At 35.0% G+C, this 60,948-nt stretch overlaps 1 protein-coding gene across 1 annotated transcript; it reads left to right on the top strand.

Annotated features, from left to right (window-relative positions):
* The first annotated feature begins 945 nt into the window (after positions 1-945).
* On the top strand, positions 946-37,988 carry SUCLA2 (succinate-CoA ligase ADP-forming subunit beta). The gene is made up of 11 exons (XM_074304733.1): positions 946-1,315; positions 9,418-9,598; positions 12,996-13,095; positions 13,237-13,399; positions 20,663-20,791; positions 23,970-24,108; positions 25,304-25,465; positions 25,556-25,698; positions 33,795-33,915; positions 34,344-34,432; positions 37,203-37,988. Exons 1-11 carry the CDS (start codon positions 1,226-1,228, stop codon positions 37,275-37,277), a joined length of 1,392 nt encoding a protein of 463 aa, XP_074160834.1. The 5' UTR covers positions 946-1,225; the 3' UTR covers positions 37,278-37,988.
* Positions 37,989-60,948: the final 22,960 nt, after the last annotated feature.

Below are 60,948 nucleotides of genomic sequence, written 5' to 3'. Positions count from 1 at the left end.
TAATACTTATTAGCTATATGACCTCAGAAAAATTAGGTCAGGGTTTTATTTTTGTGACATATAAAAGAGAAAAATTAATTGATTACCAATTATCTCACAAGATTTCTGCAAACGGTTGTAAACTTTAAAGCATTATATAGGAGAGGGGGCAGCCTGATGTAATGGCTAGTGAACAGGATTCAGGGAAGACCTGTGTTCAAGTTCCATCTCATACACCTTCTGACTTTGACACTGGGTGCTTGTTGGTCACTTAATTTCTCAGAGTCCCTGACAACTTTAAGGGTTCTACGGGTCAAGCAGGCAGAGGATGATCTGTATTGGCAGTGATTAGTTTTTTGACTAGGGATTTCCTAGCTCAATGACATCATGCTATTCTCAATGACGTCATGCTATTCTCAATGACGTCATGCTATTCAGTCCTTTTCAGACCATCTGATTCTCTGTTGACCCTTTTTGGGATTTTCTTGGTGAAGATATTGTACATTTCTTCTCCAGGTCATTTTATAGATGAAGAGACTGAGGCAAAGAGTGTTAGATGGTTAGTTCAGGGTCCCATGCATAGAAGTCAGGTGGCCCAGCATGCCATCCACAGTGTCACCTAGTTGCCTCGATGACATCATAGTTTAGGATTGCAAAAAAAGAGAGAGCCCGATTGTTGATTGTTCTCTTGTCTGGATTGTGGTTCCTCTGCAGCTATGCTCTTGTTTCAGGATTAGCTAGTTTCTTGGCTCAGTTCTTGTTTTTATACCATTAAATATCCTTCCTTTTTGGCTTTTGGACAGAAAATCTAATCACCATATGGTAAGAGGTTCTACTTCCACGTAATACACTAATCATATTACTGACTCCCAGTTAATTGTTTCGCTGGTCTACTGACTTCTGGCCGCTGACCAGTGAGGTTAAAGTGCATAGGCCTAGTGCCGGGTCAGGCCAGGGCAGGGCTAGGCAGGGCTGGCTACAGCACTGGGGCTCCAAGGGGCAACGCCCACTCCTGCAATTCCTCTTTCGGGCTGCAGGCCAACACCACCTCCCGCCAGGCGGCGCCGGGGCGTCTGCCAACCATAGAGTTTTACACCTCTTTCCTCCCCGGTAATCATCAGGGGAAGCGAAGGTTGAGAGGGTCCTCCGGGTCGTGGGGGGAAGTAGAGCGGCCCTCCTGCTAGCCGGTTTACTTCGTCTTCAGGCGCCTGCGCGGATCGCGGCAGGGTCGCCTTCAGCTTCAGAAATGGCGGCCTCCATGATCTTCAGCCGGCTCTCAGCCGCCGCGGTGCTGAGGAGCCATGGGCCCCGGACGACGTTGCGGGCCACCGCCAAGGTACTGACTGCCGGCCTTAGGGAGGAGGCGCTGGGAGTTGGGCTGAAGCGGTGGGGGGAGAGCGGCGGCGGTCGCAGGGAGGGTGGGAGCCTGAGCCCTGGCGCCGAGGTCACTGCGATCCCGGTGACATTCGACCTGGTCTCTCGGTCCAGGCCGTGTTTGTTCCACGGTTCTAGGCGCGGGAGTCGCGCTGCGGCAACGGCCGGCCGGCCGGCCCCGAGCGGGAGAGCCGCCGCCGTCGCCCGGGCCGGGCTCTGCGGGGCTCGGGCTGCCGCCTCCTCAATGGGGGGAGGGCCGGAAGGAGGGAGGGAGAGAGTGCCCTTCAGATGTACTTCTGTCACGGTGTCCCTGGACACAGTGCTCAGCTGTCACCAGTGGGCGAGAGACCCGGGACCCTGGGGGACCCTCTCCTCCCCCCGCACTTGCCCTGTTGAGGAAGCGCGCAAGTCACAAGCCAGACTTTAATTTTACTTGAACAGAGATGCGCTCGCCCGTGCTGGGGTCAGAAGTAAATATGTTAGAAACGTTCTTGGCCGCGCGTGTTCGTGGGACCTGTGGCGCGTCCTAGCCGACGCTTGTTTGCTCGGGGCGGCCAGGGGCCGTGGTAATAGTTGTTCTCCTTCAGGTGTACCTCAGCAGTTTGGGATGTAGCCGACTCCGTGATCTATTCGGGGTGCACTGTTCTGACCTTGAGCGCTGTATCTTTAACGTAAAGTGATCCTCCCGGCCTTCCTCAAAGTGTCTGTACCATAATAAAGTTGACACGCAAACTGCAAAAGCCAGAGAAGTTTTTTTTTCAAACTTCGGTCTATGAGTATTAGTTGTTGGGTCTTCCACTCTGAGTGACGTCACCGGGGCTTTTCTCGGTGAAGTTTCTGGAGAGGTTTGCCCTTTCTCCGGCGCATTTTACTGTCGAGAAACTGATAAGTGACTGGTCCAAGGTGACATAGCTAGCGAGAATCCGAGGCCGGATTTGAGTGCAGGAAGGTGAATGTTCGGGCCTAGCACTTTATCCGCCTGGATGGCCCCAATAAACTCGTATTAAGTGCTTATTATGTGTCAGGCCCTGGGCTAAGCACCGAGTCCTGCGGAAATTGCTCTCAATGACAATCTCATACAATCTAATTGAGGGATAACTTGCAAAAATACACGTATACAGAGATACATATGCTTAGGAAAAATAGGAGATAATTAAGAGAGGGAACCGCTGGAACTCAGGGAGGTTGGAAAGGTTGTCTGTAAAAGGTGGGGTTTTATTGGGGACTTAGCTAAGGAGACCAGGATTTGGAACTGAGCAGGGAGAGCATTCCAGGTGAGGCCAGAGAGAATTCCTGAGGGGAGAGAGGGAGGGTTTGAGGCACTGAACTGCTAGCAGATCTGTGTCTCTTCATTGAAGAGTATGTTGCAGGAAATAAGATATAAAAAGACTGGAAAATGGAGGAGGGTCAGAGTTTATAAAGGACTTTGAATATTAAAATAGGATTTTGTATTTGCTCTTGGAGATTGTTCTTGACCTCCCTGGATGATGGCCTCGATTTGTGCATGGATTATATTTAAGTGATGCTGAGCTGTACAAAGTCATCCGTCTCCCTCTTCCCAGGTCATTCTAGGTAGAACAGAAGGAAGATTGACGGAGCAGTGGATGACCTCGAGGTCTTCCATGTCTGGATTACTCTTGTGTTCCACAGGGCCCACACCTTCCTGGCGGCCCATTCCCTGGGGCAAGCCTTCACATGCTTGGGATACACATCCCCCTAACTCACTGGTGGGTTTGAGCTTCCTCATTTACTATAAACCTGGTTTAGCTCATCTGCTGAGACATTTACTAGTATGGGCTGCTGCACATACTACAGCTTCCTGGAGCCACAGATGAGAATTAGGTGAATCAGGTCAACTCCACAGATCCTAGAGATAATAGGAAGCTGCTTGAGTTTATCGTGGGGTTTCATGGTCAGACCTTCCATTTAGGACAATTGTTTAGGTGGCTGAATGCAAAGTGGATGCGAGTGGGGAGCCTCTTGAGACAGGTGGGTCCAGCAGCAGGCCAGTACAGTCATATAGGTGACAGGAGTGATGCAAGTATGGGAGGAAAGAAGAGAAATGGTACGTGATGTAAAGATGAAATAGGCAGGCTTTGGCATTTGTTCGGATGTGGGGCATGAGAAATAGCCTGCAATCCAGCTTGACTTCTAGGTTGTGAGCCCAAGGGACTGGGAGGATGGTGTTGCCCTGTACAGTAATAAGGAAGGTAGGAGCAGAGGAGGCCTCAATCATAGTATCCTAGATAACCATAGTATTTGAGCTGGAGGAGACCTGAGGTTATCTTGAACATTTTACTAAATTTACAGATGAGGAAACTGAGTCTCAGAGAGGTTAAATAATTTGTCCCAAGGTCACACAGACATTAGAGGTAGGATTTGAGCCTCATTCCTCTGATTGTTAGTATTTTTTTCCTCTTGTTTTTGGTGGAGTGACCAGAATAAGGAAGGAAGATGCTGTTGGGTTGCAGGTGTGCATTTCAGGATTGTTAAAGAAGATGGTCCTGATAATGTCAAGTAGAGAAAATGTTATTTAGATAAAGTGACCTTTTTGAGTTTCAAATGGAAAAAAAAATTTTACCTTGCCATCTTAATTTATAGCTGATGAAAATTTAATTTGTAGCTTTTGGAGTTTCACATTATGAGTTTCAATCTGTTTTTACATACTAAAACTTTTTAATTGGCTTGTGTTTTATAGTAATAATTTATCACCGTGAGCAACCTATAATAAATATAACTACTTTGGAATTGTTACCTTTGGACCAAAGTAGCATTCATCCATATCTAAAAAGTTTTAGAAGTTAAAAATATTTTTACTCAAAAAAATTCTAAGTTCTAATTTTAATTTAAATTTTAATTTTTGGCCAATTTATTGTATTTTTCATTGTTATGTCAGAATTCTTTCAGGTCAGTTACTGACCACAGTGGTCAGTATTCTCCAAGGAATGCCAAATTCTAACAATGTATGGATACAAAATAGACATAATATAGAATCCAGCTTCCCATTGAATTGTTTTGGAAGAAAATAATTAGAATTTCCAGGAAATTTTCAAACAGGAGCATAATGTTAATATGAATTAACTTTAAATGAGGCAAAGGAAGTCCTATTGAAGTCCTATTTTGTCTGTAGTGGCTTAACTCCACCAAGTTAGTTGGTTTTCTTCTGTTTTAGGCTGATAGAATGTAAAGCCCTTGAAGGCAGATACTTTTAATTTGCATTTTGCCACTGGTTTGCAGTTCTTCATTTACATGACCATTATTTTGCAAATGGACTTGGAGACTTGGAAGGGGGGTAGCTTTAGGAATCACCGTGGGTTAAATAAAACCAAAACTAAAGATAATTGAGATTAGGATTACTGGATTGTAAATAGGAAGATTTATTTACCTCTCCTTTTCCCCACTGAACTTTCTCTCTCTAAGGCAACATTTTTTAGTAAATGTAATAGGATTGAATTTGCTTCATTCTGGAAACTCTTGATTCAACTGTTTGTGATATAGTCATTTAAAGAGCTAATTTAAAAGTTCATTTTATAAAGATACTTGTTTAATGACTGCCATAGCTGAAAAAAGATACTTCACAAAAATAAAGTTGTGGTGGACTAGGTGATGCTAATAAGTGGGATTTAAGTGGGAGTGGGCTGGGCAAAGTCACAAGCCTCACTTTCTTCTTTGGAGCAATAAGTATCCAGTAGCAAGAGATAGACTTGGATACCTGGAAATGGCTCTGGCTTCTGTGGAAGACATGGTAAGAATTGAAGTTGAGAATGGTGTTTATCTAGTTAAAAACCCAAACCCAACCCAAACAAAAAAATCTAATCTGGGAGGTGAAGACCTTCAGGGTTTCTGGCCTAACCTGAAACTATTGCTGTTTACATTCACTCTGACTCCGTCTGGTCATCCACTCTCAGCTGTCTCAGCTGTTGGAGCTTTGCCTGCGACCTATTGTTGGCATAGTCCTTAATAAAGAACTCTAGCCAGTAAAGTCCCAGAATCTTGGGAGGTTTCAGTGATTAAAAAAATTACAGTCTTTTGAGCAGGGCACCAGCAGGTAAAGGTTTGATATCCTATATGTACAAAAGGAAGGGAAAGAAGGAAAGAGAAAGGAAGAAAAAAAAAGGAAGGAATGAAGAAAAAAAGGAAGGGAGGGAAAGGGAGATTGTTATTTGACCTTCATTTTTGAAAAGGACTATGACATCTGGGAGGTGCTGATCTGACTTGGAAGTGATTTGGACTGCAAAGTCAGCAGCTTCACTTTTTCCTCCCTATGATAAAGTAGATCTAGGTGGAAAGAACTATTTGTTTGGCTGTGCTACTAAATTATTTTTCAACCTCATATACCAATTATGTAAAGTTTTTTCTTGAAATATAGCTAGTAAATTTTTATCTTCCCAGATATAGTCAATTTTTCTTGCAAACTTAATTGAAAAGTGTTAAATTTTTTATATGTTTAACTGACTTCAAAACCTACTAAAACTCTTTGGAAGAGCCTTATTTATTTACTTGCTTACTTATTTACTTATCTACTTAAGTAACTTGTCTAGAAGTATTGTATGTCAGGTCCTCCTAGGGCTTGTGCATCACCACACTATCTAGTTATCCCTAGAGGATTTTTAAGCAGATTAGAAAATTCTCATGATGATAACAACCTCTAGCCATTGAGTCTTGTGAGAAGCAAAATATCTTACCCAGAACTCTAGTGACTTGTTGATGAATGCAGGAAAGATTTATTTGATATTCTTGCAAGAATGGGTGTCTAGGTTAATAGACACAACTTTGAAACTCCAAAAGCAATATATTATTTCCTATCCTGAAGCACAAGTCCCTCTTCTGATTTCTTTTTAATTGGATGTTACTGAATCTCTACCTCTTATTACGGAGCCAGTTCCTGCCCCCAAGGAGTTTACTTTCTAGAAGGGGAAAGGTTACTGAGTAGCGCTGGGGGCAAAGAAAGAAAGATTCTTTTCCTATCTCTGGCTTCCACCCCTGATTACAAAAGTCAGTCCCTGCCCCCAAAGAGTTTACATTCTTAAATTCTTTTTAGGGAAGATAACTAACCTCCACCCTTGATTATTCTTTGATATCCTTGTGTGTTTCAGTTTTTCTCATTTAATTTTCATAACTGAAAACCAAATAAATGCCTATCCATTTCTCACAATTTCCTTTTTTTCTTTTTTTAAAATAATTTGGTTTCCATATCTTTTTCTAAACCCCTCAAATTTGGCTTACACTTTACAGGCCACTTCTTAAAAGTCTACTAACCCATGCATAAATCTCCTTACACAGAATTCTTGGCTAATTCTTCTGAAAGGCCTTACTAGGAGTGAAGCTACCTCCAATTGTAATGCATGTTCCCTGTTTTCCTACTGATAACCTGTCCAGAGTCATTCTGTTTTGCCTTGTCATTCTGCTAGGGGAACTAACTATTCTATTTCCTTGACTACCTCTCTAGTAATTTATCCAATAATATTTACCACCAGAATAGGAATGACCCAAATCCAGAACTAACTAGATTTCTAGCCTTGAATTCATCAATTAGTTATTGTCTTTGACTTAATTCTTCCTGACTGAGTCTTATTTTCTTCATCGAACTCTAGGATAAAAGGAATAATCAATCACTTGGATCCGTCCACAGGTGCCCACTCAATTCCCAGGCAAAGTGGGTTTGAGAATGCTGCCCTTCACAGTATTATCCAAGGTTTGCTTGGGGGTATGCTCATCACTGGGAAATTGTCAAAGCTACCCCTAGTTGACTCAGGCACTTGCCATTATAGTCCCTATATTTTGGAATCTTTAACCCTGACATGGGAGGCAAGCTGATTGATTCCCAGAGCTGGAATAAGGGACTAGTATTATTGTGGGGGCAGGAAGACTATGCATATGAATTCACTCTCATGTTTTTCCACATCCAAAGGGAATGGTACTATCTGGGTATGGGGTGACCTGTAGCACAGACATAGAAATTGTTTTTTGTTCAGATTCTTTAGAGTACTTTGCCAGTTCTACCCTGATAGTGGTAGCTATTGCTTGCCTTAAGTTCTTGACTTCTAAGAGATCTAAACCTATTACATCTATTCCCAACTTATTCTTTAATCTGCATTTTCTAAAATGTCCAGTCATTGTAGTAAACCAAAGATTATTACAAATTGGACAGTTTCATAAAATTCTCTTTTCCCTATCAAGACACAAATACTTACTGTAATTCCTTGACTATGACTAGTCAAGTCTCTGCATTTTATAATTTGATAAACATAAATGAAATGTTTGTGGGCTATCTTTCTCAGTAATATTAACCCAAATCTCAGTCCTATGTTGTCATCCTAAATTCCAGATACTATTGTAGTAGGAATAACATTAATCCTATATAACCTTTCCTCTTTCCCAGAATCGATGGAATACCTTACAGGGAACCCATTCAAATACTGGGCACCTCTGGGTACTTGGGGATCCATTCACCTTTCCTTCCTAAACTTAAACTAATGGGGCCCAAAGTCCTTTGGTTTATGGGGTGATGATCTATCTTATCTTCTGAAAGTACTTCCTGCTAAGAATGGGCACCGAGTCATCCTACAGGATTCTATTTGGAGTGGTTTGAGCTAATTGAACATCCAGTGGGTTGAGTCAGACCGATGAAGCTGGTCAATACAGTTGTTTAGTGCTGGTTATTCAAAGGTGAATTGCTTAAAGCTTAGAGGAAAACAAATTTGAGAGAGAAAAGGAAAGGGAGGGAGGGAGAAAGAGAAGGTGGGGAGAAGGAGAAAGGGAGGAGGGAGGGAGGAAAAAAAAAGAGAATTATAAATCTCTCTTATGCACAGCTTGCTTTTGTTTCTAAGTACATAATAAGTTCATTCTCTAGTTGTTTAATGCTGCCATTCTTGTTTGTTCTTCCTTGTGGCCTTCTGTTTGCTTTGAATTTTTAAAAAGATACCTTTAATGATTTTATTCTTTCTGTCATTTTGAGGGATGGGATGGGGTTCATCTAACACCCTTTATCCTTCCACAGTCATCTCTGTTGGGAAAAAAGAAAAACCAAGTGCTAACAAATATGCACAGTCCAATAAAATATTTCTACAATGACTATCTCAGCATGTATGTTTTATTCTGTATTTTGAGTCCCTCATCTCTCAAGAGCTAGATAGCAGTCATCAGTATACTAGCATTAGAGTTGGTCATTTCATTGATTATAATTCTTAAGTCTCTCAAAGCAGTATTTCTTATAATGTTATATAAATTGTTTTGCTTTTGCTTACTTTATTCTATATCAGGTTATGCACATTTTAACAGGTTTCTCGAAAATCATCCATTTTGTCATTTCTTTTGGTACAATAATAGCCCATTACATTTATATTTTATGATTGGTTAGCCATTACTAGTAGTTGGGCATGTACCCCTTTAGTTTCTTATTCAATATACCAAAAAGTACTACTATAAATAATTTGGTACTTATCAGTTTATTCTCTTCTTTATTTAATCTCTTTGGGATAGTAGTGCTTTAGCTGGGTCAAGGGGCATATACAGTTTTGTAATTTTTTGGGATCTAGTTCCAAATTGGTTTCCAGAATACATTTAGTGTTTCCATTTTTCTGGGGCCATTCATTCAGCTAATGGATATGAGATGGAATTCAGATTTCATTTCTCTAATTACTGATTTGCAGCATATTTTTACATATAATTGTCAGTAATTTGTATTTCTTCCTTTGAAAACTGCTTATTCATATCCTTTTACTATTAGGGAACAGCTCTTTTAAATGTGAATTAATTCTATATATATATATCTTGTTTTTTTGATATCTTCCTCCCATCCCCTCCTCATGCTTCCCCCATATTTCTTGACTATGAGACCTTTATCAGAGAAATTTGTTGCCAAGAGTTTTTTTTTCCTCCAGTTAACCTGATCCATCTTTCTAATTTTAATTAAATGGTTTTGTTTATGCAAAAACATTTAACTTTCTCAACCTTCCTTCCCATTGAAATTGTTACATAATATGAATGGATGCTTGTGTGCATGTGTATGTGTGTGTGTGGGTATACACATAAGTGACTAAAGTAAATTGTCCTTTTTACTAGGTTTTGGGAAGTTCTGGATTGTTGAACAACCAAGGCTTCCAACTGCAGCAGCAGCAACAAAGGAAGCTCTCATTACATGAATACCTGAGCATGGAATTATTGCAAGAAGCTGGCATTGCTGTTCCTAATGGACAAGTGGCAAAATCACCAGATGAAGCTTATGCAATTGCTAAAAAATTAGGTATTAAATTAAGAAAAATTTTTGGCTGGGTAAAAAGTAAACTTTGATATAATGTAAACTTTTTTTATGTTCCTGGTAAGAAATTTATTAGCTTTCATTTTATGTCTTATACTTTTACTTCTTTAAGACAATCTTATTTTCACTAAAAATATCAGGGAAAATTTAGATAGCCTTTGATTGAAGTTCTATAATTTATTAGTCACAGTAATGGTTACATAAGTGACTTACAGGTGACAGTTCTGTAATCAAGGAAAAACAAAATCCAAAATCTAGGTTAATTTTAAGATATATATTTTATATATGTGTGTAACTGGAAGAAAGGCTAAGGATCGCAGCTGATGCCTTCTCCTTGTCATGAAATTAAAATTTATTGCTAAAGAGACATTGAGCTTAGAAAAATGGTACCAACAATGTAATAAATTGATTGACTTTATAAATTAAAACTTTTTGGAAACTTTAGTCATTTTGTTCTATAAAATAACATCTTATATATTTTTCAAAACTGGGATTAGTTCTTTTAAAAAAATGAGGTCTAGGGCAGCTAGGTGGTCAGTAGATAGAGCACCAGCCCTAAAGTCAGGAAGACCTGAGTTCAAATCTGCCCTTAACACTTAATACTTTGGGCAAGTCACTTAGCCTCAATTGATTCAGAAAATAAATAAACAATAAATAAATAAAAATGAGGCCTTAGATTTAATAAGTAAACATAATTAGTAATGCATTAACTATATAGTCCTCTTTAAAGTAAATTTCTAGATATACATGACTAATTACTACATTAACTAATTTCTTTTTTCTTTTTAAATTAATTTTATAATTATAACTTTTTTTGACAGTACATATGCATAGGTACTTTTTTACAACATTATCCCTTATACTCCTTCTGTTCCGAATTTTTCCCCTCCTTCCCTGCACCCCCTCCCGTAGATGGCAGGCATTCCCATACATATTAAATATGTTATAGTATATCCTAGGTACAATATTTATGTTGTTGTTGTTGCAAAGGAAGAATTGGATTCAGAAGGTAAAAATAATCTGGGGAGAAAAACAAAAAATGCTAACAGTTTATATTCATTTCCAAGTTTTTCTGGGTGTAGCAGATTCTGTCCATCATTACATTTAACTAATTTCTAATTCTGTTAAATGTTCTTCTAGATTTTGTTTTTTTATTATATAAAAAAGGTATGAAAATATGAACAAATACGTTTCTCAATTTAAAGTTTCTACAGACATTTCCTTGTGTTCAAAATAAGTGTATCTTAACTAGATAAATTGAGAGTACAAGTTGATTGCTGTGCATCTTAATTTTCCTCATTCTTTTTTGAATTGCCTAATTTCAAGCATTTTTTTCAAGCAAGTTTTGATATTGTTTCAGTATGTTGTTTGTTCTTGAACCTCTGTGCATGAAGATGATAACCATCATTTTTCCAAGTTTGATTGTTTTGTTGTATAAGAGTTTGCCTATTCATTCATTCATTCATTTTGGTGTACATTAGATAACTTTTTAATTTACATTACTTTTGTCCATATATAGATAAAAGAAGTCTTATGACTTACTAATTTCTGTGAAAATAATTGATTGTGAATTCATATTAAATTTTGTAGATGACATATCCTGGAAATCTGCTATACTTCTTGTATGTCTGTAAAATAACAACTCTGAAATGTCAAGATTTGAAGGATATTGATTGGCCTTAGTTCTATATTATATTAAAGTAATATTTTGCTTCTGTATAGAATGCTTTTCAATAAAGGAGGTGGACCCTGTGTGTGCTGAGATATTATTAATATATCAGCTAAAACTGATTTCTAAAGTTCAGAAAACATAGAAATGAGATCCTAATAAAATAAGAATTTTTGAAAAATATAAATGAGAAAATAAGGTCTTTTCATGTACTGCTTAAATCAGGATGACCACTTTTAAATGACCTATTCTGATAAAGTTAAAATCTTTCTTGTCTTAAATCATCAGGCTATAATAGGAAAGCAAGTATTTTTTTTTTTAAATAGGAAAAGCAACTTAGAAGCATGCTTTTATGAACATGTTTCATATTTTGAGGAGAGTGAAAAAAGTTGATAAGACTGTAATTATGAACTCCAAAGGGAAAGGAATTTAAAAATCAAGCAGTTGAAGGTTCAAAAGAAATACTTGAACTAATAATCATGGTTATATTTTATGCATGCCCTTCTTGTGATTTTCCCCACCCCACCAAAACTTTGGTACCTTTTCTTGTACTTTGAGTCCATTTCCACTCTTATCTCCTATGGAGACATTGTTTTGATTAGATTTTTTAAACGCTAACATATAGCTCTTTAAGTTTTTTTTACCTATTTCAATTAATTTGGCTTTATATAATAGTATACCTAGTATATAGTATTTCTGTAAATTAATACAAATGCTTTTAGGTCAGGAACTGTTTTTGTCTGTGACTCTAACACATAGAATGTGTCTTACATAGAATAGGCATATAATAAATATTTCCTGACTTTTTATGGAAAGATTTAACTAAAGCTTTGGTGTTTAAAAGGAGTTTGTGAAATTCAATTTTCTGGAAAATTTTCTTATGTGGAATATTTGATTCATCTGTAATACTGAATGATAATAATATTAATAATGTAATTATAATGAGTGAAAGGAAAGGGGGAACCCCATTTCTCGGCGCATAGATAGTAAGATAGTCCCATGAGGTGCAGTGTCGCCTGTAAATGAATTTACAGGCCCGAAAACCTAGATTGATAAATAAAAGGTTTATTGTAGAAATTGGAAGTAAAGCTCAGTTAGAAAGACTCCAGGGCCAGAGGTGGCCGCTGGGTGGACAGGAACCCTTAAATGGCTGGAAGGATACCATGTGTTGTAGGGAGGGCTTCTGCCAAGAGGGCCTCTGGGTTGGCCTTTTTTATACCTAGAAGATAATGGGTGGTACCCCTAAGTTCTCGGCGCGCTTTTCAGTTAGATCAGGTGAGGGCTGGGGGAAGCTGAACTGATGGTGATAGGGGGCTGGGCCCAGATACTCAAAGGGTGCCTTTGACCAGGATTTGTGAATCAAGGTCAGCCATGAGTTGGGCAATTAGAAAGGAATCTTAAAGAGACCTCAACCCCCCAGCACTTAAGGTTTGCAGAACACTTTAAATATGTTGTCTCAATTGATTATTAGAATAACCCTTGAGGTAGATGCTATTATTACCCTCATTTTACAGATGAGCTAATTGAGCTAGACCCCTGCTTTCAGAACCAGTAAACATAGTTCTTCCTGATTCTAAGTCCAACGCTACACTGTCTGCCTCAAATAGATAAATGAAGTGTTACTTCTAATATGCCTCTTTGATAGATCCTAAATAATTACAATGGTGTGCTGGTAGCCTAAACTTCATATTTGATGATTGTTTTTCCTTTTAGGTTCTAATGACATCGTGATAAAGGCACAAGTGTTAGCTGGTGGTAGAGGAAAAGGAACATTTGAGAGTGGCCTCAAAGGTGGAGTGAAGATAGTTTTTTCGTAAGTCTGTCATAAATGTCAGACATCTTTCAGAAAAAAATTGTAAAATATTTTTATCAATGTTATTAAGTAATTGTAATGTAATCATTATCAACCTTTTAGAGAAGAGCTGTGATGTTTGAAAATGTTTTCTTTTTTCAGTCCAGAAGAAGCAAAAGCTGTTTCTGCCCAAATGATTGGGAAGAAGCTATTTACCAAGCAAACAGGAGAAAAGGGCAGGATATGTAATAATGTGTTGGTCTGTGAGCGAAGATATCCCAGGAGGGAATACTACTTTGCTATAACAATGGAAAGGACTTTTCAAGTAAGTAATTATACACAGAATGCTCTTACAGTAAAATTGGTATATTTAGATCGAAAATCCTTTTATATGGATCAGATAGCTCTCTTAAAATAGAATACGAATATATTGTTTATATCATAACTCCATTATTTACTTGTATAACTTAACTGTACTGTATTTATTAAATAAGTTGATTTGCTATATGAAGTGATGAAAAGACTGCTGTAAGTGGAATTCCTTTACAATGGACTCCCTAGGATACCCATTTTGTGGTGGTATTTTGTTATGCCTAATCTGGTACTAGAAATTGCATTCTCATTTTGCCACAGGGCACAAACCAAGTGATTACATAATGAATTTACAAATAAATGCTCCATTCTTTTGAGAGAAAAGAGAGGAATTATCCCACACATACCTTATTGCATTTTTTTTCTTTCAAGATTTCAAATCTTTTGTGTTCATTGGGAATTTAGAAGCTTTAAGTGAATTTTCTACTGTAGATGATTGGATATTTCAGGTGGAAAGAGATGAAAGAAACTGAAAAATATTTGCTTCTTGGAGGCAGGACAAGGGAAAGAAAGATGTAGGTTATGTTATTCTCTTCAGCTGAAGTGCTAATAGTAATTCTTGAGTACAGTTTGAAATCTTAGAGAAATGTACAAGTTGAGAGAGTTGTACTAAATTTTTTTTAGGATTTCATAATATTTGGTGACCCTGTTTTATTTAGTAGCAGAATTAACATCTGTTTTATATGTTAATTGTATTTTTATAAGCATTTGCAGTCTTTCCTTATGTTTTGAAGACCATTGCTTGGCCCTCTATATTATCTGTGTAAAAACTAACTTTTTTTTTTTTTTTTTTGGTTAAAAACACTATTACAATTTTTAGTACCAAAGAGAGGTTGTTGTAAATCATTAGTTATTGTAGAAAATTTAATGTAATCCAATTGGTAATTCAGTTCAATTCAGTTCTCCCATTGATAAGTTCCTTGTTACCTCCATTTTGAGAAATGACCTAGATCGACCATCCTTTATTCTCTGTATTTTGCCACTATGTCTCTTTGTGGTAATAATGATGATATTCATAGTAGTTTAAAATTTATATGAGGTTTGAAAATACTTTCTAAATATTACTTCACTTTATCTTTATAACAACCTTGAAGTGTTTTAATCCACGTTTTACAGATGTGGAAATTAAAGTAGCAAGTGGTTAAATGACTTACCTAGGTTAGGTGCACATAACTGATGAGTGTCTGAGACATGGTTCAAATTTAGGCTTTCTTGACTCCAAGGCCAGTGCTCTATCATTGTCCCATCTTCCTCCCTGTCACAGGTAGCCCTCTCCCGACCCCTGCTTCTTTTATGTGTTGCCTTTGCTTTAGGATATAAGCTTTTTGAGGGCAGGGGTTGTCTTTCTTTTTTGCTTATATTTGTATTCCTTATCTACTCCTCATCAGTGACTGACAAGTAGTAAGTGCTTAAGTATTTGATCATTTGACTTGACTAACTCAAAGGGGAGTCTATATAGCAAATATTTCTAAATTTTCTTTTAAAAAACCTTCAATAACTGTTGCCTACAAAATAAAAGTCCTTTCTCTTAACAATCAAGAACTTTTGCAACCTGGTTCCAACCTTCCTTTCCTGTTTTCTTTCACATAGACCCCTTCACATACAAAACAAATCTGGTTTGCCTAGAAAATAGAGTACATGAAGAAGAATGTGTAAGGGAAGGCTGAAAAGGAGGTGGATCCAGATTGTAAAAGGCCTTGAATGTTAGGGTAAGGAATTTGAACTTTATTTAGTAGGTAGTTGAAAGTTTGTTGAACAGAAGAAGCTTGTGAAAACAGCTTTTATATAGAATCCTTATTCTTGTTATACTTATTCCTAATTATTCTAACCTCTAGTTATGTTTTATTTCTATTAATTACTTTTTTATAATGTATAAAGTCTTGAGTCTGCAGTGTCGTTGAACTCATCTGAGTTCTTTGCAAAAGATTGGGTTTTCCTAGACATAGAATGGGTGTCAGGTGAGAATTTGGGTTGTTTTATTAGCACAGTATTTAATGGACAGATCATTATATTTGGAGTGAGTTTATTGTTTGGTTTATTCTGTTTCTACTAGGGTAGTGAAAAAAATTTGGAATTGGGAGATCTTGGTTTGAATTTCAGCTCTGCTACTTATTGTCATTATGGACAATCTTTTCTGGGCCTTTAATTCCCTCATTGTTAAGTGGAAGGAGGCAAATCAATACTCTTTTTAGCTCTCAGATCCTACATTTTTTCTCCTCTTATTTTGCACTATGAAAGTACTTCTAAAGCATAACACTAGATGGTAGTAAAATCCTACTAAAAGTATAAAAATCTCTACACAATTTCATTTTATTGCACATGGTATTAATGAGGGAAAGGAAAGGGGGAACCCCATTTCTCGGCGCATAGATAATAAGATAATCCCATGAGGTGTAGTGTCCCCTGTAAATGAATTTACAGGCCCGAAAACCTAGATTGATAAATAAAAGGTTTATTGTAGAAATTGGAAGTAAAGCTCAGTTAGAAAGACGCCAGGGCCAGAGGTGTCTGCTGGGCGGGCAGGAACCCTTATATGGCTGGAAGGGTACCATATATTGGCGGAAGGGCTCCTGCCAAGAGGGGCTCCGGGTTGGCCTTTTTTATACCTATAAGATAATGGGTGGTACCCCTAAATTCTCAGAGGACTTTTCAGTTAGCTCAGATCAGGTGAGGGCTGGGGGAAGCTGAGCTGATAATGGGGCTGGACCCGGATATTCAAAGGGTGCCTTTGACCAGGATTTGTGAATCAAGGTCAGCCATGAGTTGGGCAATTAGAAAGGAATCTTAAGACCTCAACCCCCATCAGTATTGAGTAATTTTTAAAGAATCCTTAAGATATATTGAAATCCTTAATTTCAGTTTCAATATACTGTGTGTATTGGCATCATTTGTCAAGTGATCTTTGAAATCCCCAAACAAATCCATTTGCTATTTTGGAGTGATTATGGTATTAAGTTGCTTTGTCATTGACATGTATTAATATTTCTATCTTTAGCTGGTACTAGGTATAGGTAGATTTTGTTAATATGTTGTATTATATTCAGAAATTGAATGGATTTAGATTTGTTTGCAGATAATGTTGTACATCTATATCTGCCTCATCTTCGGTTGGGGAAATTTAGAAAATCATACCCAACTGCTTCAAAGGCAGCATTGCAGTGAGAAAAGGGCAAAATAATTTCAAAAATTATTTATTTTGAGGACTAGAACTTTCAGAGAACTCTTTCAGTTGCAGAATAGTTGTTTTGAAGATACCAAGGTCAGGATTTTGAGCAGTCAGAGACATAGCTTCAAAATCAGTTGCTCTAACTCCAGAGTTTGTTGAAACATAAAATCTGCTGGACATAATCACTCATAATATCTCAAAAGCTGGCTGAGAGGTCCATTTAACTATGAAACTGAAAAGAAAAAAATATACAGATAAAAGTGGGAAAAGACCTATTAAATTTTTTGTAAGAATAATCTACACATGAATTAAGAGCATTTTTGAAGGTATGAAAAAGGAACAAGGATAATTTCATGGTTTATATTCTACAGCAGGCCACATCTGGCAATCACAATTCACTGAAAGCTGTAGAAACATCACTTTGCTTTCTATTTGTTGCTTATAAGAACATTTTTGATTCAATAGATCAGAACCCACCCAAAAGGAGGGATAGTGTGAATTTAGATACTGCCTCTGCTACTTTTGCGATTGACCTTGGGCAAATCACCCTTTTCCAGAGCTCAGTTTCCGCATCTGTTAAAATGAAGGACGAGAGGAACTAGACAACTTCTGCAATACTTGACAGTTCTACATCTTTCATCCATATGTATGCCAAAGAATCTTATTAAAGATGTAATAATGGAAACAACTTTGATCCTCTTATTACTGTCAAGTGAGGCAAAAAACATGTAGAAGCTATTTGATACAGATTCCAGATGATAAAAGGATTCTCTAAATGATTGAAACCTACCAAATGATTCAGTTTGCCATTGTCACTGTCTGGAGTGCATCCAGCTTTGGGACATTGCAGAGTCTCTTAAAGGAAAACCATAATCTCAAGTGATGGAGCAGGGAGGGAGAGAAATTTCTTTTGCTAGTAGATCACTTCCCTGGAATTGCCCTTTTTACAAGAAGTTTGCAAGAATACTTCTGAGAAAGACATATGCTTGCATACCCTTTGATCCAGCAATGTTACTACTGGGCTCATATCCCAAAGAGATCTTAAAGAAAGGAAAAGGACCTGTATGTTCAAGAGTGTTTGTGGCAGCCCTCTTTGTAGTGGCCGGAAACTGGAAACTGAGTGGATGCTCATCAACTGGAGAATGGCTGAATAAATTGTGGTATATGACTATTATGGAATATTATTGTTCTGTAAGAAATGACAAGCAGGATGATTTCAGAAAGGCCTGGAGAGACTTAACATGAACTGATGCTGAGTGAAATGAGCAGGACCAGGAGATCATTATATACTTCAACAGCTGTATTATATGATGATCAGTTCCTTTTTTTTTTTTTTTTTTTTTTCTCAGAGCAAATTCTTATTTGTAATTTCAAAGGCCATCAGAGCTATATTCAGAGAAGTGCTATTTATGCTTTTGCATTCTTAGATCTGCTTGAGACAAAGTATTCTCTCTCTTTTTTTTTTTTTAGAATTTTTTTTCACAGTATATATGCATGAGTAATTTTTTTTTATAATATCCCTTGTATTCATTTTTCCAAATTATCCCCCCCCTCCATTCCCTCCCCCCAATGACAGGCAATCCCATACATTTTACATGTGTTACAATAAAACCTAGATACAATATATGTGTGTAAATACCATTTTCTTGTTGCACATTAAGTATTAGATTCCGAAGGTATAAGTAACCTGGTAGAAAGACAGTAGTGCTAACAATTTACATTCATTTCCCAGTGTTCCTTCTCTGGGTGTAGTTATTTCTGTCCATCAATGATCAACTGGAAGTGAGTTGGATCTTCTTTATGTTGAAGATATCCACTTCCATCAGAATATATATGATGATCAGTTCTGATGGACGAGGCCCTCTTCAACATTGAAATGAACCAAATCAGTTCCAGTAGAACAGTAATGAACTGAACCAGCTATACCCAGCAAAAGAACTCTGGGAGATGACTATGAACCACTACATAGAATTCCCAATCCCTCTATTTTTGCCTGCCTGCATTGCTGATTGCTTTCACAGGCTAATTACACACTATTTCAAAGTCCAATTCTTTTTGTACAGCAAAAATAAAGGTTTTGCAGTTGTCAATGCTGAAAAATTACCCATGCATATATCTTGTAAATAAAAAGCTATAAAAAAACAAAAACAAAAAAAAAGAAAGATACATGCTTTATATTAGAGAAATTCATTACTAAAGTGCTACAGAATATGTAATGAGTTATATTATTTTTATATTTGTAATATATTTATATTATTATATAATATGTTATATATAATATATAATAATTATATTTCATAATATATAATATAGTTATTATATTATGTGTAATATGTAATATTATATAATGTATTTTTTGAATTTGTTGTTTTGTTGTAAGAATCACAGACTTAGTGTTCAGTATTGGGAGAGTATTTTGGATACAATAAAGTCCAGTTTTTGTCCTTTCAGTTTCCACAATTTTTATAGCAGGAAATAGAGGTCCACAGAAGCTATTTGATTTGCTTAAGTTCACACAGGATGAAAGTGGCAAAGCTAGTATTCAAACAGCTTGTTCAGATTTCAAATCTAGCATTCTTTGCTCTAAGCCTCTTTAGGATATCTTCATAAATACTTTGCATATACTTTTTTTCTTTATCATACAAGCTATTTATTATAAGGAAACTTTTAAATATAACCAACAATATTGAAAATATTGTGACTGGTATTTGCAACCTTGTTCAGAATTTTTTGTTATACAAGTATTTCTTTATTATCCAATGAATAGTTAATAAAATAGTACAACAGAACAGATTACTTGTTTCAAAGTATGCGTACAGAGTGATGAATTGAGAATTCTGGTTAATGTTTTTTCCTTATGTAAGACACAGCATTTTGTTTTATTTTTTTGAATTCAAATTTTTTATTTCTCCAGTTACATGTAAAGATAGTTTCTTCAGCATTCATTTTTGTAAGATTTTGAATACCAAATTTTTTTCTCCCTCTCTTCCTTATAGGGGATAGCTACAAAGTGCAGTGAATAGAGCATCAGCCCTGGAGTTAGGGGGACCTCTCTCCCTTAACTTCCTCCCTTTCTAAGAGAGCAAGCAATCCAATATAGATTATATATGTACACTTATTTTAAGCATTTACATATTACTCATTTTGTGAAAGAAAAATCAATAAAAAGGAAAAACCATGAGAAAGAAAAAACAAATAAAATAAAAGGTGAAAATTGTATACTTTGGGGCATCTATGTGGCACAGTGAATAGAGCACCAGTCCTGAAGTCAGGAGGACCTGATTTCAAATCTGGCCTGAGACACTTAACACTAATAGTTATGTGACCCTGGGCAAGTCACTTAACCCTAGTTGCCTCAGCCAAAAAAAAAAAATGAAAGAATGGAAGAAAATTGTATGCTTTGGTCCACATTTAGTTTCCATAATTATCTCTGGATGCAGATGGAGTTTTCCATCCCAAGACATAACATTTTAAAATAAAATCTGAAGTGTAAAGTTAGCAAATTCTCATCATTTACATATATTTTCTTTCTTTTTTTTTATTATAGTTTTTTATTTACAAGATATATGCATAGGTAATTTTTTCAGCATTGACAATTTCAAAACCTTTTGTTCCAATTTTTCCCCTCTTTCCCCCCACCAAGGCCTTCCCCCAGATGGCAGGTTGACCAATACATGTTAACTATGTTAAAGTATAAGTTAAATACAATATTACATATATTTTCTAAACCTTCTTATCTGTTGGTCCTTCTTATTGAGAACATAGCTCAAAAATAACTATATTGGGTGATCTTTGTTGTCTTGAATGTAGCTACATCTATTTATTCCATTATATAAATTATGTAGATTCAGCTTATGTGATGATATATTTTGAGAAATACAGTATGTTGCATAGTATTCTTCAATTGCTTCAATAAGTATATTGTTCATTCCCTTCTTGTAATCAAGATTAATATTTTCTTTACCCTTTTGTATCCCTTTAGCATTCTGGAACTGCATATAACACATACTGTTGTGTGAGCTAACATCTGACTTTCCATCTTTTATCTAGGGTCCTGTGTTGATTGGAAGTTCTCAAGGTGGTGTCAACATTGAGGATGTTGCAGCAGAGAATCCTGAAGCAATATTTAAGGAACCTATTGATATTATGGAAGGCATCAAAATGGAACAAGCTGTCAGGGTAAATTTCTTCAAGACTCTTTCTCAGTCTTGCAATTTTGAGAACTTTTATAAATATTAAAAAAAGTAAAACTTACACAATAAAGTGTCTTGTGTGACACAACTATTTGTTTTAGAAGTAGGGCTCAAACCTATTCTTTATGACTCCAAGGCTAGTTTTTAATTTACTGATTTTACTTCTCGTTAATGTCATAGGTTCCAGAACAGTTTCATTTGAGGTATGATTATAAGATCTTGAGACTTAGTTTTGTTCGTCTGTTGAAGTTGAAGAGAAATGATCATTGCATGGATGTATCACAGCACAAGTTAACATATGGGAATAATATTTAATATTAGCAGCTATTAAGTATAGTATATGTTGTTTTCATGTACATGTTAAAATGAGTGACTATTTAGTTAAAACAATATTATTATCAAATCTGTATGAAGTTAAAAATACAATTGATTCTTCACCAGTGAAAAGAGATTGGTAATGAAGTACTGTTGAAAGCTAGAATTTTTGATTTTCATAAAAGGTATGAGATGGTAGGGGTAATAATAACTATGATGAAGAACAAAGTAGATATTAAATTTTCTGTAGTACTAATGAAAATGTTCAAATGATTCTAAGTTAATTTTCAAAAGTGAAATGCCTTTGGCATTTTAGACTTTTTTATTCAAACAAATGCAAATTACCAGAATTATGGCTAAAATTAATAGTTAAATATATTTAAGAGAATAGACTTCAGGAGAAAATTTCACATATTCTTCGAATATTGTTCAACCCTTGGGAGTGATGATATTGAATAATGAAGACTTGACATTTCTTTTGATATTTAAAGGAATGCTTCACATTTTATTCCATATTTGAAAAAATTAGTAGCAAGTGATGGAACATGGTACTTTCTTTTTGATCTAAGACCAAATTCAAAGTCAACAGTTAAAAATTCCAATATACTTGAAATCCAAGAAACCATGAATCAGAATCACAAGTAAATAAAATACTTTGCATTTGCATAGTGCTGTACATTTGTGTAATTTTTTCACATTTTCTCATTTGATATGATAACCTCTTGTAAAAGTAGATCTTTACTGATTTTTTCTGTTTTAACATCACCTAGATTTATTTCCCTTTTTTCTCTTATTTCTCTTTTCACTTTTTATAACAATTATTTATTGCAAAAGAGAAAGAGTAGGAAAAAGTTCAGTAAAATCATGAATATAAGTGAACAAAACTAACATGTTATGCAGTGATTCAGAACCATGGATCCCTGTCTATGTGAAGGAATGGGGAGAGGTGTCTTTTCAAATCTGTATTTTGGTGCCAATCTTGAGCAATAACAAATGTTCAGGAAATAACATGTTCAGGAAAGTAGCACAGATATAATTTTCTTTACAAATGAAGAAATAGAAGTACAAAGAGGCTATAACTGTTTAGAGATACATGCCTGACCAAAGCTGATTCTTGAGCTGGTTATTTGACTTTGTAATCCAGTACTTTTTGCATCACTCTGTCCTGCAGTGTTGATTGATTTTTATTGGGATAAGAAAGCCACAGACTAGTGTTTTATGGTACTAGTTTATACAGGATGAACAGTTGACTAGGGCCAGAATTAGGGATTGTAAAACAGAAGTTCATGTAGAACTTAACTTGTAAATTTAAGGTCTGAAATAATCTCAGACGTGCATTTGAGAAGAAGAATGAGTAAGCCATGGCTTAAAGGTTTGCAATATTTGCTTTGTCAGTGCTTTGGCTCTCAAGCGTATTTTCTGAGAAATAGATTTTGACCAAAAGTGCTAATACTCAGCTCTATTAACTTCCTTTCTTACCAGATTTAATTACAACTTTTTGCTGTTTTCAAGAATCACATCTATTCTCAAATGGTAAAAATTTGCCACTGTTTGAAAATTAAATGTATTCTACAGTCTTTGTAGGCAATATATCAAAGGAGTTCCAAAATTTTTGGATTTTTGATTAGTAATAATGTTATTAGAATAAGAATATAGCTTCCCAAGGTAGCTACTTTGAATGGGATAAAACTCATTTGGGGAGACACACACGGACACACACACACACACACACACACACACACACACACACGGACACATTTATTTATAAAATGTTTGTTGTAAGAATCTAATTTTTTTTATTACATTTCACAAAATATCAGAATCTAAACAACTTGAAAGGAAAAGTAGTTTTTGTTACTTTGCTAATTTTTTTTTGATAATAGTCATAGCAACTTAAATGTAATGTGGTTAGTTCATGTGGCATAGCTATTAATAAAACTTAAACTCTGAAATTCTAGTCATAGCCAGATTGTTCTTTAAATGAAGACTATATCAAAGTAAGTACAAAATGTTAGTCATGAATCATTCTGCCAAATGAGCACTTATCTGCTTTCTATAACTGATTTTTTTGTTGCTTGATTTTTAAGGTTCATTTAAGCATTAAGTCAGAGTTTTACATTGTTATGTTTATTAAAAGAATCTTGAAAAGAAAATAACTTATTACTGTTAGGAATGGGAAATATGGTAGTTTTAGTTGTTCACTTATTGTATTATATATTGAATTCTAGAATCACAGAATGTTAGAACCTGAAGGGACCTTAGAGATAAGACTCTTTGTGCACTGACATTTAGTCTTTTTGATAACTTACAAATTATAATTCCAGCTCCTGCCTATTATATTCTCAAGTAAATTGCTAATGATTATTTTGGAATATCATTCAAGAACCCAGTTTTGTAACATAATTAGATTATCCTTTTATGTACAGATTTTCAGAATATCCTAAAGTATCTTTTCACTAGTATTTCTATATTTTTCATAATGGTGGAGACTTTAGAGATCTAGTCTAATACTTCCATTTTTACAACTTAAGGAAACTGAGGGACAGAAATGAAGTAATTTGCCCATAGTCAAATAGTGGTAGAGCACAGGTTTGGAGTCATGTCCTCTGACTAAATCTGGCTCCTTCCATTCTGCTATACTTACTACCTGCCTCACGTAAATACTTTTACCAGAATTCTTTTGTAATTCAGAAACTTTAAAAATAAATATTAAAAATATTTTTAAAAAGATGTTTTTGTCTTACTCCTAATTTTTACAACTGCAAAATAACTTTCTATTATTAAAATGTGTTGACTATACATACATTAACAAATGAGAAGAAAAAACTTGTCCTCTGTGTTGATTTCAGCTTGCCCGGAATATGGGATTTCCTTCAAATCTTGTGGATTCAGCAGCAGAAAACATGATGAAGTTGTATGAACTATTTTTGAAATATGATGCAACTATGGTAGAAATAAATCCAATGGTAGAAGATGCAGATGGAGGTGGTAAAGTATCATTTATCATTAAAAATATTTATTGAGTATTATCTTTATAAATATATATGGAATCTATCTCCCCATGTCTAACATTTCACTCAGTAACTTGAATTAAGTATCCTTAACTGTTGATTTATAATTTTAAAGCAGAGTAATGATACAAAAGAAACTTTAAGGCTACCTTAGATATCCTTAAAAAGATACTTCAAGAACAAGCATGGGGCATAGTACACATATTGAGGGTGAGTAAAATAGAAATTAGATGTTAGAGGGAATTATGACTATTTTGAATTATGTATTTTGAAGAAAGTTTGTGATTTTAACTTATTACTCTTTTTTTAATTAAAATGCTAATGTAAATATGAGAGTTTGAGTATATAAGTTTGAAAATTGATAATGTACACAGGACATTGGTTATGCTTTTACAAAGCATTGTACAAGGCAGTGACATTGGGTCTCACATTGACTCTGTTAATATACTTATTCACTTTCTTTTTATGGAGTCATGACTGACAGTGACCTCATGGATTGTAATATACAGGGCCTTCCATCTCCCACTATCTTTTGAAGTCTGTCCAGGTTCATCTTGGTTGTTTCCATGATAACTATTTTTCCATATCATCTTTTTCCATTGCCTTTTTCTTTTGATTTCAATCTTTCTCATCATCAGGTTCTTTCCCAGTGAGCCAGCTTTTACCTTACTATATAGAGCTTCTCCATCTTTGTCTGCAAAGTATATTAGTCTAATTTCGATTTTTGACTGTAATTGCTTGGAAACTTGGACAAATGAAAGCATTGGCTGCTCTATTTTCTTGGTGATGTTCTGAAAGCATAGAGTTAGTATAATAATAAATTATTCTATCAACAAGTCATAATTTTTGACTTTTATTTGACTTTTGGATGAGGCTGCTTTAGTATTATTTGCCTGCTGAATTTTAGTACATTTGCTTGTGAAATGAGATGAGGATATAGGGATACTCACTGGCAGACTTAACTTTAAGGAATGTTGCTTAACAGGAAGTTTAGTTTGTCAATACTTGACCATAAACTCTATCAATGGGGATAAAAGTGAAATATTTGTTGCTGGTAAAGTAATGAGAGCAGATGGGTTTTCCTAATGGAAAAAAATTGATCATATACTGTTGAAAATCATTTGTCTTTGACTCAAAGTTAAGATCATGTTACCATTATTCTTCTTTTTAAGTGCTGTGTATGGATGCGAAGATCAATTTTGACTCTAACTCATACTATCGTCAAAAGAAAATCTTTGACCTGCAAGATTGGACTCAGGAAGATGAGAGAGACAAAGAAGCAGCTAAGGCAGATATCAACTATATAGGCTTAGATGGAAGCATTGGGTGTTTAGGTACTGTATATATGTTGCATATGATTGTTTAATATATAATTTTTGTTTAGATAACTTGTTAAATCTATTCTTTTCCCCTAACTTTAACAGTAAATGGTGCTGGTTTGGCTATGGCCACAATGGATATAATAAAACTTCATGGAGGGACTCCAGCCAATTTTCTTGATGTTGGGGGTGGTGCTACAGTTGATCAAGTTACACAAGCATTTAAACTTATAACTTCTGATAAAAAGGTAAGAATAGGACTATGTTTCCTTTAAATAATGTAATAAAAGTGATTTTTTTTTTTTAGCAGATATGATTAAAGTAATTTAAATTTTGTCAAAATTTGGAATCTTTACTTTTTACTTTAAGAAAAGGAAAAATGAATTCTGGAAAATGAGAGTATTTTCATTTTTAAATACCTCTTTTCCCAGTAGCATGATTTTTCTGTGTTAGTAATTAATTGCTACATTTGAAAAAGTGGAAGATACAGTTTGACTTTTGTAGAACTTGTCATTAGCTATTACTAAAAGGACTTAGGAAAGAATTAATTTAAAGAACCACAGAATGTCCTGTGGTCCCTCCTTTTGTCTTTAATTAGGACCATCCTGGAAAGTAAGTAATCTTTTTATTTGTTTGTTTGGGAGGTAATGGGGGAAGGGGAGGAGGAAGGCCCAAGAAAACTACTTCTATCAATAAAACAGGGTTCTTCTAAAAACAGAGCATCTGATAAATAATTGCTTTGCCAGCAGTAATTTTGAAGAAAATCTTAAGAAACAAAGTTAATATTTAGTTATGGATACATAATTCTAATTAACAAATTTTGTGATGTTTTAATTTTGGGAAAAGTGACTGTGTCATTAGAATCCCTAATAAAAAATAAAGAATCATGGGCAGATTCTTTAGACATTAGATTAATTTATGGCAAAAAATATATTGAGAGAAAATGGTATAGTCAGGTGAGCAGAAACTCTGAATTAGAATATAGCTCAATAGAGATGGAAAGTGCTTTAAAAAATTCTAAATGGTAACATCAAAAAAAGGATTCAGGGAAGATGGGGGGAGTAGATCAGAAAAATTCTATGCTCTCTAGATTTCTCCTACAAACAAAATAAAAATGTGAAAAAAGGGTGAACACAGACCAGTGAAAAATAAATAAGATTGGGGCACTACAAGTTCTCTTGTGGTAAGCCATCTCTTCACTGAGGTTGAATAAGTATAAAGTGTAAACACCTCCAAGCTAGCTCTTGAAAAAAAATAATAAACCAAAAAAGCTGGGAATCTTGGGGCTAGCTGGGTTCCAAAGTGGGCTCAGCCCAAAACACAGGAACTTTCACCTCTTGGATTTAGTGGGGAATGAAGGAGTGAAAATTAGAATTGGCCAAGAGGAAGCCTATTAAGCGATGAGACCATGAAATAATAAAACAAAATATAAAAATGAAAAAAATGGAAGAGAATGTTAAACATAAGAAAAACAACAGGTCTGGAGAACAGATCAAGAAGAGAAAACATGAGAATAAAAAAGAACCATGACACAATAATGCAAGAAATAAAGAAAATTGTCCTGAAGTGGTAGAACAAGAAGGGAAAGTAGAAATAGGAAAAAATCCACCAATCACTATCTCAAAGACATCCTACAAGGAAAGCACATAAGAACTTTTTTGCTAAATTTTGAAACCTTCCCAGGAACAGCAACAAAAACAAATTCATTTATGCTAGAGCTATATTTAGAATTTTATCGGATTTGCCAACAGCTACAATAAAAGACTTTAGTTGTTGAGATGTTAGCAATCAAAGGAACTAGACCTGTGGCCGAAAAGATATCCAGCAAAACTTACCATAACATTGAATGAAAAAAAGTGAACTTTTAGCGAACTCTTCAGATTTTCAGGATTTTGTCTTCACCAAACCTGAACTCGATAGAAAATTTAATATATAAGCCAACATCAAAGGATAATTTCAAGCAACCAAACCAAAAATAATTTTAATTAAAATTTTTTTTAAATAATAGCTTTTTATTTTCAAAGTACATGTAAAGATAGATTTCAACAGTCATCCTTGCAAAACCTTGTGTTCTATATTTTTCTCCCTGCCCTCCACCCCATCCCTAGACAGTAATCCAAAACTTGTGCAATTGAAGGAAAAGTTTTACATGTGGAAATGTAAATTATATGTCTTAAGACGGACATTAGTAATTGAGTGAGTAGTCCAAAAGAGATTGGAGCAGAGCTGAGTATATGACTCTAAAAATTAAACCTGTGTAGGAAAAGGTAAAAATAGTAATTATGCTATACAAATGAGGTGCAGAGGAAGAACTAACATGGGGACAATTAGAGGTGAGGAGGGCTCATAGTTCTGAAAACCTACTTACATTGGGAATGGATTAAATAGAGAATTCTCTCTCTATATATACATATGTACATATAACACACACACACACACACACACACACACACACACACACACACCATGAACGGTATAGCATCCTTCAAAATCTATAAAGAAATAAGAGAGAAGGAATAGGAGAGTGGGATATAGAAGAGTGAGTAGAATTACATCACTGGGACAAAGTGTATGGATTAATGAGAGAGGGACAAAAGTAAGGGAAAGAGTGACAGGGTAAAGTGGGGTACAAAAGGTTGTTTAAATTAATGTGGGATAAGTAATGTGAATCTCAAAAAGGAACTAATGATCACAAAAAGCCAACATGGCTATATGAAGATCAGGTCACATCAAACTATTCTTATTGCCTTTTTTGGATAGGGTTACTAACTGGATGGATAGCTCAGGGGAGTGATTTAGTTATTCTTTTTTTTTTTTTTTAATGTAAATATATTTATAAAATTGTCTTGGATAAGAAAAATCAGATCAAAACGGAAAGAAAATAATGCAAGCAAACACCAAAAAGAGTGAGAATGCTATGTTGTGGTCCACACTCAGTCCCCACAGTCTCTGAGTGTAGATGGCTCTCTTCATCACAAGATCATTAGAACTGGCTTCAATCGTGATATAGTTATTCGTATGAATAAGATAGATGTAAATGAAACTATAGTAGACTTAGGTAGACCTAAAAAGGAGTTATCAACAGATTGGTGTCAGTAGACAGGAGGTCTTAATTGGTGAACCCCCATTTTTTCTTTTTTGCATGCTATTAAGCTTTTCCATTCAATGACTTGTATGATAGCATATATGACATGATTGTCAGAATTTCAGAAGAGACAAAGTTGCTAGGGAAAGCTAATGTTTAATTGATAAATTTACAAAGATTTTTGGATAGTTGTCAACTAAGTTTTTAAATAAAAAAATCTCTTCACTTTGAGTAAAAGATCTGTTATTTTGTTACTGTGGAGAGCTGTATATAAATGCTTTCCTTCAGTGAAAATCAACCATTTCGTCCATGACTTAGATAAATCCAATAATTATCAGATTATACATGTGTAGGTGAAGTGACTTTTTCTGGAGTAATCAGTTAAGTGTTGCAGGTAGGATTTGAACCCAGGTTCTACTATACTACATTACCTCTCTTGATAAGAGGGTACCTCCCCTTCCCCAAATCAAATGAATAATGTACACAAAACAATGAAGTTTTAAAAAACTATAACCTGTAAATATAAATTCATTAAAATTTAAACTGTTTAGATATATAGTTAATTTTTAAAAATTATTTTTATCTTCCCCAGTTACATGTAAAAACATTTCTTAGTTAAACATTTGCATTTTTACATATTTCCATATGAATCATGTTGGGAGATAAAAATCAGAACAAAAGGAAAAGCCCTAAGAAGGAAAAAAAAAATAGTAGTGATCTACATTCAATCTTTATAATTCTGTCTTTGGATGCAGATGGCATTTTCTATTCAAAGTTTATTGGATCACTGAATTTAGAAGAACCAAATAAATCTATCATAGTTGATCACCACAGAATTCTACTGTTGCTGTGTACATTTTTCCTGGTTCTGTTCATTTCACTCAGCATCAGTTTGTGTAAATCTTTTCAGAACTTTCTAAAATCAACCTTTTAATTTTTTATAGAATAATAATATTCCATAACTTTTATATGCCATAACTTATCCAGCCATTTCCCAACTGATGGGCATCTACTCATTTTCCAATTCTTTGCCACCATAAAAAGAGCTACTAAAAACATTTTTGCACATATGGGTCTTTTTATGATCTCTTTAGGATGTAGATCTAGTAATGGCACTGGTGGATCAATGGTATGCACAGTTTTATAGCCCTTTGGACATAGTTCCAAATTGCTCTCCAGAATGGTGAGATCATTTCACAACTCTACCAACAATACATTAGTGTCCTGATTTTCCCACATCCCTTCCAACATTTAGCAATATCTTTTCCTGTCATTTTAATTAATCTGATAGAAGTGAAATGGCACCTCAGAGCAGTTTAAATTTTGCATTTCTCTAGTAGTGCACTTTTTTTATGTGAGTATAGATGGTTTTAATTCATCTGAAAATTATCTGTTCATATCTTTTGGCAATTTATCAATTGAGGAATTGCTTGACATACTTCATTTTCAGTAGATCCTGTACTGAATGCAGTCATAAGGACTGGAGTAGGTTATAGTATTATTTATAAATTGCCAATGTGTGTGTGTTTATTTATTTTTTTTTCTGTAATGTTGGTTAAACACAACTTTTTTTTTTCTTTTTTTTTTTTCTGAGGCAGTCGGGGTTGAGTGACATGCCCAGGGTCACACAGCTAGAAAGTATCAAGTGTCTGAGTCCAGATTTGAACTCAGGTTCTCCCAACTTCAGGGCTGGTACCCTATCCACTGTGCCACCTAGCTGCCCCTTAAACACAACTTTTTTTTGGTAATTCTGATAATGCCATATGATAGGTGGCACAGTGGATAATATTGGACTTGGAATCAAAGACATGAATTTAAATCCTTTCTTAGACACTCACTAACTATGTGATCATCTGCCAGTTACTTAATTCACAAATTATGAGAATCAAATAAGACAACATATATAAAATGCTTTGCTATCCCTTCAAGTACCATAGAAAATGCTACCTAGTCTTGTTTTTAGACAATTTGGATTCCAAACACTGTCCATATGCCCAAACTAACAAGATTCTATTTGACAGGGCAACTTAGTACAGGCCATTTATCATATTTTTCTGTTAAATATCCTGTTGTAAAGGATAGGACATTGTTTTTTGAGTCAGAAGATCTAAGTTCAGATCCTAGATTTGCCATTTTTACTCTTTGGTATTCTCGGTCAAATCAAGCCAATAAGCATTTAATTAATCTCTTAGCCTGGTTCTTGGTAGGTCATTTAGCTTCTCAGGGCCTAATTATATCATTAGCAAAACTTTGGTGTATTCTAGCTTCTCTTGCATAGTTGTTGCGCTCCAATTCTAAGTACTTGATATGGATATTTAAATGTCAGAATATTGTATTTGGAATTTATACAGTTTTACCTTATCATTTGGCTTTATTGTCCCACACTTGGCTTAGCATATTAGCTTGGTACATGTAACTGGTTCAAGTGACACATTATCTTTTTTTCCAGGGACCTAGCTAGTTTCAGTTTCCCAGGCCTTTTTCACTGGCTGTTGTTCAGTCATGTCAGACTCTTTTTTTCTTCTATCTTCTCTTTCTCTATCTCATTTTACAAACAAGGACTTGAAGCAAGCAGAGGTAAATACTCTGGATCACATATAAGAGGTCTATGACGCCAGATTTGAACTTGGAAAGATGAGTCTTCCTAACTCCTAAATTCCCAACTAGCTTCACTCGTACTGGTACCTAGCTGCCCTTTTTCATGGATAGATGCTTAGCAGCTGTTTAGCAAAGTTGTTTCTTTTATATTTATATATTAATTAATTTATATTAATGACCTTGTTTGCTCCTTGTTTTTGCCATCCTTGTGGATGCTTTTATTGGTTTTTCCCCCTGAGGCAAGTGGGGTTAAATGACTTGCCCAAAGTCACACAACCAGGCAGTATTAAGTGTCTGTGGCCAGATTTGAACTCAGTTCCTCCTGATTTCAGGACTGGTGCTCAATCCACAGCACCATCTAGCTGCCCCGGATATTTTTATTGCTAAAAACAGTATTTTGAATGTTGAGTTCTTATCATCACTAGATTTTATTATATTGTTTTAGGTGAGGGAAGAATTTCAGTTGTTATTGAACTAAATTCCTTTTTTGATTTAAGGGAAAATAGATGTATTCTTAAGAAAATGTCCTAGTAGTTCATCTTGACTTTACCTTGCACATAAAAGTATTCTTGAAAAGTTTCATGTAAATCAAGTATCTTCATGTCAAATTATAAATACTAATTTGATCTCTTTTACAGTTTTAGATACATATTTCTGTGGGAAAAATGACACCAATGTTTAAATGTTAGGATTTTCTTTTTCTTTTTCTTTTTTGGTGAGACAATTGGGGTTAAGTGAGTTGCCCAGGGTCACACAACTATTAAATGTTAAGTTCTTGAGGTCGTATTTGAACTCAGGTTCTCCAGACTCCAAGGCTGTTACTATATCCACTGTGCCATATAGCTGACCCAATGTTAGGATTTTCAAATGTGTTCTTATTGTTTGAAGTACTATATGAAGTTTAGGATACTACATTTTAGGAAATATTATCTAGCTGAAGCATATTCTGAAGAAGACAACTAGAATGGTGAGAAAACTAAATAATAATATGTTGTATGAGGATTGAGTGAAAGAGTTGGGTAAGTTTAGCTTAGAAGGTATCACTAGAACAGCTAGGTAGATAGATAGAGTGCCAGGCTTGGAGTCAGGAAGATTGAGTTCAAATCTGTCTGCAAATACTTAGTAACTATGTGACCTTAGGCAAATCATGTAACCTTCTTTGCCTCGGTTTCCTCATCTGTTAAATGAGCTAGAGAAGGAAATGGCAAACTATTCCAGTATTTCTTGCCAAGAAAACCCAGATGGAGTCACAAAGTCAGACACAACTGAAAAATGACAGAACAACAGTGTCACGACAGATGGTACTGGAAGGACAGTTAAGTTAGCCTTGGTCTGCTTAGATTCTAAAATAGAGGCTAGAAAAGACAGAGAAGCAGGAGAAATGTGCCATAGCTTATTTTGCTCTGTGCAGATTATATCCAGGACCTTGTTTTGTTTGAGGCTCTGCATCTTAGGGGAAGGTGAAGCATGTCAGAGGATGATTAGGATACTATGAAGACAGGAACAACAAATGCCATATATTTTATAGGAAGATAGATTCAGAGCTGGAACATCTTTTACAGATTACAGGATCGTAGATTTAGACCCAGACAGGATCTTAGAGACTATCTAATCCAACCTCCTCCTTTAAGAAATGAGGATACTGTGGCAGCTAGGTGATGCTGTGGATAGAGCACCAGTCCTGAAGTCAGGAGGACCTGAGTTCAAATGTGATCTCAGACACTGAACGCCTCCTAGCTGTGTGACCCTGGGCGAGTCACTTAACCCCAATTGCCTCAGCAAAAAAAAAAAAAAGAAATGAGGATACTCAGACTTTGAGGGCTGCAAGTGATTTAAGAGGTAAAAAGTGGCAAATCTAGGACTTTTACCTCAATTCTCTGACTCCACATCCTGGGGTCTTTATGTTGTGTGATAGCAACTCCTGAGAGCAGTTGAAGTACCTGAGTTCATCTTAGAAAAGAGGTTTTTGACTGAGCATATGAGTGGGGAGGTTAAGGGGACACAGTGAGCACTTTCAAGGATTTGAAGGGCAATTTCTTAATTGGCAGAATAAGTAGCATTGGGTAGAAATTACAAAGACCTATGCTGGAGTGGAATGGGGCCTGAAGGATCGAATTTCCCCCAATCTAGAGGTAAATTGGTAGTTGAGTGTATTGAGTGCCTGTTGGGTGTGGTGTGTCTCTAGTAAATCCCTTCCTTTAGCTACAAAATGAGAATAACAATAGCTATTGGAGAAGACAGCACCTAGGGGAATGGTGACTAGGGAAAGGTATTTTGGTTAGAAAGATCATAAAAATGGTAGTGGAGCTCTGTAGTGTTGATTAGCAAGGATCAATATTGATTTGGTTATGGTGACAGAATTGGAAAGCTAAAGGGGAAAGAGGAACATTAACAAGGCAAGAAGACTGCCTGAAATGTAATGTGAAACCAGCTGGGTTCATATATAGTAGACACTTGTCATTCAGAGAGACCTAAGTAAGTCATGGTTTGTGGTCCAGAGAACTCAGAAAAAGAATGTGTCAAGTCCAGTATATAGAGGGTGTGATGGCAAGGAAGGTGAATATAAGAAAAATGAGAACAGAATATAAAGCTAGTCTGGAATTATCTAGATGAGTCCATATTTCTTTGTAATTTTAATCCACCAAAATACTTTATTTACAGGTACAGGCTATTCTAGTTAATATTTTTGGAGGAATCATGCGGTGTGATGTTATAGCACAAGGTATAGTCATGGCAGTAAAAGATTTGGAAATTAAAATACCTATTGTGGTACGGTTACAAGGTGAGTATTAAAGAGATTTTAAATTTGTTACATGATTTATATAATCCTTTGAAAATCATTAACCTTGATGGCTTAACATTGAAGAATGCATGTGTTTTTAATTATGAATTTTTATGAAGTAACATAAGAAAACAAATATATAGAACTCATGAAATTATTCTAGCATTTAGGGCAAATATATTCACATCTTATTTCACAATGCCACTTTATAGATCTCTAATCTTTGTGAAGTTTGTGAATTAATAGCCTGATTTTATTGTCATAACATAACCTATAGAGTCAGTTAAGGCTTTTGAGGTATTTTCTTTGAGTATAGACTTTTAGATACCTGACTAGTCTTTGCTCAGTTTTGCTTTTAGAATGTTTGATTACAGGAATTCTATATATATAGGTATTTGAATACATTTTTATGTTTGATTCTTCTGCAGGTACACGAGTTGATGATGCCAAAGCATTGATAGCAGATAGTGGACTTAAAATTCTTGCTTGTGATGACTTGGATGAAGCTGCTAAGATGGTAAGCAGGAGAGGTTGATCTGAGAGTTGAAAGTCTATAAAAACTTTGTAAAAGCTTTGTTTTTTAATATGTTGTGGAAAACAATGGCAATTCTTTTACAACAATTCTTAATTGAATTTTCCCCCCCAGAATTATTGGCACAGTATTAAATTCAGTATTCTTTTATGACATAAGATAAATAATGATAATTTAGTGACTCTGAATGTTATTAATTACTGGTAAGTCAGATATTGTTTGGTTTAGAGTGGTTCTGAATCCAGGATGCCTATTTTCCTCCCTTTTTCCCCCCAAAAAGTTAAAACAATATAAAGAATAGAGATGGAGTGGAGTCAAAGCAGAATTGTTTAGCAGATCTTTGACAATAGCAGTGCCAGTACTGATTTGATTATGGTTACAGAGTTGGAAAGCTAAAGGAGAAGGAGCATTAGCAAGGCAAGAAGATTGTATTTGTGCAAACTGTTCTCAGTACCCTGGTTCTGTAGGAAGTGGAAAGGGTTCTGGAGAAAATCATACTTTTTTCCTTTATCAAGTTTTTAAATAGGAAACATCACACAAATAGAAATACATGTTATGTGTTAGTTTTTTGGTAAGAAAATAGACCTTAATTTCCTCTTTTGCCTCAGTTTCCTTCCATTGTTTGTTCTTACATTCCATAGAGAGGTGGTGTAACATAGTAGTGTGCTCCTTAACAAATCACTTAGCTCCTGTGTGCTTCAGCTAGCTCCCTGAATTTATCAGCTAAGTCGTAGATGTTTTGAAATTTGCTCTGATGGAAGGTGTTCTCACACTGATGAAACCCAGAACTTAGCCCAGTGCCTGGCACACAATAGGCATTTAATAAATGTTTATTGATTTGATTTATTTTTATTTATTTATTTTTTTTTTTTGAGGCTGGGGTTAAGTGACTTGCCCAGTGTCACACAGCTAGGAAGTTATCTGAGTTCAGATTTGAACTCGGGTCCTCCTGAATTCAAGGCTGGTGCTCTATCCACTGAGCCACCTAGCTACCCCCTGATTTGATTTATTAAGATGTTTGCATATTCTCTTCTTTAGATTCCCCTAAATGAGCATATGTTCTTTCAATATATTTTAAGTGTTCTGTAGTCAGATTAGGTGAGCTGGAAGATTTATATTATTTTTTAATTGATTTAAAAATCAACATTTTTAGATATCCATTAAGTATAACCAAGATATAACAACCATTTAGGTATAAGTTGGAAGCCTTTTTTGGGGGTGGGACATATTCTCTTGTAAATTATGGTAGTGTAGCTAGAGGTTGTGGTCAGGAAAAAGAGTTTAAGTTGTTCCTCTGATAACTGGCTGTGTGACTTAGCACAAATCTAATGTTCTGAAGCAATAGTGTCCCAACTCAAATAGAGAAAGATTCCTACTGGCTTACATTTTGACATTAGAAAACCATAAATTCACATCTGTGTTGGATTGTATTTTTATTTTGTTAAACATTTCCCAATTACATTTTAATTTGGTTTGGCCCCATGAGCTTGACACTTCTCTTCTGGGTAGCTCTCTAACATAAAAAGCTGCTTTACTCAATTTTGAACTTCTACTCTGGAGTTCCCTTACAAAGATGAAATCATAGGTTATGAAACCTCTGTTCCTTTCCCTCCAAAATAATCCTCTACATTGTAAGATAATTGATTTTGCTATACTTGCTTCTTGCAAAAATCAAACAATAAGCATTGTGATACTATATTTCTTTTGTTATTTTCATTTGGGGAAGTCGTAATTAAGTCAAATATAGAATCTGATGCATTTCACTAAGTACATTCCTCTCCCTTTTTTGCTTATTGTTATACATAAACACTAGACTTCATAAGTAAACATTTCTCTTTTTCCTGAGCTTATGTATTTCTTTGGAGCTCTGTACATTAACCAGTCCTGAACTGATATTCCAGTATGCTTTGTTTAGAGCAGAGTTACAGAAAGAACTTGAAAACAGTATGCTTACTTTGGAACAGTGGCTGTTTGCAAATAGTTGAAAAACCAAGTTTGGTAATTGATTATTCAGGTACGTGTGAGCCATGTGAAGTTTTTAAGCAGAGTAGTGACATGAAGATTACAATATTTTCGGAATGATATAGAGTGGATTGAATTGGGGTTCAAACTGTTAATAGGGAATGTATTAATTGAACATTTTTGTTGTACTAATTTAGACTAAAGTAACAAGAAAGCCAGGGAATGGCATAGTGCATTTTTGGAAGAGTACTCATTTACAGTGAGCACCAGTACAGAGATCGTAGTGGGAAGGAAGAATAAGGGAAGAAGGACTAGCACAGTTTAGTGGCCAGATTTTGAATAAAAGAGAGCCAAAGATAACATTGAGGTTTGTAAATCTGTTAGATTATTGGCATTAATAGAGACAGGAAAGTTGTTCAATTTGAGATGATTGGCTCAATAAGACACACCAAATGGGGCCTTTGGAAATTGAGGACTAGAAGTCTGGGGATTAAGGACTCATGATTTAATGGCCAGTAGGCAGAAGTGAAAATTTCTTGAGCTTGATTTGATTATATTTCCTTATGAATTTGGAAGTAATATCAATTTAAAAATAACTCCTTTTTATATATATATATATATAATGTATGTATTTTAACAATTAAATCTAGGTAATGCCCGACTTAGAAACTAAATGTATGAAGTTGAGGAGTGCGTACCTAACATTATCTTTTTGCAACAAATTGCTTTTTGATTTGTTTTCTTTGTGGAAACATAATTCATACGTTGCTTCATTTTTTTTTTTTTCTTTCAGGTGGTAAAGCTCTCAGAAATAGTCACCTTAGCCAAACAAGCTCAGGTGGATGTGAAGTTTCAGTTGCCAATCTGATCTGGGACTGCGATGACTTACTCAACGTGTTCAGTGTTCTATATTCTTTGAAATACTGTGTTCTGTGGGTTTTTTGGTTTTTTTTTTTTTTTTTCCTTCCTTTTGTGTAGTTGGAGGCTTTAATTGCCTCCAGGGCATACAAACTTTAAAATATCTTATCTACATTAATTTTGCCATCCAGAATGATCAGTTCATATGAAGAAAGTGTAATGCAGCAATCTGGTTTCTTTTGTTGCAGCCTCCTTCAGCTTCTGCTACAAAGTGTCACTTGCAATATGCCTGTTATCATCAGATGCGAAGCTTTTTGGTTGATAATAGATTCTATGAATGCAATTTGAACTTTTATTTCTTCTAGTCTTAGTGATAGGTCCAAAAAGTAGTCTCATTAATGGAAAAATGTATTGAAATCATGTTTTATATCAGAGGCATTTATCTTCAATACCTGTCAAAAGACCTAAAAATCATTATTTATAAAACAGTGCTTTCAAACACTCCCCAGAGCACTCCCTTAAGTATTTCAGTGAAGTGACATTCATTATTTGGATATTATATTTTAATCACTACAAAATACTGTAGCACTGAAAGTCTTGTGATTTTGTGGTGCTATTAATAAGCACTATGTAGTTTTGTATATGAACAAATAAAGCATATTTACTGAGGGCTTAGCAAACAAAAGAATGCCAATTTAAGTTAATAAAAGTCTCCCAAAGTGGTTCTGACTACTGTTTGTTTTCTCAGCCTTTAAGTTTTAAAAAATAATTTAGACAGAAAAATCATGAATTCATCTTTGGCATAAGCAAATGTAAAATATAAATATTCCAAGGCAGTGTGGTGTATAGTGGCTAGAAGTCTAGGTTTGGAGTCAGGAACATGCAGACTCAAACTTCAGTTCCGACACTTACTAGCTAGGTCATCCCGGGCAACCTAGTAGACTTTCTCAGTTTCATTTTCCTCATTTGTAAAGTTGGGGGTTTGAATTTGATGCACATGTATGGCCCCTTCCTGTTTTAGCTCTGGATTCTTAGAATGTAGTGATTTGACAGATCTTATGGACCTGGGATGTTTGGGGTAAGAATAGCCTAATATTATAAAGTTACCTGATGATATATTGAAATTATGTTGTTAATGTTGGACCATTTTATGGTGTGTTATGTTCTATGTGAGACAATATACTTTTGCTACCAATTGAAGGCAGTTTATGAAATACAATATTTATTTGTTTTCTATGTATGTGTGTTGTCTTCACTGCTGAGCAAAATGTTGCTATTTAATAAATGGGTATTTTTTAAATGGGTATTTTGGAAGGGAATGCACAACTAACAGTTGTTTATTCAGTCATCTTCCAAGGAATGCAAGGAATGTCAGTAAACATTTTTCTTTTTTAAAAACTTGATTTAATTTTAAATGCTAACAAGTTTCCTGTATGATCTGCATACACTGTCTTGGTTAATTGCTCTTATAGCCCTTTAACCTACTTTAATGGGCATGTATTACATAGTCAAAGAGGCAAATAGGTAGCATAGGAGATGAGAATTCTGGACTTTGAGTGAGGGAAAGTTGAATTCAAACCTTGTTCCAGACATTTACTAGCTGTGTGACCCTGGACAAGTCACTTAATCACTTTGTGTTAACATTTTTTTTTTGTCTATAAAATGGGAATAATAACAGCACCTTCCTCAGGGTTGTTTGTGGGGATCAAATTATGTTTGTCTGGCCTGTCTGTGCTGCTTATCTCTTATCATTCATTCATTCCCTCTTTCAACTATATTCTTACCTGTCTAGATTTCTGCAAACTTCAAAGAACTATATGAATGTTACCATTATTAGCATGACTCGGGCTGATTGTAGTAGAATAATGAGTATATAAGCTGATAGACTATTACTACCTTATTCTTCTGGTTAATTGTTTGTCAGGGGACCAAATTGGATCTATTATCATGATAGATCATGAATGTTGTCTTTTTTATTCATCTATTTACCTATATTTGTAGCTAGAATCTCAAATTTCCACAAGGTGACTGGGTTATCATTTGTTACAACTGCCCAGGTCAGAAGTTGATTTGTCCTTGTTCTACATGTAGGTCCTCTACAGTTCAGAGAAACAAAATGTTATTCTTGGGGCACAGAATCCATTTTAAGGCTGTGCATAGGGTTAGAAAGATGGCATAGCATCTCTTGTCTATTCCATCAGACTGTACTTTCTCTCATTGGAATGAGGTAATGATACAAAAAAGTCCTTGTTGATAATTTAATTCTGAAGAATTAAATATAATGGTTTTAGGATTGGTTGGAATTCTGACTTTTACAGCTGTGATATGGGAAATCCTTTCATGTTTGTTGAGCCTTAGTTTCCTCATCTGTTAAGTGAAGATAATACTGACAATATCTACCTCCCAGAGATGTTATGAGGAAAGAGCTATGTAAGCCTTAAAATGCTATAGAACTTTTGACTTTTCTAACTTGACTTGTATCATTTGTCCCATTCTTCAACATTTTAGCCCAGCTTGATCACTGCTAGTGTTCTATCACTGTTAATTTTGATAATATAAGGCAATGTGTCTAGTAACACTAGTAACTAGATCTATGTTTTTAGGGGTGTGGGAAATTTTTCATGAGGTAGCTTCCTTTACTAGTTCAGTTCACCAATTGTTGCTACTTTTGTTTTCTTTACCTAGGGCACTGAGAGATTAAGTGACTTAGCCAAGGTCATATAATGTAGTATATGGGACATGCCACTTGTCAACTGCTTTTGCAGGTGTTGCAGCCCCTGCTTTTTGAGGAAACATGGCTACTGAAGACCCAGAAGAAAAAGTTATTGCCACCCAAATCCTTGGTGCTGTGCAATGGTTCAACATTGGAAACAGCCACAATGTTATCAAATAGAAAGGTCATTAAAGAAGATGCATTACCATCTGAACCTTAGAAACAATTGGGCCTTTACATCTTATTTGTGGCAAAAATCTCATACCTGTTATCTCCCCATTCTACAGGAATTCTTGACCTTTTTTGGTGGGGGGTCCTTTGACAGTCTGGTGAAGCCTGTGGAATCTTCCCAAAAGAGGGATTTTAAATAATTGAAGAAAATACCAAATTTCAGTAGAGATTAGTGAAAAGGAAGGTGTAATTTTTTCCCCAATCAAGTTAATGAAATCTAATTATGGATGCTTTATTAGGTATATGAGCTCCTTGATATGTGGGATTTTGTTGCTTTTCTCTTTATATCCTCTGCTTAACACAGTGCTTTACCTGTGTAAGTGCTAAATGCTTTTTAATTAATTCCTGTCAGAGGCAATAATTGAATCCAGATTTTCCTGATTGTAAGTCTGGCTCTGTATCCAATATGGCTCTGCCTCTTGATGACAAAATTATTTTTAGGTTAGTCACCTGCTTTGTAGCAGGCACCAGCTAAAAGCACTTTTATCCACGTAAAACCCTCCTTATACGGAGGCAAAAGTGAAATAATCATTGCCCTCAGTGAGCTTTCATTCTAATAGGGAGACATCATGTACATATAAAAGTATTCAGAATACATACAAAATGGGTAACAAGTAATTTTGGGAGGGAAGATAGTAATAGCTTGAGGGAAATCAGGAAAGGATTCATGTAGAAGGTGGAACTTGAGTTTTGAAGGAAAGCATGGATCCCCAGGAAGAATATGCCAGAAACAGGCATGCGTGAGGATCAGTCAATAAGCTAGTGAACCTGGACTCCAGAGTGCATGGAGTGGGGAGTAACAAAAAACTAGAAAGGGAGTTCACTGTTGGAGAGTTTTAACTACTAAAGAAGAATTTATATTTGATCCTAGAATTTTAGTGATGGTGGTGTGGGTCATGAAATTATCAGTAAATGTTTGATTTGTATGCGTATTCTAAGTATCTGTATGTCCAGGGTTGAATAAAAATTTCTCAGGTAAAAAGGAGTCATGAGTGGAAAAAATTTAAGGAATCCTGGTATAGGGGATAAGCTGGAGAAGAGAGAGATGATGTCAGTAAACCAAACAGGCTATTATTACACTACAGGGAACAGGTAATAAAGATCTGAATGTTAACCAAATTTCTCCCTACCTCTCTTCCCAAACTCTCCCTCCAGACAGCAAACAATATGATATAGGTTAAACATGTGCAATTCTTCTAAACGCATTTCCATATTTGTCATCCTGTGCAAGAATAAATCAAAAGGGGAAAAAAAGACCTGAGAAAGTGAAAGAAAAACAAGTAACTAACAGCAAAAAAGTGAAAAGATGCTTTGAAGTATATTCAGTCCCCATAGTTCTCTCTCTCTGGATGACCTGTTTTGAAATATTTATTAGATAAAAGCAACATAATATATATCCATGTGACCATAATTAAAAATAGATCATAAGTGATACAATTAAGAAAAATTATCAGAAATTATCATATCCATTTTTATTAGTGTGAGAATTGAAAAGAATTTTATCATTTACGAAACTAAAACAGACCAATCTCAAAAGAAGAACTTGTGCATAAGAGATGGTCTCAGAACCACTGAATTACTCGGGACCACTCAGTATTTTTAAAGAGATGGGTTACTTTTTCTAAGGCTTTGGGCTTGTCAAGTGACATAATAGATGCAAATTGAAGAATTTCCCCTTTCCTTTTCAACTGAGGATAGCAAAACATAAGAAAATGGTCCTGAAAGCTATGTAGTTTAGGGGTAAATCTGTTTTTGCTTTAGGGTATTTGAAATTTAAGTTTGCCGTAGCTACAACCTAGAAGAAACAGTTAGCCTTCTTATGATGCTCTTCTCCATCCACATTGTTGGCAGGGAAAATGGGAAGTGAATAGTGGACAGATAAAGAGAACTTTGATATTCTGCACCAGGCACAAAGGAGGAAGGATGGATGTACATCTCACTGATCCTATACTGCCAAATTTGCCCTCAAATCCTTGCTCCAATACTAATCCAAATCACCTCACCCACAATTGTATACATTCCTTGGCCTGGACTTGGGATCATCTGTTATTTGGCTCTCTTCTTGGACTGTCCAGAATGGAACTCCAGAATGCAGTTTTTAAATTTTTAGTTTTTCCCCATGGGTTCTGCTTCTCCATGGGAGTGTTTTTGAAGTTAAAGGCCATAGGAGCTTGGAGAAATCTAGGTAATGCATGATTCTCAATGGGTATATGCTTTTGGACCAATAAGTCTCCATTGCAGCAATTCTAAGTTAAGAGTGATTTAGGCAGAAATTTTCTCATCCCTCAACCAAGGCATTCTGTATGCTTGTGAACAAACTCTCAGGCTTTCTGAAAGTGAAGAACATCTTAATAGATGCAGAACTCATCCATCTGAAATCACTCTTAAAAATGGAAATGAAGATGGAGAAAGTATCAACAATATTTAAAATCTTCATCAAGAGCATCTAAGGAAAACTCATGAAAGTACTATGTATCACTTATTAAGCATAGTATATCTCCTAAAGGAAAATTTTGGTAGAGCTTCAAGAGACAGCTCTCAGAGAGTAGAGGAAAAATACAGCATCTAATTATGGACTAGCATTTTTATCTACATCTCCAAAAAGCTACAAAATGGCAGGGAAGGAACACAGAGCCTCACAAAAGAAAATGAGAAATGAGCTCCCGGGGAGGGGGGGGGGGAAGCAAAATCAAATGAACACATCATTCTTCAGTTTTTGAGGTTATGAAGCCTGTCATCTGCCTCTGGCTCCAAGTAACAACTGCCATTGTCTCTTTAATCAGCAAATTATACATGTCTGGATATTAAACTATTATTCTTGGGAATATGATTAATCCTTAAGATATGATTACTGTTAATAAACACTGACATTTAGAGGTCGTTGTAGTTCATAGTTGGTGCTACAATTGTCAAGTATGACAGTGCTATAATTAAGTGCTCATCGCTTCACTGCTTTCTCATTCAACATCCTCAATCACCAAATGGATCAGGAATATTCATTTTCATGTACTGCATTAAGAATTTTGGTTCCAGATTAAAGGTCCCTTTCAAACCCTATTTTCATGGCAGTTATTATTTGGCAAGAGACTTTCCATTAGTGACTTTCCTAGACTTGAATTCCAGGGTTAAATATGGTACTTTGTTTTAGAAGTGCCTTGTTTTGTGAGAGAACCAGCCTGAAGTTCACTGAGAAGGTGTCACTCTGATGCTATTGGAACCAGTTGCTTCTGCACTGCAAGTCTATGGAATGTATACCACTCAACACTTGAAGGTATTCTGCCATTAGTCCCATGTGCCACTCTTAGATTCTCAGAGTTTCTGACTCACCCCTTGTTTTTCATATCAGGTTCTTCAATGCGTTGTGAAAGGGAAATGTTTTTTAAGAAGAAAAAACCAGGACTGACTCAGACCTACTTGGACCAGTCAAATCATTCTCCCATTGCTCTTCTAAATCCTAGGGCAATTACAGAAGTATTGTTCATTAAATGTTTAATGGTTATTACAACCAGCAAATCAGTTTTAGATAAAATTTTTGTTATATAGATATAGATTTGTTAAGTACTATTGTATGTTAGGCCATATGGTGCCAAGTACCATATGTTACCAAGTGCCTGGGATACAAATATAAGCAAAAAATACAGTCTCTAACCTCAAGACTCTTACAGTCCACTGAAGAAATGCATATAGAACATAAAATATATAATATATGCACATATTATACATAAAGGAGAAATGGAAAAAAGTGAGGTTGGGAAAGAGTTGGCAGGGGCAAGGCATCTGTTGTGGAAATGCAGAAATCTGGAAAGTGAGTTGACCTTGGCATTGCTGGGATCCTATTAAAATAGTTATCAGAGCTAAGTACTCACCAATCAATAGAGTGGCTACAGCCTTTAGAGCAGAGGTTTTTCCAGGATGGGAATAATTGTGTGTGTGTGTGTGTGTGTGTGTGTGTGTGTGTGTGTGTGTGTGTGTGTGTGTGAACAAACATATAACAAATAATCAGATAAATGTGTATATACGTGTGTGATATATATGTATATGCAGACACATGTATAATTTAGAGAAAGATGAGCAATTTGGTCTGGACTACTTGTAGAAGTGTTATGATATGGATTGGATAACTTTGCAATATAAGGAGGGTTTTAATAATGGGTTTAATATCTTCTCTTTAAATTTCTTGGCTTTTATGCCACCATCTATTGCTATTCCAGCCTTTCAGTATATCACTGAGTTGCTTCTATCAAAATTATTACTTGAGTAATTTAAATCAAGATCTAAAATAATGAGTAACAAAATGGCACAGTGGATAGAGTATTGTCCTGGAGTCAGAAGGATCTGACTTCAAATGAACCTCATACACTAGCCATGTAATCCTGGACAAGTCATTTAAATGTGTTTTCCTCACTTTCCTCATCTGTAAAGTGAGCTGGAGAAGGAAATGGCAAACCACTCCAGTATCTTTGTAAGATAATACCAATGGGGTCATGAAAAATAAGACACAATTGAAAAGACTAATCAATAACTAAAATGATGATAACATGTTGATAATCCCATTGAATTGTATGCATTTTTACCTTGTGACCCAGGTAGCCTCCCTTAGATTGTGAGATCCTTGGAGGTAAGAACTATCTTTTGCCATCTTTTGTATCCCTAGGATCTAGCACAGACCTTGGCCCATCTAGGCCTTGATAAATGTTTACTGCCTGACTTAAGGATATCAACTCCCAATGTAGCAGCCAGAGTAAAAGCTTAGAAAATTGCTTTTCCTCCCTCCTAGCTGGGAGTGAAAGCATGGGTTTGTAGTTTAGAACTTTTCATTCCAGTGGATCAGATTTCTTTTGGCAAAATTCAGATTATTATGGGATCCTTTCTAGAAAGTGACTTAAAGAAGCAAGGTGTCACTAAGCATTGGTTTTCCTTCCAGGTGGTTGCATCTCTCCTCCTGATCTTCAATTCTTCTCATCTTGCTGTCAGATACATGAAAAGTGCATGCAATTTTTTCTAATTGCAACTCTGTCCCTTTAATGCATGTCAGATCTAAAGAAATTTCCTTCATAGAATGTAGGCTACCTGGCTATCAGAGTCCTTTCAAGGTAGCCACTGAGTCAATACATATTTATTAAATACTTACTATATGCCAGACACTATGCTAAGTGCTGGGAGAACAAAGAAAGGCAAAAGACAGTTCCTGCCCTCAAGGAGCTCATATACTACAAGGGAAGACAACCTGTAAACAACTACATACAAATAAATTTATTGAGTGTAAACTGGAGGTAATCAACAGAGGTAAGGCATTAGAAAACTAGAAAAAAATTCTCAAGAAGATTTAAGTTGAGAGAGATAGAGACAGAGACACAGAGAGAGAGAAGGAGAGAAGGTAGAGTAAGATGGCTAAATGTTATTTTAATCCAAACTATTTTGGGTTTCAACTTCCAATGTGCAATAGAATTTGATGCTGACTCTTACTCTAGAAGAGGAAGGAACAAAGAAAACAGGCTTGTTTCTCTCTCATCTCTCTCAACTTAAATTTTCTTAAGGATTTTTATTTTCATTAGGGGGGATATCCATGTTTTCTTTCACAACGAGATGTATGGAAATGTTTTGCATACCTTCACATGTGGTTTCTTAATTGTGGTGGGAATAAAAAGAAGGAACTTAGAACTCAAAAAATTCAAAAACAAATAATAAAAAATTAAAAAAAATTGTTTGGAATGTTCTTGGGGAAAATTATTAAATAAATAAAATTAAAATTTAAATAATAATAATAAATTTAAAAAAATACAACTTGAACAAATGAAAAAAAAATCACTTAAAAATCCCTTTAATAGAATTAATCAAATGGAAAAGGGGATGCAAAAGCTAACTGAAGAAAATCATATGTTAACAATTGGAACTGGTAAATGGAAGCTAGTGACTCTATGAGACATCAAGAATCAGTCAAACAAACTAAAAAACAGGAAAAAAAATGTAGGAAAATGTAAGATACCTCATTGGAAAAACAGCTGACCTGGAAAATAAATACAAGATTTAAAAATTATTAAACTACCTGAAGGTCACAACTAAAAAAGCATAGCATTCTTCAAGAGATCATCAAGGAAAACTGTCCTGGTACATTAGAACCAGAAGGCTAAATAGTCACTGAAAGAATCTATTTTTGATCTGGAAAGAGATCTCACAAGGAAAACTTCAAGAAACGTTGTTGCAAAACTCTAGAACTATAATCTCAAGGAAAAAATATTGCTGGCTTCCAGAAAAAAAATAATTCAACTATTGAGGAGCCACAGTCAGGATTACTCAGGATTTGGCAGTTTCTATAATAAAGGATTGAAAGGCCTAGAATACCATATACCAGAAAGCAAAGGACCTTGGATTACAACAAAGAATCAATTACCCACCAAAACTAAGTACATCTTTCAAGAGAGGAGCTGGATCTTCAATGAAGACCTAAACAGAAAATTTGATTTACAAAAGACTCAAAAGAAGCATAGAAAGGTAAACAGAAAAGGAAAAAAAATATTTAAGATTAAATTGTTTATATCCCTACATGATACTTGTATCTTTTATCAGGACAATTAGAGGGGGCATACTCAGACATATAAATTGACTAATGTTATAATATTAAAGAAAATGTCATTAAAGGGGTAGAAAAAAGATTGCATTTAGAGAGAAGGAAAGGGGAGATAAAATGAGATAAATTAGATAACATCAAGAAGCACAAAAGACCTATTACAGTAGAGGGAAAGAAGGGAAGGGGATGAGCATTGCTTGAAACAATTTCATTTTTTGGCTCAAAAAGGGAATAGCATACACACACAGTGGGACATAGACATTTATCTTACCTGTAGGAAAGTAGAAGAAAGGGGAAAGAAAAGGGAAAGGCTAAAAAAAAGGATGGCAGAAACACTAGGAGAAAGGAGTAAGAGAAGGGAGGAGGTTGATAGAAAAGGGGGCAGGTTGAGGGAAGGGTTGGTCAGAAACAAAGCACTAGTAAGGAAGGACAGGGTGAAAAGAGAGAAAAATAGGGAGAAAATAGGATGGAGGGAAATACATAGCTGAGAATGGAATGAACTGTCCCATAAAACAGAAATGGTTAGCAGAGTGGATTAAAAACCAAAAAGGCTGGAGCACAATATATTATACTTCAATTGAAGAAAAGAAAGCAGAGGTAGTAATTCTGATCTCAAAGCAAAAGCAAAAATTGATCTAATTATAAGAGATAAGGAAGGAAACTACATCTTTTTAAAAGTTATCATAGACAATGAAGTATCAATACTAAACATATATGCACCAAATGGAACTGCATGAATGAGTCAAATAACAAATCATAGAAATATTCAATAATTTCATCCAAGAAAATGACAATAATGAGACAATACTCTAAAACTTATGGGATGCAACCAAAGCAGTTCTTAGGGAAATTTTATATCTTTAACTTTAGCTTTGGTGATCAGAACTTCCCATTTGATAAAAATTGATGTGAACACTGGAAACTGTCAGAAATTTTTGGCATAGACCTACATTTCATACCTGATACCAAAATAAGTTCAAAATGAGTACATTATTCAGGCATAAAAAGGTGATAATATAAGTAAATTAGGAGAGCAAGAGAGTTTATCTATCACATCTTTGGAGAAGGGAGGAATTTATGGCCAAAGAAGAACTAGTAAACATTAAAACATTAAAATGTTTTTGCACAAACAAAAACAATATAACCCAGAAAACTGGAGAAACAATTTTAATAGCCAGTGTTTCTGATAAAGGCCTCATTTCTCATGCTTTTTTTTTTTTTTTTTTTTTTTTGTTTATTTGTTTGCTGAGGCAAGTGGGATTAAGTGATTTGCCCAGGGTCACTCAGCTAGGAAGTGTTGTGTCTAAGGCCAGATTTGAACACTGGTCCTGACTTCAGGGCTGATGCTCCATCCACTGCTTCACCTAACTGCCCTGCCTCATTTCTAAAATGTAGAAAATGGAGTCAAATTCATAAGAATACAAGTTATTTTAAATGAATATATAATATAATAATACCACTTGATAAATGGTCAAAGGAGATAAACAGACAACTTTCAGATGAAGAAATTAAAGCCATTTATAGTCATATGAAAAAAATTCTCTAAATCTGTACTGATTAGAGAAATACAAATTAAAACAAGGCACCATCACACCTATCAGGTTGGCTAAAATGACAGAAAAAAATAATTATTAATGTTGGAGGGGGTATGGGTAAACTGGCACACTAATGCATTGTTGGTGGAGTTGCGAAATGATCCAAACCTTTGGGAGAGCAATGTGGAAGTATGTGTGAAGGGTTATAAAAGTGCATATTGGATCTATAAGATGTTTGTTAGCAGCTCTTTTTATGATGGCAAGAAATTGGAAAATGAGTAGACACATCAATTGGGTAATGACTAAATAAGTAATAGTGTATGAAAGTAATGTAATATTATTGTTTTATAAACAACAAACAGGTTGATTTTAGAAAGACCTAGAAAGATTTACATGAGCTGATCCTGAATGAAGCAAGCAGAACCCAGAAAACATTGTACACAGCAATAATAGGATTGTGTAATCATCCAACTATGACAGGCTTTTCAATTTTAAAGCATTTGTTTCTGATTTTTTGGGGTGCATAGTTATTTCCATTTCCATTGTTGTAGTTCTGTATATATATATTTTTGGTTTTGTTTACTTTACTCAACATGACATCATATAAATCTTAACCTGCTTCTCTGTATTCATTGCATACATAATTTACTGGATCATAATAATATTTTATTGTATTCATGTACCACAAGTTATTTAGCCATACCCCAATGGGTGGACACTACTTGGTTTCCACTTTCTTTTGCTATCACAAAAAGTGCTGTTAAAATATTTTGATACCTTTTTCTTTTTTATTATTAAATTTTTTTTAAATTTATTTTTCCAAATTATCCCCTCCCTCCCTCCACTCCCTCCCCCCGATGGCAGGTAATCCCATACATTTTACATGTGTTACAATATAACCTAGATACAATATGTGTGTAAATACCATTTTCTTGTTGCACATTAATTATTAGATTCCGAAGGTATAAGTAACCTGGGTAGATAGACAGTAGTGCTAACAATTTACATTCACTTCCCAGTGTTCCTTCTCTGGGTGTAGTTATTTCTGTCCATCATTGATCAACTGGAAGTGAGTTGGATCTTCTTTATGTTGAAGATATCCACTTCCATCAGAATACATCCTCATACAGTGTTGTTGTTGAAGTGTACAGTCATCTTCTGGTTCTGCTCATTTCACTCAGCAACAGTTGATTTAAGTCTCTCCAAGCCTCTCTGTATTCCTCCTGTTGGTCATTTCTTACAGAGCAATAATATTCCATAACCTTCATATACCACAATTTACCCAACCATTCTCCAACTGATGGACATCCTTTCAACTTCCAGTTTCTAGCTACAACAAAAAGAGCTGCCACAAACATGTTGGCACATACAGGTCCCTTTCCACTCTTTGGTATTTCTTTGGGATATAATCCCAATAGCAGCAATGCTGGGTCAAAGGGTATGCACAGTTTGACAACTTTTTGGGCATAGTTCCAAATTGCTCTCCAGAATGGTTGGATTCTTTCACAACTCCACCAACAATGTATCAGTGTCCCAGTTTTCCCACATCCCCTCCAACATTCATCATTATTTGTTCCTGTCATCTTAGCCAATCTGACAGGTGTATAGTGGTGATACCTTTTTCTTAATGATACCTTCCTTGATGTATAAGCCTAGTAATGGAGCCTCTAGTTCAAAGGATATGCACCTTTTAAGTCATGTTAGTTGCATAATTCCAAATTTCTTTCCAAAATGGTTGTACCATTTCATGGCTCCATCAATAATATGTTAATGAGCCTATCCTTTTTTCATAGCCCTCTAAAATGGACTGTTATCATTTTTGTCACCTTTGCAAATTTGTCAGGTATGAGGTAAAACCTTAGAATTGTTTTATTTGCGTTTCTGTTATTATTAATAATTTAGAGTATTTTTTTCCCCTGGGATTGTGAATGCTTTGTAAGTCTTCTTTTGAGAACTATTTGTTCATATCTTTTGACCATTCATCTGTTGGATAATAGCTATTAGTTTTGTATATAATTATTAATTGTTTATATTTCTTGGATACCGAATGTTTATTAGAGAAATCTGATATGAAGATTATTTTTCCAATTTAAATACATCCCTTTTTAATCCTATGGGCACTAATGTTGTCTGGTATTTTTTCATTTAATTAAAGTTATCTATTTTATCTTTCTTAATATCTCTATCTTTTGTTTGGTTAAGAATACTTTCCTATACTTGTGAGAATTTTATGATCCGTTTCTCTTCCAATTTTTAAATAGTATGATCTTTATTATTATATATCCATTTAGAATATATTGTGGAATATAGGATAAAATGTTGGTCTAAGCTTAATTTCTGCCAAACTGCTTTTTATTTTTCCTTGGAGTTTTTCTTTTTTAAATAAGGAATTTTTTCTAGGTAATTTATATTTTCCATCTGACCAAATATCAGTTATTTCATTGTTTCTGATTCTTTCTTGTCTAGTCTGTTCCATTGATCTATCTCTTTATTCTTTAATCAATACCCGATGATTTTAGTGCTTTATAATATAGTTTGAAGTCTGAAAATGCTATTCCTCCTTTCACCATACTTGTCATTATTTTTCTTGATATTCTAGATTATTTGTTTTTTCAAATGAATTTTATTATTATTTTTTCAAGTGTCAAATCAGCTTGCTGATTTGATTGACATAGCATTGAAAATCTATTTTTGGAAATATCATTTTAAATTATATTGTCATGACATAGCCTAGTCATGAACAGTGAATATTCTTCTAGTTGTTTAAGTTATTTCTTTATGTACCAGGTTGTAATTGAATGTTCATAAACCTATTGTGTGCTTTGGATTTATTTGCAGTCCTTACCACATCATAAGAATGTTTATTAAATCTGGAAAAGTGATAACATCATTTAGTTTTAGTCTTTCTCCCCAAAGTTAATCAGTAATAATTCTATATGTTTCTATATAATAATTCTATGTTTCTATATAATAATTAATAATTTTATATGTTTCATTTAAAATAACTTAAACATTATTTTGTGAGGTTTTTTTGTTTTATTTTGTTTTTACATCATCACTTCCATTTCTGAACTTATCCCTACCCTCTTTCATACCCAACAAGGCATTATTTATAATAAAGTTTATGAAAAGAAGAAAGATCTCTTTCCAATTCTTTGTTACTATCAACAAATCAATAATTCATCTAGCATTTATTAAACATTTACTTTGTGCCAAGCACTAGCTGCTGGGAATACAAGAGGAAAAATAAAACAATTCAAAAATGTCACACAAATATTTGGTTGATGATGGTGTCTTTCTGTCCTTAGAGTATATGATGTCTAGCATTAAAATGTGTGGGTCAATGGTATGTACATTTTAAAGTGTGCGATGATAATTTTGGTACTTCTTAATCAAATTAATCAGCATTTACTCAGTTTATTGTTATTTGAGAAGTATAAGTGATCATATAAGTGAATGAAGCAGAATAGAATTAAGTTTAAGTAAGTAATATAGGGTAATATTGTTAGGAGAAGAGCTATATATATTAGGAACAAATGACCTCTTTTGTATCTGTGAATAATGATATCATGTATTTTAATCATTGTAGATTATGGGATAAAATCATGTATAGAAAAGTACATTCAATTTAACACTGAAGTTTGTAGATTGCAACATCAAATCCCTCACACCTAAGAATCATTGTTACTGCTCCATTGTGCCATTTTGACTATTACTTCCTTATATCCTAGAACACCACTGATCAAAACACTGGATGTTTGATTTCCTATGAAAATCTCTACTGAGGTAGTAGATGGTATGCTTTTACTGGGGGAAAATGCTGCAGTTAATGACTCAAAAGCCTATTGACAAAGTGGTTATGATTAATGTGCATGCCCCTCAACTTATAAGTTTCCCCTGCTTCTGGAACTGACAGATCAATTCATTGTACTTCTTCATACTATTTTTAGTGATCTCTCAAATTGTTTATCTCAAAACTAAGCATAGAGGTTCATTACTGCGAAAGTGAGTCTTGGATCCAATTTCTTTTTTCTTTATTTTTTTATTTTATTTTATTTTATTTTAAATATGTATCACATTTATTTATTTATTTATTTATTTGATTTTATAATTATAAATTTTTTTGACAGTACATATGCATGGGTAATTTTTTTTTACAAGATTATCCCTTGTATTCACTTTTCCAAATTTTCCCCTCCCTCCCTCTACTCCCTCCCCTAGATGACAGGCAATCCCATACATTAATGTGTTAATTAAATGTGTTACAGTATATCTTTAATACAATATATGTGTGTAAATCCAATTTTCTTGTTGCACGTTAAGTATTGGATTCCGAAGATATAAGTAACCTGGGTAGAAAGACAGTAGTGCTAACAGTTTACACTCAATTTCCAGTGTTCCTTCTCTGGGTGTAGCTGATTCTGTCCATCATTGATCAATTGTAATTGAATTGGACCTTCTTTATGTTGAAGATATCCACTTCAGTCAGAATATATCTTCATTCAGTATTGCTGTTGAGGTGTATAGTGATCTTCTAGTTTTGTTCTTTTCACTCAGCGTCAGTTGATGTAAGTCTCTCCAAGCCTCTCTGTATTCCTCCAGTTGGTCATTTCTTACAGAACAATAATATTCCATAACATTCATATACCAGAATTTACCCAACCATTCTCCAATTGATGGGCATCCATTCATTTTCCAGTTTCTAGCCACTATAAAAAGGGCTGCCACAAACATTTTGGCACATACAGGTCCCTTTCTCATCTTTAATATCTCTTTGGGATATAATAAGCCCAGTAGTAGCACTGCTGGGTCAAAGGGTATGCACAGTTTGATAACTTTTTGGGCATAGTTCCAGTTTGCTCTCCATAATGGTTGGATTCTTTCACAACTCCACCAACAATGTATTAGTGTCCCAGTTTTCCCACATCCCCTCCAACATTCCTCATTATTTGTTCCTGTCATCTTAGCCAATCTGACAGGTGTGTAGTGGTATCTCAGAGTTGTCTTAATTTGCATTTCTCTGATCAATAGTGATTTGGAACACTCTTTCATATAAGTGGATATAATTTCAATTTCATCATCTGAAAATTGTCTGTTCATATCCTTTGACCATTTATCAGTTGGAGAATGGTTTGATTTCTTATAAATTAGAGTCAGTTCTCTATATATTTTGGAAATGAGGCCTTTATCAGAACCTTTAACTGTAAAAATATTTTCCCAATTTGTTACTTCCCTTCTAATCTTGTTTGCATTAGTTTTGTTTGTACAAAAGCTTTTTAATTTGGTGTAATCAAAATCTTCTATTTTGTGATCAATAATGATCTCTAGTTCTCCTTTCTTATGGACTATTGGCTTCCCTAATAACTTGAAAATATTTAGGGTGCCTAAATGTGATTTTGTTTTACATTGGATTGGAATTTTGAGATCATAGGGTTAATTCCAAATTAATTTCCAAAATGGTTGAGAAAGTTATGAATTTATAAGTTCTCAGATTTCTCTTCCTTTTGAGTAAATCTGTAGCCTTTTACCATGTTTCATGTTAAACCATTGATTGTTGTTTATATATGTATACTTGGCATATAGAAGATGGATGGGAAATCCCCAAAAGAAAACCCCTTCTATAATAAAGATTATTACCTTCTTTGCAATTTATGGTCTTAGTTACTTAGAGCAGAGATGTAAAATTTGTGGCTGATACATTTCAAAGGGTCACAAATCTCTAGTGCAGCCTAAACCAGATTAAACTATAATTGGAAAATGTTTAACAAAATAAAAATATAATATAAATAATGTTAATTTGTGATTTCCTGATGGTTTGGTGACCCCCTGCTTCTATTTGAGTTTGATGCTGCTGACACAGAGTGTAGAGAGATTATAGGGCTTGCCTATGTTCAGAGCTATTCACATAGGACTTGAACCCAAATCTTCTTGGCTTGAAGACCAACTCTCTATCTCCTCTGCCATGCTACATTTCTGTGTGTGATAGAGGAACATATATATATAGATATAGATATAGACATATATCTATATCTATATATATATACACACACATGCATACATATACACACATACACACATATATATGCCTCATGTACATGAAGGGACATAAAACTAAGAAATGTACAGTTGGGAAAGAAGGTGCATGTGTTGGTTATATAATCAGAAGAATTAGAAACAACCTATGGCAAGTCCCAGTGCTCCCTGCCTAGGCACCCCCAGCATATCCCCCAAAACCAAGCCAAAAAACCCCAAACAAACATAATACCTTAGGGAAAGGCCTTTAAGGTGTTTACATTCTGTAAAGTCCCTTGGAGGGCACATGGATAAGGGCTATCCAGGATTAAAAAGCACTCAATGAATGAGGAATTGTGATCAGAATTGCAGAAGGGAAAACTCACATTACTACAATGATGGAGTCACTCAAATACTGAAATATGTACACTGGATTTGGAATTTGTGACTTCACCAGATCTTATTTTCCTTCTCTGTAAAATTAAAGGTTAGGACTTGATCTTAAAGAATCTTTTTTAGCTCTAAATTTTGTAATTTTGTAAATTTTGTAAAATATATCTGATATCACTAATGATAGGTGTTCTAAGTCCTGCTGGAAGAGATATCTTCTGATGGGGACCTCATTGCCTTCCTTGCCCAAAGCTCATTAAGGTAAAGTAAGGTAAAGACCTGATCAGGGTCATCTAGCTAGTATCTGTCAGAGATGGGAGTATAAAATGGTTGGCATTTCTTAATGACCTTTTGTTGCCCCCCATCCCTCATTCAATTTTATCATCTATCCATTGTCTTGCACTGCCCTTGGTTTAGCTTTTCTGGGAAATAAAAAGTTGACCTTTTCAAAAGTTAATTTCCAAGGGACATTTATTAAATGTTATCCATTAGTGTAGAGATCCTTAACATGCTTTGTGTCAAGGACTTATTAGGCAACCCGTGAAGCTCATGGATCTGTTCTTAGAATGTTGACTTTAAATACATAAAAGAAAATATGCAGGATTAAGAGGAAACAATTATGTTGAAATACAGTTATCAAAATGCTTTAAAAAAAAAGTTCATAGACCTCCGGATTAAGAACCCCTGCATTAGGAAGGCAGAAGAGAAGAAGGATTTATTAACCATCTATGTGCCAGGCCTTGTGCTAAGCACTTTACACATATTATCTCAATTTATCCTCAAAAAGATTCTGATTTTATTATTTCCATTTTACAGGTAAAGAATTTGAGGCAACAGGGTTAAATGATTTGACCAATGTCACACAGCTAGTAAGTTTCTGGGATCAGATTTTAATTCAAGTTTTCCTGTCTCCAGAGTCAGTCCTCTTTCCACTGCATCACCTAGCTCAAAATCCCTGAATAGACAATATAATTTCAATAAACATTTGCTAATCACCTACAATACACATAAGTACACTCAAAGTTTCAGGATATTATAATCTGAGTTTACAGAATCACAGTCTGTGTCCTCATGGCTAAGTATCTAAGGGAAAACATGTACAAAGGAAGAATATTTTGAGGCTTGAAAGAAACATTTGGTTCTAGTTTCTGGGTATTTAAAAAAAAAAACAACAAATCCATCACTATTAACAAATCCTCTAACATCCTCAAACATGGATGAGCCAACAAGTCTTTTGGACTGCATCTCTTCCTAACGAGACATTTTTTTTTTTTTTTTTTTTTTTTAAAGAGAATGAGCAAGTGTCTACTTGGTGTCTCTGTTTAATCAAGAGGTTAGCATTGGAAATGATTCTTCTCCCTTTCCCATCTTCCTTCTGGTTTTGCCATCACTCTTGAGCACAGCATGTCACACAATTAAAATGTAATTTTGTCCCCTTTCATGATTCATTATTTTTTGCATTTGTTGTAGGAAATTGCTGCTTGTATCATTTCTTGTTCTGTGTCTCAAAGAAAGCTCCCAATTGAAAGATAGTTGTTCTTGTTAGTTTTTCTTCTATAAAAGCCCTCCATTAACCTCTACCTTGTCAGTAAAAACCAGTTTTCCAACCAACATAAGCATTAAATCTTTTACAGTAACTGATTAACTTTAAGACCTAGTATTGTGTCATGGCCATGTAATTTGAGTAAATTTTGTTGTTTATTATTCCTACCTCTTTCTGACCCCATTTGGAGTTTTCTTGGCAAAGATACTAGAGTGCTTTGTCATTTCCTTTTTCAGCTCACTTTACAGATGAGGAAAGTGAGGCAAACACATTTAAATGACTTGTCCAGGTTCACATAAGACTCTGAGGTCAGATTCGAACTCTGAAAGATGAGTTTTCCTGACTCCAGACTGGCGTTCAATCCACTATGCCATCTAGCTGAACAATTAAGTAAAGGGAGCTTACAAAGAAAAAAAAAATGTATTTCTAATATTAGAGAAATATTTCAGAACTATAGCAAGATTTTATTTTAAAGCAAAAAATTACTCCAAGTGCTTAGAAATGAACCCCCTATGGTAAGATGTGTTAACTGACAAAAACAAAGAAACAAACAAAAAAACCCCTAGAATATAAAATCCTTGCATGATAGAATGAGAAGAGTCCTAATTCTGGAGTTCTGGAGTCCTGGGTTCAAATTCCACTTTTGATCTCTTATTACTTATGTTATCTTGACTAAATCACTTACTACCTGGCTTCTTTTTCCTCATCAATTACATGAGATAGCTGAAGCCGGCACCGTGGAGTTTTTAGAGATAGCTGAAGCCGGCACCGTGGAGTTTTTAGAGCTTAATCCAACTCATGTATCCAAATAAAAAATGCAGGATAAATAACATCATTGTTGCTTTTATTATCATTATTATTATTATTATTATTATTATTATTATTATTATTATATTTCAAGTCAAGATGAGGAAAAACATTCTAACTAGAATTATACAACCATGGAATGGATTGCCTGACTAGGTTATAGCTTCTAATCGTGCAAGTGTTTTAGCAGAGGATGAAGAACTGACTACATGTTGGAGATATCTTTAGAGCGATTTATGTACTGAGTAAGAGCTCCAGTTGGATGACTTGTAAAGTTCCTTCCAATGCACGTGTTCTAGGAAACTATTTTGTAAATGATGCTAAAGTAGAAACTTCCTACCTTTTTTTTTTTTTTTTTCTGAGGCAATTGAGATTAAGTGACTTGCCCCAGGGTCACACAGCTAGGAAGTGTTAAATGTCTTAAGTCAGATTTGAACTCAGGTTCTCCAGACTTCAGGGCTGATACTCTATCTACTATGCCACCTAGCTGCCCCAGAAACTTCCTTTTTTGACACATATAAGTAGATTTCTATGAAAAAAGAGATTGCAGGGGCAGCTGGGTGGCGCAGTGGATAGAGCATCAGCCTTCAATTCAGGAGGACTAGAGTTCAAATCTGATCTCAGACACTTAACACTTCCTAGCTGTGTGACCCTGAGCAAGTCACTTAACCCCAGCCTCAGGGGGAAAAAAAAGATTGCACAATCTTAGGTCATAAATTGAGCTTAAAATGACTAGAAGTCATAGTCCTATCATTTTACAGAAGAGTTAAGTTAAGTGAACTATCCAGGGTCACAGGTAATAAGCACAGATCCCAGACCCAGATTGTGAATAAAAGTTTTTGTTATTTGTTTCAGTCATGTCTGACTATGAATCCATTTGGGGTTTTGTTGGCAAACATGTTGGAGCAGTTTGCCTTTTCCTTCTCCAGCTCATTTTATAGATGAAGAAACTGAGATAAGAAGGGTAAAATGACTTGCCCAGAGTCACAGCTAGTAAGTGTGTGAGGTCAGATTTGAACTCATGATGATTTCAAGCCTGGCATTCTATGTACTGTGCCACCTAGCTGCCCTTGAACATATGTTATCCCACTCTAAACCTACTGATCTTTCTAACACAAGATATGCTTTGGTCTCCTCTCACTTGAAAGAGTTGAGTTAAAAATTTTAGGTTCCAAAACAAATTTGTATTCTCTCTGACAAGTAATTTTTAAAACATGAACAAATGGTTAGACAGCAGCTAATGTCTCTAGACACTGGTTCTAAACATAAATGCCACCCTAGATCTGAATCCTGCTGACAGGATTGCAGTAATTGCAGCAAGTCTTGTAAACAAAGCACTTTCTTTTTCCTTCAGTTGTCCAAAGAGAGGGGCGAGTGACAAGTGATTCCTAGTGGACCACTTAATATGATAGGAGCAAATTGTTGACTATACAATGAATGTTCAGGGAATCCTAAATTAAGATGTGCAAACTGATAAACATCAGTGGATAGGCCTGATCTTTCCTTAAGGCAATTTTCCAGATTTTTACGATCTTGAATCTTGAGATATTGTGATAATCAATCTTCATTACTTTCTAAAAATGCCAACTTTATGTAAATCACCTAAAACTTAACTCTTTCTAGATACAAACCAAATCCCAGAAATTTGTGTTTGAGAGATTCAAAAGTTCCTAAAATGAAATTTTTATCATTGGCAATTTGCTATAGTGGATGGGGAGCTAACCTTGGAATAAGCCTGCCTCTGATTCTTACTAACTCTGTGTGATCTCTTAATGGTGCCCCAGGATCTTGTCTGACTATAAGTTATAGTTGATATTTTGGACCAGAGTAGGGAGGCTCTACAAATGGAAGTTTTTGGCACTACTAAAATCACAGGTTTGGACCAAAAAAAGAAGGATGAGAAATAGGGGATGGAGAAGGAGAAGAAAGAGGTGAAGGAAAAGGGAAGAAGAAAAAAAGAAAGGAAAGAAAGAAGAAAGAGAAAGAGAAGAAAAAGAAGATGAAAAAGAAGAATAAAAGGAAAAGAAGGAGCAAGAAGAAAGAGGAGAATTAATCAACAAACATTAATCAAATGCTCACTATATCCCAGGCATCATGCTAAATTCTTTAGCATTCAAAGGCAAAAGTGAATTGTCCCTGTCCTCAAGTAATTTTCATTCTAACAGGAGAGACATTGTGTACATGAATAAATAAATTTATACAAGATTAGAGAATCATAGATCATGAGTTAGAGGAGAACTTAGAGGCCATCTTATTTACAAATGAAGAAAGATACAAAAAGATGTCAGAGTCACAACTAGAAAGTATCTGAGATGAGATTTAAATCAAGGTCTTCTTGAATCCAGAACAAGCTCACTATCACACACACACACACACACACACACACACACACACACACACACACACACACACAAGTATACACACATAGGTACATATATTCCACACATATATATCTCACATATATATAGTATACACAATTTAGTATGATACATATATCACATTTACAATAAACTGTATATAAGATACACACACTTATGTACTATAACTTTAGAGGAGTAAGGACCAGTAGCTGGGGGGAAGGGGCAATGGAAAGGGTTCCTTGTGGAAAGTAAAGTTTGAAATGGATTTTTCTTCCTCCCCCTAATTCTTTTTCCCCTTTATATAGCTATTTTTTTTACAAATACTTTTTTACAAATACATGCAAAGATAGTTTTCAACACTGACATCTGCAAAATTCTGTGTTCCAAATATTTCTCCCTCCCTCTTTTCCTCCCTTAAACAGCAAGTCGTTATAGGTTAAAATATTTACTTATTCATCATGCTGCTCAAGAAAAATCAGATCCAAAGGTAGGGGAAAAAAACATGAGAGAAAAAAACCAAACAAACAACCACCACCATCACTTAAAAAAGATGAAAATACTGTGCTTTGGTCCACATTCAGGCTCCATAGTTCTCTTTTCAGATGTGTATGGATCTCTTCATCACAAGTCTATTGGGATTACCTTGAATCACCTCATTGTTGAGAACCCAATCCATCACAGTTAATCATCACATAATCTTCTTGTTGTTTTGTACAATGTTCTCTTGATTCTGCTCACTTTGCTTAGCATCAGTTCATGTAAGTCTTTCCAGCTTTTCTGAAATCAGCCTGTTTATCATTTCTTATTGCACAATAGTATTCCATTATATTCATATACCATCACTTATTCAGCCATTCTCCAACTGATGAGCATCCACTCAGTTTTCAGTTCCTTGCCACTACAAAAAGGACTGCTACAAACGTTTTTTGCACATGTGGGTCTTTCCCTCTTTTTATGATTTCTTTGTTATATAGCACTAGTAGAGAGACACTGCTGGATCAAAGGTTATGCACAGTTTGATGTTCCTTTGGGCAGAGTTCCATATTGTGCTCCAGAATGGTTGGATCACTTTAACATTGCATTAACAATGCAATTTTCTTTTTTTTTATTTTATAATTATAACTTTTTTTGGACAGTATATATACATGGGTAATTTTTTACATTATCCCTTGCACTCACTTCTATTCCGATTTTTCCCTTCCTTCCCTCCACCTCCTCCCCTAGATGGCAGGCAGTCCCATATATGTTAAATATGTTATATCCTAGATACAATATATATGTGCAGAACCGAATTTCTTGTTGCACAGGAAGAATTGGATTCAGAAGGTAAAAATAATCTGGGAAGAAAAACAAAAATGCAATCAGTTTACACTCATTTCCCAGTGTTCCTTCTCTGAGTGTAGCTGATTCTGTCCATCATTGATCAATTGGAACTGAATTAGATCTTCTCTTTGTTGAGATATCCACTTCCATCAGAATACATCCTCATACTATTGTTGTTGAAGTGTATGATGATCTCCTA

The sequence above is a fragment of the Sminthopsis crassicaudata genome, chromosome 3, assembly GCF_048593235.1.
Source record: "Sminthopsis crassicaudata isolate SCR6 chromosome 3, ASM4859323v1, whole genome shotgun sequence".
NCBI classification, from domain to species: Eukaryota; Metazoa; Chordata; class Mammalia; order Dasyuromorphia; family Dasyuridae; genus Sminthopsis; species Sminthopsis crassicaudata.
Note: the sequence above shows the minus strand (reverse complement) of the source record. Positions and strands in the feature narration are given on the sequence as shown.

Coding starts and splice junctions, on each gene's coding strand:
- SUCLA2 (XM_074304733.1), top strand. CDS start 1,226: ATGGCGGCCTCCATGATCTTCAGCCGGCTCTCAGCCGCCGCGGTGCTG. Junction 20,792..23,969: donor AAATGGAACAAGCTGTCAGG/GTAAATTTCTTC, acceptor TGTTGATTTCAG/CTTGCCCGGAATATGGGATT. Junction 33,916..34,343: donor TATTGTGGTACGGTTACAAG/GTGAGTATTAAA, acceptor ATTCTTCTGCAG/GTACACGAGTTGATGATGCC.